Below are 58,216 nucleotides of genomic sequence, written 5' to 3' on the forward strand. Positions count from 1 at the left end.
CTGCAGCAAGCGTTTGGTGCTAGAGGTCACATTTGGACTCTGGACCTCTGTGGAGTGTGCACATGATCTCATTACTGTCTAAAAATCCAAGGAGTGCTGAATCATTGAAAAATACACAGTAACAGGTGTGTAGCATCGCTAACTAGGTAGCAACAAGCCTCTAACACAGTGTATGTATGCTAGCGGCTAATCTAGCAAACAAATGAACAGAGTGCTTTTAGCTGTTGCACAAGGATAAGATGATAAACTGTGTGTCTTTTTTATAATGACCTGCTTCAATTTACCTTAATCCAAGGAGTGCTCAGTGTGGGTAAATCTGCCATGAGCAGATAAAGTGGATGAGTGGGACTAGGTAGGTGTGCCGAAAACAGGCAACAAAGCTGACGCTGAAGAGTGTGCTGAGAACATAGTGGCGCCGCCAGCAGGTTTCCGGCTAGCAGGAAGACTTTGGCGCAGTAACACCTCCAACATTGGCAGTCCCATTTTGTGAAAGCCAGTAAAAAAAATAGCTAGGTTTCCATGTGTCATTTGTGTGGAACAATACTGCACAACAAGCTAAATAGATTTTAAAAAACGAAAAAAAATTGTTGAACAACAGAAGATAAATGTCCTTTTTTTCTATTTTCAACTGGCCGGCTGTGTGGTGCGCAGCGTTAAGAGGCCAGCATTCAGACCCCAGAGTTTAACGGCCAAGTTCGAGTCTCTGACGGTCTGTCTGCTATAGCGGGGTAGGCCGAGCGAAAGACGAAGCTCCGGGCTCCTCCTTTTTCCAGCTTTTTTTTTTCATTCACATTTATTTAGATATCAAGCTGCAAGTAAAAGCTCAGGGAAACACTTTTAAGGCGCCCTTTAAGGTACCCTATATATGTCCTTTCACATCTTATCACTTCATACAGTGCTATGGGCCAGTCTACACCTGCTACTTTCTGCACAAGCTTTTATCCCACACGACCGCTGTTTACAGGTAAGAAATACAGTGTCAGTAATGTTAAAGTGGCTATGTGGAGTAGCACAGCCACTGCTAATATAACACTTTTCACATGCATTTCTACATATTACAGTGTCTTTTACCGTCTTTATGGTGCTAGCTTAAAGTCATGCTGTAAATGTTAGCTTGTAGTCAAACATATTCAGACCATGTTAGGACAGAAATATTGGCTTCTATCATGACTAGTTAACAGAGATGTTAACTGCCCACGCGTTACTGTAATCCGATTACTTTTTTCAAGTAACGTGACACACTGTTTACAGCAACACTGTTTACAGCGACAATACTGCACAACAAGCTAAATAGATTTAAAAAAACGAAAAAAAAATTTTGATTTAATGATTGTGTTTAGGATTATTGTGTGAATGTGAGAGTGAATGAATAGTGGCATTGTAAAGCACTTTGGGTGCCTTGAAAAGCGCTATATAAATCCAAACCATTATTATTATTTCAGAAACATGTTTAGAGGATCTTTGTAAGCCTGTATTTACTTTAAAAGAAGGGAAGCACTTCTTCATCCTACAGAAAAGGTGACACATTACAGATGAGTTCATAAAAAGTGTCTCTGTCACTCTTTCAAGGCTCTGTCACTTTTTCTTTTTTACTGGAACAGCATGGTAAAGTAGGCCTAGGTTGCCATCTTGTGGCAGTGTGTTGTTACTACAACATATGAAATTGTGTTTCTATTGGAAATATAATTCAGCACCACTGAGCCGCTCTCTCAGTTACAAACTGAACCTGTTTTTTTAGACATATAAATCACTAAGTACAGTGAAGCTTTTGGTTTTGTAAAAGTGTTTCTTATTCTAAATGCATGTTGATTTTTATCAGGGTGAAGAGCAGTTAGCAGTGCATTCATGGACATCTCTAAACTATTATTTGAAGAATCTTTGGTGATGATGGCATGAACTAGAAGCGTGAGCTCCAGGTGAGACTGCACAGAAGAGCAAGTGTCCTTAAACTGCATCAACTGATGACTTCTCACAATTTTATTCCACTGTGTGTTTTTATCATTGAATGTTTCTGTCTTTGTGTACACGTAACGCAGACACTAAAGCTGAGCCAGAACTTCATGCTGAAGAGAAGGATTCTTTTAAAATGCATGGGGGAGCAAGCGAGTCAGATACCAAGGGCACGAAGATGAAGCAGGTCTGATCGGAAACCGTTTATTTCCAGGCCAGGGAGCACAAATAAAAACACCCTTAAAAGGTTCCCTCCTGCTCAACCGCGTCACTCCCTACGGAGAGAAGATCTACATGACCTTATCTGCGTATCTGGAGGTCAGCCGCTGCTCCGCCGTGTTGTACCTGTTTGTACGTGTTTTTAAGTCTCTTGATGTCATCGTGTCTAACACACACCCTTTATCTCCTCTCTGCAGCTGGACCATTGCATCCAGCCTGCCATTATCACCAAAGACATCTGCACGGTCTTTTACTCCCGAGACGCCAAGATTTCCCCACCCCGTTCTCTCAAGAACCTCTTTGGGACTGGATACTCCAAAACTGCTGACTGGTAAATCTGGGCTGCTGCACTGTGGCCATCTCTGTTTCACAATCAAAGATATCTGCCCTGTTACAAAGTTTCCTTGTTCAAAACTTCTGCTTCATTATAACAACCGAGTGACTGGGATCTACGAGCTGAGCTTGTGTAAGATGTCTGACACTGGAAGCCCAGGTGAGCGGCCATGAAACATGTTTAAAGAACGGCAGCTGTTTTATCATAATTCTGTGGAGAGCTTCATCCTAATGAGGGCTCATGTCCTGAGCAGGGATGCGGAGGAGGAGGAAGGTCCTGGACACATCAGTGGCTTATGTGCGTGGAGAGGAGAACCTGGCCGGCTGGAGGCCCAGAGGAGATAGCCTCATCCTAGAGCACCAGTGGGAGCTGGAGAAGATGGAGCAGCTGCAGGAGGTGGGGCCTTAAAAGATTCATAAAGAAATAAATCTGTTTAATATCGTAGAGGGAAAAATGACTTTTCAACTCAAAGAACAAAGTGCTATTCTAAAAAGTTTTTTCTTAGAGTACAGACGTTACATGACTAACCTCCCCTCTTCTCCCCACCTCACATTCGCCCCCATCTTTCGTCCAGGTGGAAAAGACCCGTCACCTTCTGGGAGAGGCGGCTCCCGTGGGAACAGCTCCCACCACCAAGTCCCTGAGTGAGTCTCTGTCCCCCAGCGTGAGCTCCAGCACTCTGTCCACATCCACCTCCGTCTCCTCGCAGATCTCCAGCACCACCTTTGAAAGCGTGAGAAGGAGCTGGCCACCAAGGTGAGAAAAACGTGGGCTTAGTGGGCGTTCTTGTTGCTGCCTTCTTCCTTCTCTGCTCGGAGCTGATCGGTCTTGTTCCTGTTGTGTTGTAGTGCCTGCGCCTTCTGACACACACCTTCAATACTGAATACAACCAGCTGGTGAACAGCATCAGTGACTGCAAGGTGAGAAATAATACAAAGAAATAAAAAAATAGCCTTTCTGTGTCACATCAGGGAGTTCCTATATTGACGTCTACCTCATCCTGCTGTTGTTTCACTTCAGCTTTCTCTCATCTCACCGATCGGACGTGATCCATCCGTGACGAGCTTCAGCAGTGCCACCCTCAACCCTTCCTCTACCTGCCCCTCTCTCGGACTCGCGCTGTGGCTCCATGGGCCAGAAGTAAACATATTTTTAGGAACATTGACCTCGATCTGCAAACGGTTATTGACAGGTTATCCATTTGATTCTAACTTGGTGTGATTTGTGTTAAAGGACCCCTGAGAACAGCTCACGTGCCTCCAGTCCCTCCTGCTCAGACTGTGAAAACTTCCCGATGGTTCCCACTCTGGAGACCTACCTTGCGCGGGCTGCAAAGAACGAGTTCCTGAACTTGGTGCCTGATATTGAAGAAATGCGACCAGGGTGAGTAATGCCATATTAACCCAAATACTGTCACTATGACATGTGTCTCACAGACCAAATGTAAGTCGACACTCATGTTCTCTAGTTCAAGCAGAAATGATGTGGATCGATTCAAATTCCTGAGCCTGGATGATTTCAGCTGGAAACAAACCAACTCTGCTTCTTCCTCAGATAATTCAATTCAATTCAATTTTATTTATATAGCGCCAAATCACAACAAAAGTCGCCTCAAGGCGCTTCATAGATAATAATAATGGATTGGATTTATATAGCGCTTTTCAAGGCACCCAAAGCACTTTACATTTACAAGCCATTATTCATTCACTCTCACATTCACACACACTGGTGGAGGCAAGCTACGGTTGTAGCCACAGCTGCCCTGGGGCAGACTGACAGAAGCGAGGCTGGCATATCGCGCCATCGGCCCCTCTGGCTAACACCAGTAGGCCGTAGGGTAAAGTGTCTTGCCCAAGGACACAACGACCAGGACAGAGAGCCCGGGGATCGAACCGGCGACCTTCCGGTTACAGATACAGAGAAAAACCCAACAATCATATGACCCCCTATGAGCAAGCACTTGGGCGACAGTGGGAAGTAAAAACTCCCCTTTAACAGGAAGAAACCTCCAGCAGAACCAGGCTCAGGGAGGGGCAGGACCATCTGCTGCGACCAGTTGGGGTGAGAGAAGGAAAACAGGATAAAGACATGCTGTGGAAGAGAGACAGAGGTTAATAACAGATATGATTCAATGCAGAGAGGTCTATTAATGCATAGTGAGTGAGAAAGGTGACTGGAAAGGAAAAACTCAATGCATCATGGGAATCCCCGGCAACTATGCAAGTTGTAAACAGTTGTAGGATTAAAGATTATTGAATGTACAGAATGATTATTTACACAGAGCTATACAGTAGTGCAGTTAAGATAAGTGAGGGTGTAGATAGTTTCTACAGAGGCTATATAAAGTGCTAGTGGTTGTGAGTGGTGGTTCACTCCATGTTATTATTGTGTGTTTGAGGGTACAGTTGTCCATTGTGTGTGTGTGTGTATGTTCAGTCCATGAGTTTAACGTGGGTCAGATGTCAGGAGGCAGAGTTCAGGAGTCTGACAGCTGTGGGGAAGTAGCTGTTCCGGTACCTGGTGGTCTTAGTCCGGAGGCTCCTGTGGCGCCTCCCAGAGGGCAGGAGGGTGAAGAGTCCATGTGATGGGTGACTGGGGTCTTTGATGATTTTCCCAGCCCTTTTCAGACACCGCTTCCTGTAGATGTCCTTTATGGCAGGAAGTGGTGCTCCGGCGATGCGCTGGGCAGTTTTCACGACCCTCTGCAACGCCTTCCGGTCCGAGGCAGAGCAGTTCCCGTACCAGACTGTTATACAGTTGGTCAGGATGCTCTCGATGGTGCAGCGATAGAAGTTCACCAGGATGTCTGAGGACAGGTGGTTCTTCCTCAGAGTCCTCAAGAAGAAGAGGCGCTGGTGAGCCTTCTTGACCAGCTTGGAGCAGTTGGTCGTCCAGGTGAGATCCTCGGAGATGTGGACTCCCAGGAACTTGAAGCTGCTCACACGCTCCACAGCCGTCCCCTTAATGTGGATGGGTGGATGTGGGTCAGCATTCCTCCTGTAGTCCACGATGAGCTCCTTGGTCTTCTCGGTGTTAAGCAGCAGGTTGTTTCTGTCGCACCACTCAGCCAGACGATCCACCTCCTCCCTGTAGGCGGCCTCATCGTTGTCACTGATGAGGCCAATCACCGTGGTGTCATCTGCAAACTTAATGATGGTGTTGGAACCATCAGCAGGTCTGCAGTCGTGGGTGAAGAGGGAGTAGAGGAAAGGGCTCATCACACAGCCTTGTGGTACACCGGTGTTCATTGTGATGGTAGATGAGCAGTGGTTATCCAGCCGGACATGTTGGGGGCGGTTGGTCAGGAAGTCCAGTAACCATTTGCAGATGAGGGAACTGATGCCCAGGTCTGTCAGTTTCCTGATGAGTTGTGAGGGGTGGATTGTATTGAATGCTGAACTGAAGTCTATAAACAGCATTCTGGCGTAGGTGTTGTTGTTGTCCAGGTGTGAGAGGACAGAGTGCAGTGCGATGGAGACTGCATCCTCTGTGCTCCTGTTCTGGCGGTATGCAAATTGGTGGGGGTCCAGGGTGGGGGGGAGACAGGATTTGAAGTGTGCTAGGACCAGCTGCTCTAAGCACTTAGCTATTTACAGTTCATAACAAGAGACAAGGCACCATTTCTCTCCTTTGTGTTCCAGTCATCACAGCAGATTAAACTTTTAAAATATTTGCAAATAGTATAAAGAAATATATAAAGAAGTAAAACAGTAATTTATTAATACTTAGAAATACTAAAACTTACATTTGTCAGCAAAAACTGCCGCCATCTGAACCGAAACGTTACAAACCAGCTTACCCACAATCTGTGTATTTTTCTATGCTGGCTACTTAAATTGGCATCCAACAAGCTATTTGCTTTAATCTTTTATTAGACAAAGGCTGACTGGTTAGTTCAAGCTTCAACTGCATCCAAAGGACTGAAAATGTTTTAACACAGTGACTGAACTTGATTGAAGTCTCCGTAGTTTGTTGAATCTGTTTCGAGTGACTTATTTTCACAATTCCAGGAATTTTTAAAAGGCACCAAAAAGCATTACAACGCTGAGCTCGAGTCTGTGGACTTCAAAGGAAATGCAGAGGAGGCCAGGGTCCACATCAACAGCTGGGTGGAGAAGCAGACACAAGGTAAGCATAATGTAACTTTAAATGATCTCCACTGTAAATCCTTGGGGATCAGTTGTGTTGTGTTCAGTTGAGACATTATTACCGGATTGTCCACCGTCCACATTATTTTCTGTTTCCAGTTCTTCCAGTCTAATTTCTATTCAGTATTAAGCAGCACTATCTCTGGGTTTTACTGTTTGGTTTCATGCTATTAATAAAACCATCACAGCAGTATGTTGCTGTAAATAGCAGGCCAATTCTTCTATTCTTATTATATTATGTGATGGGTACTTCTACTTTGATCACTTGTGTCTTTAACATATTTTTATTTTTCAGGCCCATTTAGGATTGGCTGCTATTGATTCTATATCTTTATATTATCTTAAGTGCAGCAGGAAATTCATTCATTGTTTTTATAAAAGCGCGATACAAATACAGGCCATTTATAAATCTACCATCTATAATAATAGGATACAAGGACTTTCCATGAGGGTTATAGGACTGTGGTGCCACCTGCTGGAAATGAGACATCTTAATCCCATTATTTTTGTAGGAGCCATTTTTGGGTTGATACCTCATGTTGCCGCTAGAGGTAACCTTTTTAAGTTTCTTTTTCTTTCTTTTTTTTTTTTTTACTTTATTTAACAAACAATGAGTATACAACATACGAACAGATGAAGTATACAAAACAACAGAACATGAACACAAAAAGCCAAGAGTAAAAGAAAAGGGTAACAATTATAAGAATACACATACATGTATTGTTTTGAGAGCCTTTGTGTTGGTGGAGTCTGATATTGATTGTATGTACATTTCCACATCCTTAAAATAATGACAGAAATATGGTGTTTTGTTAGTAAACTTATATTTATGGATAAAAAATGTAGCTAAAAGTATGAACAAATTCATCATAAAAAACATTTCTCATACTTCTTGGGGAACTTAAACAAACAGAATAAAACATTTTCCCATCGTAAAGAAAACTCCCTTAAAATATGGACAATAACAAACCTGCTAAATTCCTTCCAGAATCTCTGTGTAAAAGAACAGTACCAAAAAAGATGTGTCACAGTTTCTGGATGATCCCCACAGAAAGTACAATTAGTATTTATGTCCCTTTTAAATTTTACCATGTAGTGACTGGCTGGATAACATTTATGTAGAATTTTAAATGAGACTTCTTTCACCTTATTTACAATCAAATATTTATGGGGGACCATCCAGACTGTCTTCCACTTGATATCTGGAACATATCGGTTCCAATAAGATGTTATATATGGGAGAGAGACGATATCTTCTTGGAATAAACTACGTATTCTCTTATTGCTGTTACCAAGTTCCTGTGAAAAGCAGATTTTTCCTATTGGTGACTCAGCTGGATCAGGGAGAGTGACTGAGGTAGATATTGAGCTGTCAGTGTTTTTATATAACATTAAAGTCCCTGAGGGTGTGGCACCAAGCACCACTGAGGATTCCACCTTTTTAAGTTCCTGTATGGTAGGTTTATGTAAGGTATTTAAGGTGGACGCACGTAATCAGCGTCAGGTGTTTTGTTAATCATAAGAAGGCAAAACGTTTGTGACCGCTGCGCTTTTATCTTAAAATGTTTGGAACAAAGACCAAAAAGGACAAGATAAGTACTGCTGGAGTTATTGGACTGTTTAATTAATTCATGCATACCAGAAGCATCGCGTCACCCCCGCTAACAACCTCCTGAGTGGCTTCTTTCTTTTTTTTTTTTGCCTGTCCCATTTGGTTCTTTAGCCGTCAGAATATTTGTCTGAAGACCAACAAGGATACCCAATGGATTTATTTTGCCAAATGGATCATCGCGGCATTGCCGTATTGGTCCATTTGATCGACCTTTGTTTTTATTATTTATTTTATTTTATTTTCAGTTGTTACAGACGGGACAGACATGAGTGAGGGACAGGAAAGGGAGAAAGAAAGAGGAAGGAAAAGAAAAACAGAAGGGGAGAGGGACAGTGAGAAAGGGGGAAAATAAATAAATAAAATCTCCTGGATCACCTGTTGAGAGAGAAAGAATAGAAAACAAGCAAAAAAAACCAAAGCAACTTTCTAAACACAACACCATCGCATTAATCTAGCTAAGTGTAAACAGCAGTAAATACTAAATATTCAATGTTGTTGTGCAGCACGCAGGACAGACAGCACACAATGTGCTTTGAAGTAGCAGCCAAGAAAGGTGTAATTTAAGTCTACGAGCAGTGAACACCCGTGTGCACACCTGTGTGGATCAGCGCGCTTGTATTCAAATGGTTTCCACATGTAATGGTCTGCAAGAGGATGTAGCGAGCCATAGCCCCGTCCCCCAGGCCATGAAGCAGGCATGGAGGAGATCCAGGCCCCAGACATCCAGAGGCCCCAGAGTGCGAGAGCCCAAGGAGGACCACCGGAGGGGCATCCGTGCCACCCTCATGGGAAGGGCTGAGGATCCCCAGACGAGGCGTCACCCAGTAGCCACCGAGCAGAAGCTAGAGGGGGCTGCACCGGCATGCCCGCCGGCTCTGCCGGCAGCCAGCTGTGCCTCAGTGGCTTCAAGCGTAGGCTTGAATTTTGTTCAAGCCTACACTTGAATTTTTGTTTTTTGTTCCCTGTTATACTGATCATAAAGCTTTTTCCCCCTTTTTTTAAAATAAAAACCATCTTGCTGTTGCCCTGTTTTCTGATTTTATAGCTGAAGATGTTGTACAGTAACTAGTGCATCTTTGGTAATAGTTAATAGTTTTCATAAATCCTTTTTACCAGATAAAATCAAGGACTTGCTAAGCCAGGATGCAGTGGGTAGCCTGACGAAGCTGGTTCTCGTGAATGCCATTTACTTCAAGGGCAGCTGGAACACGCAGTTTAAGGAGGAGAAGACTGCTGATGTGCAGTTTCGACTGAACAAGGTAACAGTGCAGAAAGGCAGCATAGGATGGTGCAGTTATACTTTGATCCGTCATACTACAAACGAGCTGTGGATTTTGCTGAATGAGAACATGAAGCCTGGAGCTCTGAGGGGATAAAATCGTGCTTTTAGGACGATCACTTTCCAACTTTATGCAGTTATGCAATGCAGTTTATTATTCATGTAATATCCAATAAGTTCTCAAATAAATCTCAAACAACAGCACATCACAAACTTCGGCTAACAAGAACAAATTGTGTTGTGACGTGTGCTCTACATCCAAATCCACTCAATGGCTGGAATAAAACCATGACAGAACTTTTTGAGATCATTTTGAGACTAAACACAAAAAACATTTCTCTTGTCTCCCCTATTTTTCAGAACGACACTAAGCCGGTGAAGATGATGCAGCAGAAAAGTAAATTTCCTTTTGCGACCATTCCTGAGGCCAACTGCAAGGTAACATCCATCACTTTCAGCTTATTACAGGATTTCACCAGCATGATCTAAAACTTGTCTTTTACAAATATCAGCCTAAATTTCTAGATTAGGAAGTCAGATCATCTTTGATGGAGTAATAAATAAAAACAATGTTTCTGGACAGATTCTTGAGATGCCGTATAAAGGAAATGACCTCAGCATGCTCATATTCCTGCCTAATGACATAGAAGATGATACCACAGGCTTGGAAAAGGTAAGATGCACTTACCAGTACTTTAATGTCCAGTTTCAATCAGACAAGCTAGTGACACTGTATCCACACAGCTGGAGAAGGAGCTGACCTATCAGAACTTTGTGGACTGGACTCGCCCAGACATGATGAGCCCCAACGAGGTTGATGTCAAGCTCCCTCGATTTAAGATGGAGGAGAAGTATGACTTGGAGAAAATCCTGACCAACATGGGAATGGAGAACGCTTTTGACATCTACAAGAGAGACTTCTCTGGTGAGAAATATTGCACCAATGAGACACACTGAATCAATTATACAGTTATATTGAGAGCACAAAAACTGCAAAACATCATCTGTTAAAGAATAAAACACAACTGATTTCTGGGCTCTTCATCTACTAGGAATGTCTCAAGCAAATGACCTGATAGTGTCCAAAGTTGTCCACAAGGCTTTGGTGGATGTAAATGAAGAAGGAGCTGAGGCTGCTGCTGCCACTGGGGTTGACATGGAAGTCCGCTCTATAACGATTCCCGCTGAGTTTGTTGCCGACCATCCCTTCATCTTCTTCATCCGACATAAACCCACCAAGAGCATTCTCTTTGTGGGCCGGTACTGCTCACCCGAGTAAACACGAGCTGACATTGACATGAATTAAACATAAAACATTATATACAGTATAAGATTTTGTAAGGTAAACCTAGTTCATACAAATGAAGTAAAGAAAAGTTATTAAAACAAAACGTGCCTTGCTGTTTATTCTTTCAGTGTCCCACAGTAGCACATTTCCTGCTAGGAAAATGTCAGAAGTCACATCATTTCTGTAAATTGGGAAGTAACTGTAATACATCAAGTCACCTCTGTCTCTTGTTACCAGGACTTTTTAAAATGAATGGTGCAACATGGAAAGAGGCCCTACACAAGAGTTTAGCTTTGAGCTCAATATGCGATGATCCTTTCAGCCATGACATCTCTGACATGGGAAACCAGGGAATTTGATTAGAAAATGGTGAAGGATTTTCTTTTCAGTTAGAAACTGGATTTGTGTAACATGGTGGTGAAAACCCCCCAAAGAAAGCAGCATATGATCAGTCGCTATATTGCATTTAATACAAACGTCCTTCGTGTATCCTTTGAATACAGAACAGATCATTTCTGATATCTATGACCAGCACGTGTCCCAAAAGACCCCACAGTGTTTTTATCTGGCTTTTCCCTAACAGTTAGTGGACACTGACAGATGTGTGCTGAATATGAAAGGACACAAAAGAACTAAAGAAGGTTTGCAGTGTTAAAAACAAGAACTACATGAAGGTTGTTTCATCCTGCTGTAACTTATGACAGAAGCATCTTTTGTTTATTTTTTTATTTATTTACACAAAGACAGATGTTGAAATAACAGGAGTAACAGTTTAATTCAATTGAAATCAGTCCAATAGTCTATAATGAAATTATTGTTTTTCATTAGTTGGCAAAAGATGGGGGTTGTTGACGGCAATTCAGTGAATGCAACAGGGGAGGACGCCAGTTTGGATGGAGGGGAATCAGCAGGACAGATGAGATTTTGTTTAGGAGTCGAGTAGTTGTGTGAATGAGGAGAGGAGAGCACATTAGACTGCTGAGAGACGGGGAGGTAGTCAAGCACTGACCACATGTCTTCTTGGATTTCAGCAAAACAGATGGGCTCATCTCGGTCTTGAAATAATTCAACTCGGGGTTGAACTGATGCAGTTTGAGAGGCATCTACAGGAGAGGCAGGGGTGGGTGAGGGCTGCTGAGACTGCGCAGTGATGGGGAGGGGGTCGAGCTCTTCCAGCACTGACAGCAGTTCTTCCTCACTGTCTGCGACAAAGGCTTCCTCTGTCTGGAACTGAAGGGCTGCAACAGGGGAGTCCAATGAGGTGTCCTCAGGGAAATTCATGTGAGAGGCAGGGGAGACCTGATTTTCTTGACAGAGAGGTGTGTAGGGTGATGCCTGTGTGTTTGGCAGTTGCAAACACACTGGCTGCTGGCGAGGCACGCTGCTGTCATCTGGCTTTGTCTGTGGCTGCTCATGTGGCTCTGTCAGAAATGAATGAGAAGAAGAAGATGGCTGTGACTCAGCTGGCCTCATACACAAGTTGTTGGCTTGTTGAGCTTCTTCTTCATGTACAGATGCAGATTCTGCAACGCAAACAAAAATACATTAAGTCTTCTTTTTTTCAACACATTTTTGTTTCGTTTTCATCACATTTCTTATGTAAGATGCTGTGATACCAAGAAATCTTCTTTCACCTTTTCTAAGTCTGATTCTCTTCCTCTTCTTGCCCTGAAAACAAACACAGAGTTTTCATTAGCTGATACAAACTCTGTGCAGTGACTGTTTCATCATTCAGTGCAGTGATGCACACATGTGTGAACTGCATGTTGGCACTTTGGACATACATAGTTTTCTTTGGTCGACCAGGCTGGATGCTCTTTGGCATGATTCTGTCTTTCTGTTTCAGCCTGCTTGAAATATCTGGCTTTCTGGTCGTTTGAAAGCGACTTCCACTGTGGACAGAAGATCATAAGAACACACTGTGAGCACTGCTACTACACATAACTACAGGACAGCTGGGACACATGCAAAAACATGAGCAGACAACATTAACAGATGCATAAATGTATGCAGAGTTACACACTTACTCTCTGTCCCACCACTGCATTTACGGCTGCACTTCCAGGGATGTTGAGTTCAGCAATGACCTTTGGCCTCTGCTCTTTGAGATAGAGCATGAAGGCATTTGGCGGCTTCTTGACGTATGGCCCATCTTCATCCTGCTGGGCTGGGCACTTTCTTTTTCTTCAGGAATAAAACACAGAGTAAGAGCACATGTTAGCACTGTGTACAACTGTGAGGGAAGCAGTTCAAAAACACGAGACAAGCTGTAAAACTGAATGAAATCAGGCACCATTAATGGATCATTACAATAATTCCTGCAGACATCTGCAAACAAATGACAGATACTTGCAGATCAGTGAACCAAAGCAGCAGAGCAAACTTAGTTTGGAGTGGAGGTGTTAGGTGGAGGAGCAGGAGTGACATAATCATACATCTGTACACCGTTCCTACACAGATGAAGGGAGACAGATATGAGATAACAGGAAGAAGTTATGAATATAGAGATGTTCAGCAGCTGTGTTCACTCCAGTGTTTGTGTGTTTTACGTACAGTACTCCAACAGGACGCAGGTTCTGGAGCACACAAAACACACAACAGGTGATGAGACAAGCTGCAATACTATCATCTATCCACTAGGTGGAAGAATTGATCAGTAGAAAGAGGAGATGTGCTCAAAACGACATTCATACATAGATTTATTCTTCTTAGTTAGTCTTAAGAATTAGGATTCACTGACAGTGAAGAAGTTTCAGACGTGCACTCGCGTTTCCCCTTTTGCCTTTTCCTGCTCCAGCCAAGTCCTCCGCCTGCTCTACATCTCTCCTATTACCTTTTATTACGCTTGCACTCATGCCTTTGCCTTTCACCACTTCAAAACTGCGCCTTCTTCAATATTACCTTCATATGCTCTCTTTGCTTTTCGCCTTCCTCACTACACTAAGTACCATTTTTTAACGCTGTGTACTCACTCTTGCTAAGTACATGTGAACAGATCTTGAAGAAAAAAAACAAAACAAAACATACTTTTCTTTTCTCTTCTGATACTATTGAATGATCCTAACAGAAAAAAACAGAGTTAACACTGACTTAATAAAAAAGTGTTATATTTTATCTCAGATAAACTAGTCAGTGTTTATTAGTGTTTGCTCAACTAGAAGTCTTCATAGTAGCATCCACACATCAAGTCTTTAAACAAATAATGAAAGGATAATGAAAGAAAGTTTAATGTGAAATTACTGAATTATATGAAATGCCAGAGTGTTTTTCTTTAAACTACTTGGGACACTGCCTTTTAGTGATGTCACTAAAAGGCAAGGTTCTAATGTTGTGTTGCCATAGACTCCGGAGTTTACTTTTAAAGCTCACTTACAGAACTGACTTATACAGCTTAGTTAGAAAAGTCAAGCATCCAGACATTTGAAGGACTATTCACTCATTAAGGTGACATTTTCTATTTTAAAAGTTCTCAAAAAATTAAGATGAAAAAGGAAACAAGAAAAGTTACGACTGAGGCAGATAAGAAAGATCCAGGAGATCAAAGTAAGTAAAAAAAAAAAAAAATCCCCCAAATAACAGAATGTACATTTCTAACAATGTTGAGGCTCTGTGTATAAAATGATTCATTTTTAGAGGATTTAAATCCTGGTTTTGATTGAAACTAACCTGAGTGCAACATGTCTAATCAAAGAAAGGTTACTGGGGCACTTTGTCTTTTGGTAAAATAATGTGACAAGTTTATTCTTGGACTGAGCAGTGAAAACAGAGCAACAAGTGTCATCAGTATCTAGACTTAGTAGACCTAGTATGGACTCGTGTTGGTGTTTTTTTATCAAAAGGATAAACTTGTTGTTATATTGTAAGCAATACTAATTTAAAATTCAATGACATCAAAATCCTTCTAGTCCTGATGTCGAGCGCTCTTTTTCACTAATGTGTTGTTGTTGTTTATAGATTGTAAGAGCAGGATGGCTAAAAGAAAGGCCAGTCCTGAAAAAACGACCCCCATAAAAAGAAGGAGGGTCACTGAGCAGGCTGGTCCTTCCACCAGCTCAGATGCTCATGTGGTCGGGGGAGTTAAGCGAAAGGTCCAACAAGATGAAGCGGGGACAACCAATACAGCAAAGAAGCGTAAACTTCTTGAGCATGTGAGCGGTGACAAGGGGCAGGCATCTTCCTGGTTGGACACTGGTAAAGGTAGGCTAATTAGTTGAGTGAGGGGTAGATTAAGTGTACATCTGGTTGCTAGTTTGAAGATATTAGTGTTTGGGAGATATTTGTGTCTATTATCTAATAAGCTGACGTGCTTTTGGTGTTTTCCACATCTGCAGACTGCAGCATAGAGATTTCAGAGAGCTGCAGTAAAAACAAAAAGGCTGGCAAAAGGAAAGCTGCGGGAGACACCAGGGACCCACCTAAGAAAAAGAACGTGGACCAGGGCAAAACCAAAACCGTTGCCAAAAAGTCAGTGGCTGAACAGAAACGTAAGTAGCAAGCAGCTTAGCTTTTATATTCAGGTGAAGAGCAAAATGAACATTTAGGGTACAGCAGAGAGTAATTTGTGTGACAGCTGTAGTAAAACCCAATTTGTGTTTGTCTGTTTAGGTGACTTCCAAGCGAGATACGTGGAGGAGCACCGGCTTGGAGAAGGAGGATGCGGAGCAGTTTGCGCTGGCTACCGCATAAAGGATCATTTACCAGTAAGTGTTCAGATGGTGGTAGTAAGACAGGCAGTAATGCAGATAAGGGATAATATCGTAAGCTGAGATGTATGCTGTTTTACACCTTTAATGATGTCATACTGAGGAAATGCTCATCAATGCCCTGTGTCTTTTAGGTGGCCATCAAACACATCCCAAAGGGGAAAGTGTACTGCAAAGTGAAGGTAAATGTGCAAGACTTGAATTGTTTTTACATTAGTGGATTGCATGCAGCGTTCACCTGTGGAACGTCTGTGCCTCATCATCCACTTTGTTGAAATATTTCAGGATGATAACGGGAAGAATGTGTCAGTGGAAGTTGCCATCATGCTGAAGCTTGCAGCTGAAGCAGATGGATCAGTGGAAACATCAGCCCCAGTGTCTCTGTTGGAGTGGTTTGACTTTGGCAGAGAGCTGATCCTGGTGATGGAGAGACCTGTCCCCGCTGTGGACCTGGATAAATACATAGAAGAAAATGGAGGATTTTTGCCAGAGGACAAGGCCAAGGCAAGTTGACTTGCTTTAGAAGAGTCTTAGACTGTACATCATTCAATCAAAGCACAGAGTATTAGAGAAACAGTAACCCATTGATTGATTATTGTCTTTTTCATCGTTTCCAGGTAGGGCTGGGCTATATCATACCATTCACGGTAATACCGGTGTAATTTTGGGCAACGATAGGAAAATGAAATATCGCGCTAGAATAGGTAAAACGCGCATGCGCAGTGCCTATGTTTACATACGCAGATGGCAGTGACGCAGAAAGAGAAGAGCAAAAGTGGATCGTTGAATGAAACGGATGAACCAGAACTGGTTTGTAAAAATGCTGCAACTTTAGTGGTGTGGAACTGGTTTAGCTTTCGTCCGTCAGATACACAACAAAGCACGATTTTTGGTAGCGCATGCTAGCGGGCCGCCGTTATTACCGTGTTGTTTGGAAAATACGGCACACTTAAAATCAATCCTTTGATTTTTCTGAAACTCGACAGTGCCCCTTATAATCCCGTGTGCCTTATGTATGAATTCTGGTTGTGTTTACTGACCTCAAAACGATTTTATGTACACGGCGACTTTGCTAAGCTACAAAGCCGCACCGCTCGATGGATTGTCGGAGCATTACGGCTATCGTAGGCAGGCGCCTCGCGGAGTGATACGTACTGCACCTCAACGTGATATTACCGTATTGTGTGTGAATAACCTCTTTTTAAGCTTTGTGGATATTTTACATGGTTATGCTGAGGATATGTCGGCCAATTTCCACTGGAAATGCCTTTTGGTTAAACTGTCAGCAAGGAATTTGCATTTGCACTGTTACATTTTTATATAACTTTAATGCACATAAAAAAACAGCTGCTTGTTTAAGTGAAAATACATTTATGGGGTTTTTTGCACTAATAAAGTTGTGGAGTTGTAAAGTATTTTGTCTAGTGTCAGTTATATCGTCAGTTATATCGTCAGTTATATCGTCATCGCAACTTTTCAAATGTATATCGTGATAAATATTTTTGGTCATATCGCCCTGCTCTGATTCCAGGTCATTCTGAAGCAGCTGGTTGATGCTGCGAAGCACCTGGAGGATAAACACATCTTTCACCGGGACATCAAGAGTGAGAACATTCTAATTGAGACCGGCTCAGATGTACCGCGTGTTCGTATCATCGACTTTGGACTGAGCTGCTTTGTTAAGGAGCAGTCGCAGTACCGCGTCTTCTATGGTAACATATTCTGCTCTTGCTCTTCACAGATGTCACAATTTTCGCCTTTTGTTTTAGAAGAAATTGCAATTGTGTCTGTTTATTAGGTACAGAAATTTACTCCCCTCCCGAGTGGTACGGGCGCAGTTGCTACAGGTGTGGACCCACCACGGTATGGCAAATGGGAGTGGTTCTGTACGAAGCGCTTCATGCCGGGGACTTTAACACCACGAGCTTCCTCAAAAAGCGCCTGAAATTCAAAAGACATCTGTCCAAAAGTAAGAAAACGTCACACTTCAAGACTGACTGATGGCTTGGACCACTGGAACTATCATCTTCATGTTTTTTCTCTTTCCTTTCTTTCCAGACTGCCGGGATTTCTTGGACGCCTGTTTAACCAAAGTCCCGGAGACGCGGCCGACGCTGGAGGAGCTACAGCATCACACTTGGCTGAGATAAGCCTATCACACACACACACAAACACACACAATTCAGACGTTATCATTTATGTGTGATGTATGAATTACCTTTCTTTTTTTCAGGAAATAATTTTTTTTAATTGGCCCACTTTAAATTTCAGTGTTTTGGAATTCCTGTAACCCCCCCCAGCCATCCCAGGAAAGGGGATCTCTCTTTGAATGGGCTTTCCCGAGGTTTCTTCCCGTCAGTCTGGCCCCCCCAGGGGAGTTTTTCCTCGTCTTCATAGAGAGCTTGGGCTGGCTCAGGAGCTCCATCAAAACTGTCTTTATTTAATTACTCTAATGTAATCATATACTTTAAAGTAATCAAATAAAAGACAGTAAAAATCTGAAGACTTGAAGTAAACTTCCATTAAAATAAAACTTGTTTAATTCATCTTTGCTGAGGATACTGTGTTATTACTATTTCAAGGATTATGTCAGAACACCGGATACTGGTACCCATCCCTACCCATCACTAGGGAACAGAACAAACCAGACATCAATTACAACAAAAATGACACTGACCCAGCCAGCATAACTTGTCTGCCTTAAGAAATGTTTAGCAATATTACAAATTGGGTGATATGCCTTAAAGTAGCTTCTCATGTGTTCAGCATTGTCAAAGGCTACATTTTAATTAAAACCACAATCTAGTAATGTTCTGTCTTTAACCTTCCTAATTTGTTTTTTGTCCTAACCTAACACTAAATTGCCAGTGAAAACAAAAGTTACATAAATAAAGAAGAGTAAAGAAAATTACGGTCTTTTTTATTGTAACAGTTTACCAGTGTACAGTTTGGTTTGTGACATATCTATCTAATAGACTCCAATTTGTGCATGTAAATGGAGAGTCCTCTTCACACACTGAGGTTAATTATGGAGTTCCACAGGGTTCAGTGCTAGGACCAATTCTGTTTACATTATACATGTTTCCCCTAGGCAGCATCATTAGAAGACATAGCATAAATTTTCACTGCTATGCAGATGACACCCAGCTCTATCTGTCCATGAAGCCAGATAACACACACCAATGAGTTACACTGCAGGAATGTCTTAAAGACTTAAAGACCTGGATGGCCGCTAACTTTCTGCTTCTTAATTCAGATCAAACTGAGGTTATTGTACTCGGCCCTGAAAAGTTTAGAAATATGGTATCTAACCAGATTCTTACTCTGGATGGCATTACCTTGGCCTCCAGTAACGCTGTGAGGAACCTTGGAGTCATTTTTGACCAGGACATGTCCTTCAACGCACATATTAAACAAATATGTAAGACTGCGTTCTTCCATTTGCGCAACATCTCTAAAATTAGAAATATCCTGTCTCAGAGTGACGCTGAAAAACTAGTTCATGCATTTATTGTGTGAATGTGTGTGTGAATGGGTGGATGACTGGATATGTAAAGCGCTTTGGGGTCCTTAGGGACTAGTAAAGCGCTATATAAATACAGGGCATTTACCATTTATTACTTCCAGGCTGGACGACTGTAATTCATTATTATCAGGATGTCCAAAAAACTCACTGAAAAGCCTTCAGCTAATCCAAAATGCTGCAGCAAGAGTCCTGACAGGGACTAGAAAGAGAGAGCATATTTCTCCTGTTAAATCCAGAATTGAATTCAAAATCCTGCTCCTCACATACAAGGTCTTAAATAATCAGGCCCCATCTTATCTTAATGACCTTGTAGTACCATATCACCCTATTAGAGCACTTCGCTCTCGCTCTGCAGGCCTACTTGTTGTTCCTAGAGTATTTAAAAGTAGAATGGGAGGGAGAGCCTTCAGTTTTCAGGCCCCTCTTCTGTGGAACCAGCTTCCAGTTTGGATTCAGGAGACAGACACTATCTCTACTTTTAAGATTAGGCTTAAAACTTTCCTTTTTGCTAAAGCATATAGTTAGGGCTGGACCAGGTGACCCTGAATCCTCCCTTAGTTATGCTGCAATAGACGTAGGCTGCCGGGGATTCCCATGATGCATTGAGTTTTTCCTTTCCAGTCTCCTTTCTCACTCAGTATGAGTTAATAGACCTCTCTGCATTGAATCATATCTGTTATTAACCTCTGTCTCTCTTCCACAGCATGTCTTTTATCTTGTCTTCATTCTCTCACCCCAACCGGTCGCAGAAGATGGCCCCGCCCCTCCCTGAGCCTGGTTCTGCTGGAGGTTTCTTCCTGTTAAAAGGGAGTTTTTCCTTCCCACTGTCGCCAAAGTGCTTGCTCATAGGGGGTCATATGATTGTTGGGTTTTTCTCTGTATCTATGAAGCGCCTTGAGGCGACTTTTGTTGTGATTTGGCGCTATATAAATAAAATTGAATTGAATTATCTGAGGAAGAAGCAGAGTTGGTTTGTGTTACAGGAAAAATGATTCTATGTTTCTTTACCTTCTTTTAAATGTACAAAGATGCCTTTTGTCTGCCCTCTGCCTGTGGTTAGATTAGTTTAGAATTATCTTTTTAGACTTTCCCAGCAAACACATCTTGTTTCTGGGACATATTGTTTTAGATTGTTTTATCTTCCCTAGCTCTCTGCTGACGAGACTAGCACCATATATGGAGTTGTTTTATTTTATCTGTTTATTATTTGTTATCCTGTTCTCACTGTCTCTGTGCTCTGTGCCTATAAAAATTACCAAGCCACTGTGCATGGTGTGAGTTGTTCTTAGCAGCTCACCCGTGTACACGTTTGATAAAGAAAGTAACTTTGTCTCATTGTGTCTTTATTTCTCCTGGGTCTTTTACAGAGTTTTCCCCCAACATTTCTTGGTCCTTCGACAGCCGGAGCACCTCCATCGTGTCCCATCTCCGTGACCAGTCCACGTTGTTCGCCTGTCGACAGCCCACACACCAGGTGTGTGGAAAAAGACCAAGAGCGTTAAATTCGGGTCTTGGCCAACGTCTTAGAAAGCGACCCACGGTGGTGGGGCCCGATCGAGGTGGACCAGACCCGGCGACACCGACCAGGTAGATACAGACACACTGACACAATCTTGCGTAAAAGCGTATTTTAAATTCAGGGAATTTAAAATAGCGAAAGTAGCTCGTCGCGACTGGAAGCTCCCCACCTCTGTGGGTTTAAAGTAGCTCGTCGGCTGGTAGCTTGGAGCTCGTCGACTGGAAGCTCCCCACTTCTGTGGGTTAGGTTTGGAGCTCTGGGTAGCTCCCCCAGCTGGGTCTAGACAGGGTCTAGGGAATAAGTAGCTCGTCTACAGAAAGACTGGCAGCTCCCCTTATGATAAGGGTTCCGATCGCGCGAATAAGTGTGAATGTGAATGTATGTGTGTGTATTGTTGTAATTAATGGAGCAAGCTGAATTTTCACGGTCCAATAAGAGACTGAGCTGCTCCTACTGTGTTTTTCTTTTACTGCTATTCACTGACGTGCTGGTGAGTTGAGAGAACGGTCGAGTTCCGTCTCGTAAAGTTCACACCGCTTTTGGAAATAGTCCGAAAGTAGAAGGGCGTGTGAGCAACCACTCTCGTCTCTAATACCAGCGAAGGTGATAGCAGCTGTATCGTGTATATATTACTTAAACAAAAATAAGTAAATACATAAATAAGATGGGTAATCAAGCAAGTGAAATTAAAACTCACTCCTGCTGACGAGCAGTGGTGAGAAAAAAAAAAAAGGTCCAGACGCCGGACAAAAACAGTGTCTGTAAACTGAGAGATTTAAGAAAAGAAAATATAAACAGTCAGAAGACCAGAACTCAACTGCCAGTTTAGTAAAACCAGAAGACGAGACACTGCAGTCCCCACAATCCTTTTAGTAAACCATCACTCACTCCTGCAGCCGCATCTGCAGCACCACCCATATCAGGAAGAACTTAATAATCCCTTATTAGGTGAAAACTAGAGATCACAGTAGTTTGAAGTAGTTTAAAAGGGTTGAAAACAGACCCCACTGAGTAGATATAAATATAAAAAGTACGAAATAAAGATAAACAAAGGGAAAATTACAGTAGAAATTATCTTTAGAGTATTTGAAATTAATAATAGCAAGGATAACAACCTGTAAAGTGATATTATCAATGAAACACAGTTGGCATGATGACCATGCCCAGCATGTATAAAATGAATATAAAGCAAATAATTCACACGAAAATATTTTAATAAAATAAATAAGGTATATTAAGGCTGTGTCACTGTTCAGCCAAGGACAGTGTGTGAAAAGGTAACTGTCTCCACCTTGGGAAAAGGATGATTCTGCAGGTCATCTGAAGCCCTTGATGGATACAAAATAAAATATAAATAATACATTATAATAGAACTGCCTGGTCCGCCATGTAACAGAGAGAACAAATGTGACCGCAGATTGGATGAATTCTAAATTATCTGTTTGCTGAATAAGATGATCCTAACTATCAAATTGGCTCAGTAGTAGTATAGTGGTACACACTGATAAAATATTATAATATGCTATTGCTGTTATATAAGACAAAGAGGATAATATTAACAATGACATAATATTAATATGAAGAGGCACCTTAATCGGTTATGATGTGAGGTGAATAATTGTTAAGCAGTAGTCTGCATCAAGCTTAAGGTTTGCTGAAACTCAGTGTAATGACATGTGAGATGAAGACAATACAGAGAATAACTAAACTAATGAAGTGCATAGAGGCACTTGACCAGCTTGAAACTTATCATTCTAGAATGACACATTGCTGAGATAGAGCACACCTATAATAACAACCAATAAGCAAAACCCTGTAGACAACAGCTACAACTACAGGATTGAGAAGCTGAATTAAATATGTAGACACTGCTAAGCTGATGAGCATGTTCCACATTTTCTTTTCTTTTTATTTATTTGTTTCTTTTAGAGCAGAAGCTGCTGTAACACACCCAAAGAAAGACTCTAGGTCTGACCAACCGTCTCAGTCGTGGGAAAAAGATGACAGTCAATAAAATTCTAAAAGATAATTTATTGACAAAAAATATATCAAGAGATAAAAGATAAAACAGTCCAGTGTCCCACTTAAGAATTGTATAAAAACACACAGTCCCAAGGCCAGAGCCAGCTATGCCACACAGCCAAGTTGCACTCCACATGTTGCCTTTAACAGGGTTAGAAGTTGTCCTTGGAGACCCACCACCCTGCAAGCATATAGTCAGTGGTCACTCAAGCCTCTGCAACCCTGCTGCCTTTAGGCTGTGGCATATAATAGGCCCTGGCCTGCACAGAGAGACAAAACGACACACCTAATATAAAATTCATAGTGCAAAACCCATCCATCCCAAACATATCTGATTTCATCACATTACATACCTGCACAGAGAGACAAAACAACACAGCAGTGTTTGTAGTGTGGGCTATAAGAAGACCAGTGTATCAGTGCAATCAAGTACACCTGCCTCTAATTAGTCCAACCCCATTCCAGCCATTGGCTCACCAAAAATGTGACAACCACAAAACCACTCCCAACCCAGTGCAACTTCACACAATAATATGGAGCTGAATTAACACAGGCACATTAGTCTACCATGTTACAAGCTGCATGCTATTAAAAGCCAACATATGCAGACTTCTGCCTTGTTCGGGTGGCAGCATTTTTCTTTTTTCTTTTGTGTCCTGACACGTTTATGTTTTTTGTTTGATTATTTTGTTGGTTTTGGAAACGAATTTAAACGAACTTGTGACAATACTTGAGAGTCACAGTGACACATAGTGATTAGGCATATGATTGAAAAATGCCTAGGTTTAGAGCTGTGAGCTATGCAAAGTTAAATATATATATATATATATATATATATATATATATATATATATATATATATATGTATAAATGGGAAACAACCCTAACTTGAACGTTTCAAATGTGTGAGATCCATGAATTGTTTGAAAAACTAGAAATTATTCAAAACTGCCTCAAGTGAAAATGTAGTGTTGCATCTATTCTCCCAAACCAAGACAAACAAAAAAGAAGAAGCTTTCTGTAACTTCAAAATAAGGCTGACTGTTGACAATAGACTAAAACACTAATCCGCAGGTGGCTATCAGGAACAGAGAGGCGAGCAAAGTCACAAACACCAAGGCTGCAGACAGCCACGCAGAAACAGCAGATAACATAGAGACAACGCCTGCTAGAACCGTGGAGAGGAAGGTCACTTCCCACGAGATTGTAGGAGTAAAGGACAAATTAGTTGTAAAGTCAGCTTCAGGCCACACAACTGTACAACAATTAACTGCCCTTTTAGAACTAGTACACACAGCAAGTGGCCGCAGGTGCTTTATTAAATGCATATATGACCCGTCGTGTCCAGTAAATTTGCTAGGTAGAGACGCTCTGACAAAACTTAAGATAGCAGTCATGCCATTCTTTTCTGGTATTACACCTGAGTGCCAGAAACCGACCGAGTATCACAACATTCTGAGATTTAAACAAACTCCAGGCCCAGATCCACCTTATGATCAGCAAGTGTGGAAGCTAGGAGAACAGCATTTGACCTTACAGCACAGGCCGAAACTGTGTAGGTTACGCAGTAACCACAGATAGTAAAATAATAGAAGCAAAACCACTTTCTTCTTCATGTCCTGCACAGAGCGCTGAGCTGATAGCTGTGATACGCGAAAGCTAAATACACAAAGACAAACTAATAAACATACATACAGACAGCCAGTATGTTTTCTCTGCTGTGCATCATTTTGCAAAAAATTTGGCATAACAGAGGAATGATTACACCAACTGGCAAACCAGCATGCCAACCTCTTACAACGCCTACTGACTCTTTCATTACTACAGGCAACAATTTTGCTGACAGAGCAGCAAAATAGGCGGCACAAAAGACAAACATCACATTGATGGCAGTAAACACACATCAGATTCCACTGGATGTGTTGAAAAATGAACAAAAGCAGCAAGCACAGCAGAGCAGGCAAAATGGCTAAAACACGGTGCAGTTCTGACAAACGACTTAATGATGTGTTATGGCAAGCCAGTGTTGCCAAAATTCCTCCACAAAATGGCGGCATTAGTGACTCATGGCTGTACGCATTTGTCAACGGGGGGACTGACCAGTATTGTCAACTCTCATTTCTACACTGTAAATTCTACACTGTAAATTTTGAAACCTCAGCAAAACAATTTGTCAGAACGTGCATGACGTGTCAAAAATATAATGCTCAGGGAAACCTGAGACCACACAATCCATATGGACTTTATTGAGCTAAATGAATGCCAAGGGTAAAAATACACCCTAGTGGTTATAGATGTATTCTCAAAGTGGCCAGAAATCTACCCAGTGAAAAAGGCAGATATAATTTCAGTAGCAAAATGTATGTCTAAGTTGTAGGAAAATAAAGAGATGATTGTAAATGACGAAGAATGTAATGATGTCTATCAAGTGTCTTGCAGATCACAGCCCGGTGACTGGGTTCTGATCAAGGTGCTCCAAAGGAAAAACTGGAGCACACCCAGGTGGGAGGGGCCATACCAAGTCCTCCTCACTACACCGACCGCTTGCAAAATTGCGGAACGACCATCCTGGATCCATCAGAGTCACTGCAGGCGAGTCAGTGAAGCCATCTAAACACAGCTGACGGCAGGCTTGCCCACTTGTTGTGATCTCGCCCGGTGGAGGGGTCAGCTTTCCTGGCCGGGGGGTCTACTCGCGACAGGAGGGTGTGTCCCGTCGTCATGAGGTGGTGGCTCTTAACAACTGCAGCGGCCCTGACCATGGCCGGGCTCCTCACCTTTGCTTCCGTGAGGGACAATAAGTCACGCTATATGAAGAAAAGGCAGACACTGTATGACAAAGTACACCACGTTTCCCCATGGCTATGCCACTAATTTCTGGTGGCAGTTTATGAACACTACAGCTTACTTGAATAATAAAACTGACTGCTATGCAAATACATATACACTTTCTGCCCACCGAGGAACGAGAGGAAGTGTATGGACTGTTCACTCAACGAAACCTGTGCCAGTAACGCGACACTGATGAGCCTCAACTGTCGCTCCAACTACAGCTACCGAATGATACTACAAACAAAGACTCATTACCAGACAGGATGTGCACGGACGGCACCAAGCAGTAAAGGAACCAGAGTTTCGCATCTGAGGAGGAGTGAAATTCTTACAGAGCTTGATCCCCGGCATTGGAGTTGCCGAGGTGCGGGATCACGTGGAAATCAACCGATATGCTCTGCTACGACACATCAACTTGACTAGGACCCTGGGAACCGCCTTAGCAGGAGAACAGCAGGCCATCAGAACGATGGTGCTGCAGAACAGACTGACACTAGACCTGCTAACCGCATCACAAGGAGGAGTTTGCAAGCTGATCAGGGAAACATGTTGCACTTTTATCCCTGATGGATACGAAACTGGAGGGGACATTTATGAAGCTTTGCAGAATTTGACCGCTCTGCAAAAATATGTCACTGACCACACACCTGGAGCAGCTACAGCACAAGGCTGGCTGGACTGGCTGTTCAGCGGTTCATGGCTGGCTGCTGTAGCAAAGCCATTTTTCCTTCTAGGTCTCATCATGATAGCACTGCTCATATTAGTGTTGTGTGTGTTGCCATGCCTAAGAGTAATGATTTCAAAGATGATAACAACTACAATGACTGCTTATGTTGCCGTGCCTGAAGAAGACCAGCATCCCGTTGCAATTCTGTTAGAGGAGAACTTGTAATAACTGCTAATGAATCCCGTTGCAATTCTGTTAGAGGAGAACTTGTAATAACTGCTAATGAATGACGTGGTGATTAAAAATGACTTGTCAAGTGATCACGCACTGATTAAAACATTAGTAGGTTATGCAGGTTTTCATCCTTTTATTTTTTGAAGTTTTCAGTTTTAAACATAAAGTTTTTCATTTTAAATATAAAGTTTTCATCCTTTTATTTTTTGAAGTTCTCATCCTTGTATTTTTTGAAGTTTTCATTTTACATATTAGGTTTTCATCATTTTTAAATACAAAGTTTTCATTTTAGTTTTTATCCTTTATTTTTTGTAGTTTTAGTTTTATTATTTTTTCTTGTTTATTCCACTTGTTATTTCATTTACTATGATTTTCATTTACTATGTTTTTCTTTTTATTATTTTCTTTTGTTTTATTCTTTAGACCAAATGACTTCCATTTCTGCTATGCTGACATTTTGAAAATTAAAAAACTGCTTAAGATACTTAATAAATAACCTTCACAGACAATTGTTGTATACATTTAAAATAAGTTAAAACAGGAGGGAATGTTACAGGAAAAATGATTCTATGTTTCTTTACCTTCTTTTAAATGTACAAAGATGCCTTTTGTCTGCCCTCTGCCTGTGGTTAGATTAGTTTAGAATTATCTTTTTAGACTTTCCCAGCAAACACATCTTGTTTCTGGGACATATTGTTTTAGATTGTTTTATCTTCCCTAGCTCTCTGCTGACGAGACTAGCACCATATATGGAGTTGTTTTATTTTATCTGTTTATTATTTGTTATCCTGTTCTCACTGTCTCTGTGCTCTGTGCCTATAAAAATTACCAAGCCACTGTGCATGGTGTGAGTTGTTCTTAGCAGCTCACCCGTGTACACGTTTGATAAAGAAAGTAACTTTGTCTCATTGTGTCTTTATTTCTCCTGGGTTTTTTACAGAGTTTTCCCCCGACAGTTTGTTTCCAGCTGAAATCATCCAGGCTCAGGAATTTGAATCGATCCACATCATTTCTGCTTGAACTAGAGAACATGAGTGTCGACTTACATTTGGTCTGTGAGACACATGTCATAGTGACAGTATTTGGGTTAATATGGCATTACTCACCCTGGTCGCATTTCTTCAATATCAGGCACCAAGTTCAGGAACTCGTTCTTTTGCAGCCCGCGCAAGGTAGGAGGTCTCCAGAGTGGGAACCATCGGGAAGTTTTCACAGTCTGAGCAGGAGGGACTGGAGGCACGTGAGCTGTTCTCAGGGGTCCTTTAACACAAATCACACCAAGTTAGAATCAAATGGATAACCTGTCAATAACCGTTTGCAGATCGAGGTCAATGTTCCTAAAAATATGTTTACTTCTGGCCCATGGAGCCACAGCGGGAGTCCGAGAGAGGGGCAGGTAGAGGAAGGGGTGAGGGTGGCACTGCTGAAGCTCGTCACGGATGGATCACGTCCGATCGGTGAGATGAGAGAAAGCTGAAGTGAAACAACAGCAGGATGAGGTAGACGTCAATATAGGAACTCCCTGATGTGACACAGAAAGGCTATTTTTTAATTTCTTTGTATTATTTCTCACCTTGCAGTCACTGATGCTGTTCACCAGCTGGTTGTATTCAGTATTGAAGGTGTGTGTCAGAAGGCGCAGGCACTACAACACAACAGGAACAAGACCGATCAGCTCCGAGCAGAGAAGGAAGAAGGCAGCAACAAGAACGCCCACTAAGCCCACGTTTTTCTCACCTTGGTGGCCAGCTCCTTCTCACGCTTTCAAAGGTGGTGCTGGAGATCTGCGAGGAGGCGGAGGTGGACGTGGACAGAGTGCTGGAGCTCACGCTGGGGGACAGAGACTCACTCAGGGACTTGGTGGTGGGAGCTGTTCCCACGGGAGCCGCCTCTCCCAGAAGGTGACGGGTCTTTTCCACCTGGAAGAAAGATGGGGGCTAATGTGAGGTAGGGAGAAGAGGGGACGTTAGTCATGTAAAGGCCATAGGTGAGGGTAGGGACGTAGATCGACCGGTAAATTGAGGGCTTCGCTTTTACACTCAGCTCCCTCTTCACCACGACGGACCGGTGCAGCGTCCGCATTACTGCAGCTGCAGCCCCAATCCGTCTGTCGATCTCCGGCTCCCTTCTCCCATCACTCGCGAACAAGACCCCGAGATACTTGAACTCCTCCACTTGGGGCAGGAACTCATCCCCGACTCATCCTATATTTCCGTTTTTATATTTCTAATGTTTGCCTTGTTTTCTTCACTGTCTAGTCTGCCTCTGTCTTGCCTGTATGGATGCATTTACACCGAAATGTCCCCAACAAAGGATGTTTTAATTCACCACTATTCCAGTGAAACACGAGTCTCCCATCTTCCTGCTACCAGTCTGGAGTTTTTGTTCACCAAAGCACACACCAACTTCATACTGACGGACAGATCACTGCCCTTTTGCCGCCTTGTCTGACCGTGTTTTGTGGCTGTGGTTCACTTCACCTCACTCTTCCCCATTCTTGTCATTAAATCAGGCTGTTCTGCAACCATGGCAGCCATTCACTCTATGGCTCTATTCATGGTGTATTTTACCCCTTCACCAAAGGCCGTTCTCGTTTCCAACATTATATTTGCAGTGTTCGTCTATCAATATCTGCGGAGTATTTTTTTTAACGAGTATCCTATTTTCTAAAGCACAGCATGTAAAGGGTAGCTCGGTTAGCAGGATGCTAGCATGTAGCGCTTAGTGAGACACGCCTCAGACGAGTTGAGCAAAGACCCCGTCTGTGTACTTTATACGTGAGCAACGGATTTAAATAAAATTAAGGTTTCAAAAGACAAACTTGAAGATAAAAAAATATATATATACTCACCGGAGAGCCGCCAGGGTTTGCCGCTGCCATCTTGGCGCTCCTAAATTCAAAACTGCCTCTGCAGTCAGGCAGGGGAGGCGTGGAAATTGTCTTTGAGTTAGTCAAACGTTTTCCTTAGTTCGAGTAGATGATAAAAAAAATAATAATAATAAATGGGATTTTAAGTAGGACTAGGCGTTCTGTAATGATCTCTATTTAGGAGAAAAACTTAATCACTCACCTTTAAACAGCTCTCTTTTAGGAGACACACTGCTGGCTAACGGTGTCATGTGATCAAACAGCGTAATTTAATTGGCTGAGAGCCACTCGACTCGATCTGGTGCTGATTGCTCTGGCTTGGGTCATTAAAGTTCATCACTTTTGCAGTTGAATATTTGCAGGTGAATTTTTTTCAGGTGAATTTTTGCAGGTGAATTTTTTTCAGGTGAATTTTTGCAGGTGAATTTTTTGCAGGTGAATTTTTGCAGGTGAATTTTTGCAGGTGAATATTTTTGCAGGGAAATTTGGAGGATAAAAATTCAGTGTCATAAATTCAATGTCTAAAAATACTTGAATTCTGATGATACTATATTTCTTCCATACTCTGTGGTCTTAGTTCTATTGGATTTGACTTCAGCCTTTGACACGGTTGACCATGATATCCTTTTGGCAAGATTGGAACAAGTAGTAGGCCTTAAAGGAAATGTTCTATCTTGGTTTAAATCATATTTCTCTGAGAGGTCGTTCTCTGTCATGATGGGAAAATATTCCTCTTCTTCTGCCCATTTTCGTTGTGGTGTGCCCCAGGGCTCGGTATTGGGTCCTGTGTTGTTTTCTCTGTATATGCTGCCCTTGGGCTCCACTTTTGAAAAACATAATGTCTCTTTTCACTGCTATGCTGATGATATTCAAATCTACCTCCACCTGACTGGGGATGTTTCATCTTCACTACATCCTCTGTTTGATTGTCTGAGCGATGTCAAAAACTGGTTATGACGTAACTTTCTTACTTTAAATGAAAAGAAGACAGAAATTATTGTTTTTGATAGAAATATGCCTCTGGGACAACTGACTGGCACATTCGGGCCTGTTGCTAACCACCTTACTGATGCTGCTAGGAATCTTGGAGTTTTCATGGATAGTTCCTTCAAACTAGATAAACAGGTCTCTACTGTGGTAAAAACCAGCTTTCACCAACTACGCCTAATTTCTAAGGCTAAACCTTACATACCACACAAAGATCTGGAGAAACTCATTCATGCTTTCATCACTTCAAGACTGGATTATTGTAATTCTCTCTACTTGGGCCTACAATCTTCTCTTCTTCAGCGTTTGCAGCTGGTCCAAAATGCCGCAGCACGTCTCTTGACCGGCACTAGAAAGTACGATTCTATCACCCCTGTTCTGGAAAATTTACACTGGCTTCCTATTAAATACCGAATTGATTTTAAAATTTTATTGTTTACTTGTAAAATTCTAAACAATATGGCACCTGACTACCTAGCTGATCTCCTCTGTCTGTATAGCCCTCAGAGAGCACTAAGATCATCGGGCCAACTGCTCTTAGTGCAACCTAGGTCTCGGCTGAAGACCAGAGGAGACCGTGCCTTTGCCGTTGCTGCACCCAGGTTATGGAATACTCTTCCTCTTCATATTCGCGCATCAGATTCCATTCAGTCTTTTAAATCACGTTTAAAAACGTATTTGTTTAACCTGGCATTCAAGGCGATTTAGGGTAATTTACATCTGGCTTTGCATTTGGATTATGTAATTATTTTATATTTTATTTATATCTGTAATTTATATTTTATATTGTGATTTTTATCTGTATCATGATTTTACTGGAAAACACTTTGGTGTACTTCGGTCTTTAAAAATGTGCTATATAAATAAATTTTGATTGATTTTGATTGATTGATAGATACCCGTCAAAACCAGAAATTACAGCAATGGCAAAGAGAATAGTGCAGTACTACCCTATGCTACAGGACCAAGGCATCAAGAATACATGGGTAAGTGAAATGCATCCACTTCAATACCAAAGTGTTTCATGTTGGACATTTTAGTAGTGGTTCGAAAAATGTATTAAATGTCCTATACAGGTTACTGTGTACACACAGCTAAACAAAAGACTGCAAAATGTGAGATCCCCCCAAAAAGCCACTCCAGATGGGAGACATTCAAAGAGGTAAGGCTGCAACTAATTAATTTTAATTTTAGCAATGATAATTCTGTTATTCATTTTCCTCATTAATTGATAAGATGTTTAGTCAGTACGATGTCTGAAAGTTGTGAAAGTTTTTCCCCAAAAGTCTTCTTTTGTCCACAACCTGACAATTTTAATTTCCACGATAGAGGACAAACAAAAAAGCTAAAATCATGTTTGGGCATTTTATTAAGGAAAGAAAGAAGTGATCCAAAATGATCAATCAAGTATTTGGTGACCTGCCTTTAGTTTCCTCACCTGTTTTAGCATGAAAGGAAGAAGCACTTTGTATATATGAAAATGGCTATACAATAAAGATATGAATTGATTGAGTTTATAGTTGATAACTAATTGATTAACTGACTAATCTTTGCAGCTCTGCCAAGAGGCGACGTCTTGATCAGCCAAGTGACGTAGAAGAAATGGATTCAAGTGACTCAACAATCATTCTGGATCTGTCCACAGAAGGGAGGAGCAGCCCAGAGTCGGCCAGTAAAACAAGTGAGTTAGAAGGTGAGTTTCAACTTTACATTTACAAACCGGTCACTGTGTGGTCATCATAAAAAAATAAAACAAATATACCTGCATGTTGAGTCAAGATGGCAGTCCTGACATGACAGAAGTAAAAGGCTTTAAAATGGGCATCAGAAAATGATAACTACATCACATTTTTCCTGTTTTATCATCAGTTTGTTAACATTTCTGTGGAAATGAATGTTAATAAAGTATTGGTATTAATAAAAGCCAGTATATTATAAATTTAAAGAGCTGGGTACTGTGGTGTGTTTATAGTATAAGTCTGTGCAACATCACTGTCTATAACCACTCAGTATATCATGTAAAGTAATGTTTTTAAAAACAATGTGCCTCACTAGAGGCTTTTTTTTCTCTTTTTAACTGTTTTTTTAATTTAGGTTCCAAACTAATTTTTTAAAATGTATTACCCTGACACAAAATATCTCTTTGCTATGTCTTTAAGGAAAAAGGAAAGCACAAAACCTACTTGAAGAAGAACCCTCTACCCTGCCAAGTCCTAATAGTGAGTCCATCCAACTGCCTCATGGCTGTGTGTGTGTGTGGGCACATCTTTATAGTGGTGCACTTGTGTGCCTACATATAATTGTATATGATTGCATGACCATATGTAAATTGGCATTTACATGGTAAATATTTTGAAAAATGAATAAGTATTTAATAGTTAAGTTCAGAGCTGTAGTTTTTTGGGGGGTTTTAAGATTTAACTCCATTAAAGTATAGTCTATATTTTTTTATGGCAGATTTCTGACACTTGTCATTTTAATGACATGAGATTTTTTTTTTAAAGTGAGAGACATTATAATTTTGTGTCTTGCAGCAAACAAGCCTGCAGATATCAACAGTCCAGACACCCAGTGTCCAGCAACATTGGCCAAACACTACAAGACCCTACAAACTTTGTTTAAAAGAAAAAACACAAACCACCAGGATGTCTCTCAGCCAGAAGAGCATTCATTGATTCAAATACTATTCGCGAGGAGGACAGACACAAAAAGCTTCTAGAAGCATATCCTTGCTTCAAGGACATTGGACATGTAAGTCATTGTTGAATCCACGTGATTCAAGCCAAACAATGTTTATCATACCGACTTCTTGCTCCTCAGTGATGCATTGACATGTTTGTATTGGTATGCTGAATATTTTATAGGTGATGGAGGAGCTTCATCACATTTTGGATAAAGAAAATGCCAACTTCATCAATGAACTGAAGGGAAGATGGCAAGCTTTCTTTTTTTTTTGACTAGAAGGTGCAGTTTTTTGGTGTATGGAAAAAGACGCTGAAGCCCCCAATGGGAATGGATAAAGGTAAGCAATGATGTTTTGGTGTTATTGGTCATCAGAGTATAGTTTGGATCTTTAAGCATGTTAAAGCAGTAGTCCGTAAAGTAATGTCACTGAGGACAGGAGGAGGAGAATTTGAAATTTTAAAGGCCTAATCCCCCACTCCCCCTCTCCTTCTTGAAGGAGCTGAAAGCCGCACCTTTATCAAATCAAATCAAATCAAATCACTTTTATTGTCACATCACATGTGCAGGTACATTGGTACAGCACATGTGAGTGAAATTCTTGTGTGCGAGCTTCACAAGCAACAGAGTTGTGCAAAATACAATAATGTAAACAAGCAAAATACAAGAATGGCTACATCTGAAACTAATAAATATATGTACAATATATAATAGTATATGCATTTCTGGATGCTAGTTACGCGCAGGGAAAACAGACTCAACACTACAAAAGGCTAAAAATACAAACCAACAGGCCAGTTTAGGAAAAGGTTGTTGTGTAGGCTCACTACACAACATACAATGTAAGATAAATCCCTTTTTGTTCCCCCTCCCTCCCCTCTTGAGCATTAAGTTTTACAGACTGACATTAATGCAATGTTGGCCAATGTAGGTGTAGTTAGCATTCAAGCATAAGTCATATTAGCCTACTGTAAACACAGTATACTACAATTATCTACACCATTTAGCATTTTTTTAGGTTACTGTGACAAGCTTAAACTATGGATTACAGCTTTAACTTTCATGTGCTAGTGTCTTGTTGTTCACCTTTTCAATCCACGATGGTTGTCACTGGCCAAATATTTGTTGTTGTTTGTTTTTTTGATCTTGAGGATTTTGTTTAAGTTTGGTAATGAGATGATGATTCTTTTTTCTGTATAGCTGAACAGGCTCTTGAGATGCTACATGTGCTGCCATCACTGTTCCCATCCACCTCTGCTCCTCCAAAGAGGGCACGGGATGCGAGTGAGGCTCTGGTGCATGTCCTTGAGGTGAGTTGTGTAAAATGTAGTAGTTGTTTTTTGTTTTTGTTCTTTTTGGGACAACAGTATTAAAAAAATGCTTCTGATGAGTGCCAAAGTATTTTATATTCACATATTATATGTTCTAAGCCTTCAAAAGGCACCTAAAACACATTTTTGGAATGAGGGTTCTCACATGTTAGATCTCTGTGACCAGTAAATACAAACATGGATGCATTACGTGGTAGCACATTTTTATCACCTCAATGATACCTAACTAAATGTAGCCTTGGTTTTCTGTTTTTCAGGAAGGCTAGACAGATGTGAACAGTAATTCCATCGAGAATAATTAAAAGTAGCAATTTCAGATGTGTTTTCTCAGAACCTCAACTTTTGTTGTAATTTAGCTTTAGTTATGTGTTTGAAACAAAAGTGCATCATCCTTACAAAAGTATGTCTGTGTTATCTGTTAAAGGACCAAGAAGACCCTAATACCTATCTGATGAAACGTCCTCTCTCATGCCCAGTCCTGATTGTGAGTCCATCCAACTGCATCCTAGCGGTAGGAGATGTGCCAATAACCACGTTTCCAAAAGACTTGGTTACCGAGGGTGCTTTATACCTTATGGCCTACTATTACACCCTTCACCTTACATACCCAAAATGTGTAGCCACTCTGCTTTCCGTCATACAGACGGAGGTTCTCTTGGACAAAATCCATGAGAAAGATCTCACATCATCTTACAAGAAGAGCATAATGATAATAATAATGGATTGGATTTATATAGCGCTTTTCAAGGCACCCAAAGCGCTGTGGAGCAGGGAAATTATTTTACTGCTATTGTTAAATAATCATCATCATTACCATTGCATTAATAATATAATCTGCAGCATTGATATTGTATTCAGAGGTTTAAACAGTGTGTGTGTCTTTCAGAAAGACTAAGTTGCAGGAGTTGACAGGAAGTTGCAGAGAGTTTGCAGAAGTGAAAGCAGAGTCTAAGTTATTCTGAGGAGCAGGCTAGACGAGGCTATTTGAATTACTAGGTTATTCAAATTGTCTGTTATACTTTTATATTCTTTTATTAAGCTCTTAGTAGAGGTTCTTGATTAAAACCTTTATTCAACATAGTACATGTAGTTTCAGTTAGGTTATTACACATAAGGATGAGCCTCTGGTCTGGTAAAAGGTCAGAAGTGCAACGGGTGAATTGAGAGAGCATTTGAGGACGACATAGACACACACACACACACTCAGAGAGACTCATGTATAGGTGAGAAGTTGGTCATGTTTGTCTCTGGAAAGAGGAACAGCGTCTGGCAGGATGTGGGGCTCGTGTTTCAGACGAGATAGAAGACAATGTTCTTTTAAACCGTGTTAAAAGTCATTGTGGTTTTGATTTGACGTATACCGGTATATATATTCTGTCTGTGACGTATGAAGGGGCGTCTTTAATTCAAACCCTGATGCTATAAAAATCTGTGTATGCTTTGATTAAGTCGAAGATCAATCCCTGTCTGCGTACAGAGTGGTCTTCCCACGCGTGTATTCATTAAAATCAATTGTTTGACCAATGGTTGTTTGTACGCTCCTTCCTCAATTATGTGAACCTTAAGATTTGGGGGCTTCGTCCGGTGGTTGAGGAGGGAGAGAATTGGAGGTGTAGACGGAGAAATTTGGTGGTCTGAGGTGGTCGGACGGGCAGACATGAGTGCCAGTGGTCGAAGTGAGTGGGCATAAGCCGGCTTATCCAAAGGTAAGACACTACCTGTTGAATTATTTCCAAAGTGTGCCAAATTGGACATGATAAAATTTAAGTCTACTCACTGAAATTACTGGTAGATGTCTGTTTTGATTTTGATGAAAAATCTCATGAGTTGAAGCAGTTAGAGTCTGCTACGAAGAAGTTAAAGCAGTTAGAGTCTGCTAAGAAATTGGGTTGGAGTCCCAAGGAAAAAGAAAACAGTGAAAGTGAGTTCGAGGCTCACGTAGGATTTAGGGAATTTGGTCATTTTGTGGGTTAAAGTCCTGGTTGGTCATTAGGTCAGACCTTTGTTGGTCATTTTGTGGGTTGGAGTCCCCATTGTCCATCAGGGTAGATCTGCCTCAGTCATACACTTGTTTTGGGTGTTGATTGTTGTTTTAAAGTGTTATAAATTTTTATAGGATGGCAGTTAGAGTCTGCTAGGAAGCGCAGAGCCCGGAGGTTACGCTCCCTCCTTGTCGTGGACGCGCGACATTGACCTGTCGGCGAACAGGGTTAGTTCAGTTTGGCTTGACTGTGGGGTACAGGGCATCCTGGAATTAAACTAGGAGTTAGTCTCCTTACCGTTTGGAACGGTAGTCTGCGCTTTTTTGGCCAGCAGAAGTTGGACTTCGGGCGTGTAACTTTAACTTAAAACGTCTGGGTAAGCCTTGGCTGTGAAACGCCAAAAAATAGAGCTTCAGGCAAAGTTTGGGTTGGTTGACGCTTTTAAATTAACTTAGGGATTTTAGAGATGAGGCCAGAAACAGTTAGTCTGATACTGGTTAATTGATCACAAAAAAGTTGGACTTTACCGGTTGGACCGTTAACTTAAATTTGTCAAAATTGTTTAGGCGCTGAAGCTGACAGATCTGACAGTGGTTGTAAATATAAGACGTCTTTGTAATATAAAATAAGAGATCTCTGTGTGAAAGGAGTCTGAGGCAATGCTGGAGCTATTTTTAGACTGTGTGTGTGTGAGTATGAAAATGCAAATTAGTAAGCAGTGAACTGTTTAAGCCACAGCTGGTTTTACAAATACTGCTGCAAACATTGTTGAATGTGTGTTTAAGACACCATTTATGTTCATTAGAGGGCTATAAATAAAGTTTTGAGTTGCTGTAGTGGATGTATAGTAATTGACTGAGTTTGGATGTAGATATATAAATATAGTGAGTGCATTGTATATACTTAAGATTAACATATTACTTTCAGTAGCAACTTCTCTCCAGCAATAGTTGCTGGTGTGTTTTATTTTTTCAATTTCTTGTGTGTGCTGTGAGAATTAATAGAGGTTTCAATCGTTTTTTTCTTTGTTTTTGTTGACTTGCTCTTTCTGATTATGACAAGCATGTCTAAAATACTTTTAGGAAAGCTTGTTTTGAGTTATATTCCTCAACTCTGGTCACAGTTTAAGTGTGTGAATGTGGTGAGTAGAAGGTTTTGAATGATAAATAAAGGTGTGAGAGGATTATGAAATCATTGTGTGAATGATGCTACATTTTGGATCAAAAGTTAGTAGAATTACAGAGGGTTTGTAGATTGTAAATACAAAATAAGTTTGATTAGCCTGCAGAAACAGAAAAGCAGCTTGAGCTGCTCTGAGAAGCTGCGTGCTGTGTGTGTGACAGGAAATGGTGTGGGTGACAGGAAGTTTGCTTAATTACAATTCCACTATTCATTCACTCTCGCATTCACACACTGGTGGAGGCAAGCTACGGTTGTAGCCACAGCTGCCCTGGGGCAGACTGACAGAAGCGAGGTGGCCATATCGCGCCATCGGCCCCTCTGGCATGGCTGAGTGGACTGCTTTTATTGGCCAGTAAAGCCAATATGGTCAGATGGACTATAGGAAAGCACTTCCTCTCTCCTTCCACGGCTACTACAGTCCATGTTGATTGTGATTGATTTTTGTTTGTAATTTGGCCAGGTTAGCCCAGTGTTATAATTAAGGGTGCACAATAATATTGGCTAACATGCCGACATTTTGTGTTTGGTCTGTGCAGTGCAGAGACAGCCTCGCTTTTAGTTAATTTTAAGATTTTTTTTTTTTATATGTTGAGTTTAGACAGAAGACTATTCAGAAAATAGGCTCTACTGTGAAAGAGTAAATTGACTAAGCTGAGACTGACTAGTTTGGTATAAAAGTAAGAATTGCTTTATTGGGTATTGGCTAGTACAACTGTAAAATATTGGATACATCCTTACTCAAACCTATAGACTGTTACCAGACAGAACCGCAGCTGAAATAACAAGGGAGAGTGAAAACTTCCCTTTATTCTTATGGTGTTTACCTAGCAAGAGTTGATAAGTCCGACATGCGGCTTATTGTGATCTGGTCACCCTGTGTGCATGTCTGGTATGGCTACTCAGCAGCCATACATTACAGGGAATGAAAAAATCTTTTCAATTTGTTATTGTTGCAATTGCATTCTCTTAATAAAACCCAGTATCTACAGTGCAGGCTCTCCTACTGAAAGTTTTTGAGATACATACAAAAAATGTCCAGTTCACCAGCAGTTTAATGCTCTAAAGATTTATTTCAGTCCTTCATGTTGGAGACTCAGATGTTGACACATGGCAGTACTGCACTTTAAAGATGTTACGTGGACTCTGCTGACTCCATTGCTAATTCTAGAACATTTTCAAGTGGCAGGAAGTCACGAGGAAAGGTGTACTCAGTCAGGTTGGAAAGTCCGGACACCACACAGCAGCTCAAGGCTGTGCGGAAAATATCCATGCCGCACGCCTCATACCACTCATTGGTTAAAGCGGTGTAGTACTCGACGTCCGAAGTGGTGGTGAAGCCGTTGAAACCCCCGACGACAAAGAGGCGATCATCAATTACCTCAATGCCAAAGTTGCTGCGCAGGGTCAGCATAGAGAACACGAGGTTCCACGTGTTGGTATGCGGGTTGTAAGCCTCAGCGGTGCGCAGACGGTTGTTTCCATCGAAGCCACCAACCTAAAAGTAAATACGTGGCTCAAATGATTGAATGTAAGTGTAACCAGCTTCACCGTACCCCTGTAAGAAAATGCACCTGCTATATGTCTTTAGCTGCTTTTGCACAGATACTCCAGAAAGTGACAGAAGAATTAAGTTGCAATATTGTCCCAAGTTGCCCTTAATATGTAGCAGATACAAGGAGATTGTTTACCTTAGGTGTGATCTGACTACTGGAAATACTCTGATTGGTTTAGGGTTTTACCTGGATAAAGCGAACAGCTACCTGACATATTCTCATGCTGTTATATGGAGTTTACACATAAAAGTTGTTTAAAAAAGGCTCATTAACGTCCCAGTATTTGCATTCTCACAGGCCCACATTTGTTGGGAATGTCTAGAAAAGATCAGGGTGCAGTGGTGTGTGAAAATGACTTCTGAATTAAAAGGAAAAAGTAAAATAAAGTAGAAGCCAGCTGTTGTGGAAGTCTGTATGAGACCTTTTTTCACTCAAGCCTCAACTACAGCTATTAAAGCACTGTTGTCTATTACACCACGCTATTATCAACAAAGATGAATAGCCCTCGACAAAGTATTTGTGTTTTCAGTATAAATGTCTTCAAAGCTCTTTTGCCTTTAGTCCAAAAAGGAACACTGAGTTCCAGTCCTTTCTTCCTATAACAGATTAAAGTAGCCCTGATAGGCCTTGGGGCCTAAAAGCCTGATCAAAGACCCTGAGGTCAGCACCAGGGTAAGGTCACTGCATTCTGCTGATGATAACTTTTCCTTTTTTTGAATAGAGACTAAAATAAATACTAAACGGTAGCTAGCTAAATAAAGAAGTGTGTCTCAGAAGGTGAGACTAAAATCTTTGCTTTTTACCAAAGGGTGCAGCTGCAAAACAACTAAATAAGTGGTTTTAAGGCAAATAGCAAGATAAATTTACAGCTAAAATGCCTACCGTCCCCAGAGGATGAGTTCTAATCACTTGGCTTATTCCCTCATTTTTCTAAAGGTATTGCAGGATAAGTTTGAAATTGTCTCTAACATATGTCCTTTATGGAACGATGAGGATGACAATGTTGGTTTTGAATAAGTATTTCTGTTGTACTGAGTGAAATGTGAAATCATCAAAGACACAACATTTTGGGAATGAGGCACATGAAAAAAAAAAAGAGAGAGGCAGAAACATCACTAATCAGTTAAATTAATACATAGAATGAGTAAGAATGCCTTCTCTGAACCTGTGGTCAGGATAGGAATCTGATCATTGATAAATACAAAACAAAGTTAGCCAAATTCTGTGTCAGCCAAATCTGTGTTAAACCTTACTGATCAAAGCACATTACAGATTTGATTTGTATGTTACGTGAGTGTCAGCACTACTTTGTCTTACTGCAAAGACATGATCCGCATATGCAATGACACCTATCCCGCTGCGGCGGCTGTTCATGGGACTGATCATCGTCCACTGGTTGCTCTCTGGGTTGTAATATTCAGCTGTCTGCAGACACTCGTTGCCATTGAGTCCACCACAAATGTAAATCTGAAAACAAAAAAGGGACATTAAAAATTTTTACATTTCTTAGATTTCAGTTGGAAACAATGTTACCTGTAAGTGAAATGTTTCCACATCATTTGTGAAGTAAGACCGATACTCAGTACCCAAGTGTCCAACTGAAAAATATGACAATTAACAAATGTGTGTGTTTTACAATTACCTCTCATAAAAACATGTTTATGTACCCAAATTTTACCTGAGTATGTGGGACTTCTTTGAGTCAGAAAGCCAGAAATGAATCAAACATAACATGCAATCAATAAGGCTAATTTTTCTGTTCAGGAATGCAGATAAATAACTGTAATATGGGATCTTAATATAATAAAAGAATGATGTGTTTTACAATTTTTTGTAATATCTGTTATATTTTAGTTGACAAGTCAACTCAACTAAAGTACTGTACATAAATGCAAAGATGCACTTGTGATCAGTTAGAAACAAAATAGATATATATTAGTATATTTTTCAACTTTAAACTATACTTTTAAATTTGAAAACATGAACATAGAAACCAGTTTGTGACCTATCTTGCACCTCGCTTCACTGTAAAAATGTGTATTCCCTGACTGGTTGGCAAGTGGTTGCTGGAGGTTGATGGCTGTCACTACTGTGAAATTGTAACCAGGAAGGTGTTGCACCACAAGCCTCCTTGTGTTTCCTTTGGTCGTAAGCAGACTGTTGAGGTTTGCATGGAGTATTCTGACTTGTCTGCAAATACTCAAACTATTTGCTGTAGAAATCTGTAGTCTTTCATACAATCACTGCCTAACCAGCTGAGGAGTACACATTTTTCCCTAGCAACTGGTTGTTACCAAAGGTTGCTGACAGGTCTCTAGGCCTGTGTGCCTGAGACCCTACTCTATTTCTCTGCTACTCTTTTACTTCACCCACCCGGTTGTTAAGTGTTGTGCAGCTGGCGTCGCTCCTCTGTTCGTGCATCGGTGCAATAAGACTCCACTGGTTGAGTTCAGGTTGATAGCGCTCTGCACTGCTGAGTCGTACATGCCCGTCGTAGCCTCCCAGGGCATAGATGAACCCGTTCAACACAGTCACGCTCACATAGCTGCGGCGGGAGTGCATGGGCGCCACCTCATTCCAGGCGCGAGTGGTCAGGTCAAACCTACGGATGCTGTTGAAATGCTCCACCCCGTCGAAGCCACCAACGGAGTAGACGTACCCGTTGAGGAATGCGGCTCCATAATAAGCACGAGGACACTCGAGGTTGTTCGTTACGTTGACCCAGCGGTTAGCCCGGCAATCGTAGGCTTCGATGCCGTTAGTTGGCTCACCACCACTCCACCCCCCAATGGCCAGCAGGATGGAATGAGGCAGGCGCGGACGAGCAAGAGGGTGATACAAGGCAGATATGAAGGGTCTGCTTCCTAGATCATGTATGTCTAAGATGGCATTACTTATCATGGACAGGCACTCAGAATTGGCCTCCACCAGCTCACTAGACAGCACATGGTCCTTCAGGTAGTCTGACGTCATCAATCCCAGTCGGACCTATAGAGAGATGACAGAAGAGAATGTGACTATGAATTTCAACTACATCAGTTTTAGTAAACTCAAGCTTCTTTAGGATAATGCTCCTAATGTTGTTTAATTTTCTTATTGCTAGCAAGAGAGAGACCAAAGTCAGACACCATTAGCCTTTTCGTCAACAGGGACAGTTTTTAGTCATAGCCCTAGCAACTATACTTAATAAATATAATTTATTCTATAGTATGTATGTAGAGATCTGATACGGTTTTAATGCTCTTGAAGAGAATTTCTTAAATGTGGTTTGGCTACACCTGAAAAGAGCAACATCTCAAGATATTAAAGCATCCTTATACCCAGATGGATCGACTCAATCTATGACTTAAATACTGAAGATTTAAGTCCAAACTAAATGTAGTAATGAAAGTTTATAGACCTTGGACAACAGAGCGGTGAGGTGTTGTTTCCGTTGTACAGGTACATGGCTAATCCACTTTGTAAGCGCTTCATACACAGTGGTCTTCAACTGCACATTGAGGTCCTCTCTATCAAGGATGTCAGCAAGTTCCTCCACAGTTAGCTGCAGGAACTCCTCCTCAAGAACAACCTGCTCAAAGTTACTGATGATGTAGTGGTAGGCCTTGGCGCGTAGTTCGGGTGATAAGCATACTTTTGTGAACTGCCAAATGCCAACGCAGTTCTCTGGGCACAGTTGCTCCCCGAGGAAGTCAGAGCAGAGTTTCACAATGTCCATTGCTTTGAATTGATCAGCTGCCATGAGAAGTTCCACTACATTTTCCCCTGCTATGGAAACTGAGCCGGTGTAAGCAAAGTTAATGATGAGTGCCATCATCTCAGAAGACAAGCCAGGTATGTTGAAGACCTGTTTGTCTGGGTCGCTGCAGTGGGTGAAAAGAGCCCTGAGGGTAGAGATGGAGAGTTAGTTAGCAGCAACTTAAACTGTAGCACATACTTTATGTGAACTTCATTTTTAGCTGCCTGTGTCTCTAGTGGACTGGCGTGGATTCAGCCGATGCAAGACTTATATTTACAGCAGTGCCCAGACCTCTGTGAGATATACCACTATATGATATTATAACTATTGAAAAAGTTATAGCATCCAAGGGTTTTTGTAAGGTCTCAGAGAACATCTTGGAGATCACTTAGTGTCTCACGATGACAACTGGCATCTACGTAAAGATTAGATGTTATTTTTTTTATCTGAAGACAAACTATGTAATTTTCATTGGACATCTCAGCAAATTGCACTGCACTTTCCTCTGAGTTATTGATTCTGTCACTAGTTAGCTAAAATTAATGTAAGTCTATTTGCCACAACCAACCAGCCAACCAACCAGATAACGTCCAGTTCCGTACTGACAAAAGATGGTGCTAAATATGTTTTTAAATTTTAATTTTAAGCACTTAAATCCAGTTTCACAGACAGTGTTACATCTATATCAGATTTTGAGAGCAGGACTTAATGGTGTACATTTCCTTTATACTCTTAAGGCTTAAAAGGAACATGAAATGCTACAAATATAAAGGCTAGATTGGACTTTGCTAAAAAAAAAAAAATGTAAAAAAAGTCAGCACACTTCTGGAAAAACATTGTTTGGACAAATGATACCAAGATCAACCTTCACCAGAATGATGGCAAGAAAAAAGTATGGAGAAGACGTGGAACAGCTCATGATCCAAAGCACTCCATATCATCGGTAAAAAAAAGGCAGAGGCAGTGTGATGCCTTGGACGTGCAAAGCTGCCACTGGCACTGGGACACTAGTGTTTATTGATGATGTTACACGGGACAGAAGCAGCTAAATGTATTCTGAGGTGTTTCAAGACATACTGCCCGCCTAGAGTCAAATTGATTTTGTAAATGCATTTCATACTACAGATGGCTAATGACCCAAAACATACAGCCAAAACTACCTAGGAGTTTATTAAAGCCAAGAAGTGCAATATTTTTGAATTGCCAAGTCAGTCAACTGATCTTAATTCAGTGGTTCCCAAACTTTTTTTGCTAGGCCCCCTTTGTTTTACAAGAAAATCTTCTGTCCAAACCTGTCCATTATGTCCGTTATGCTAGGCTCTGCACCAAGGGGCACGCCCCCTACTTTGGGAACCACTGTTTTAATCCAATTGAGCATGCATTTCACTTGTTGAAGACTAAATTTCAGACAGAAAAGCCGACAAACAAATGACAACTGAAAGCCGCTACAGTAAAGGCCTTGCAGAGCATTAAAAAACAGGAAACCCAGCATCTGGTGATGTCCGTGAGTTCAAGACTTCAGGTTGTCATTGCCAGCAAAGGGTTTTCAACCAAGTATTAGAAATGAAGATTTTATTTTCAGTTATTTAATTTGTCCAATTACTTCTGAGCCCCTGAAATGAAGAGATTGCGCTAAAAAAGGCTTCAGTTCCTCACATTTTTATGCAGTCTCTTTGTTCCATATATGAAATTAAAGCTCTGTACTTAAACTGGATCTGAGTTGTTTCATTTAAAATTCATTGTGCTAATATACAGAACCAAAATTAGAAAAAAGTTGTCTCTGTCCAAATATTTGTGACCTAACCATGTATAGGTAAGTTCTGAAAACTGCGCAAGTGCTTATCGTATCTCTTCAGGTGTAAAAGGTTAATCCTTGAAAGTCTCATACACCATAGGTTCGGAGAGATGAAGTGAGGGAAGATTAGAAATTTACAGTCTCCTGAGTTATACTGTAAACATTAACCCATCTCCGCCAGACCAAATCTATCACTGTCACGCTGTCACTCTATTTATGCACGTGTGATGTGCAATGTTCCCTCTAAGCTGCGAACGTGCGCAATTGCGCACTGCTGGCACGGTCTCTGCGCACAGAAAATCTGTGTTGCGCACAAAAAAACCTAACCTGAATTGAAATTAAAATTAATACTTTAACAATTCTGTTTTGCAGTGTTAGTCACGATGCCACCTTATCCCATAGTCCAGCCAATGATGCGATTCATTCGTATATACGCAGCTAATCACCGTCGTCGACAGGCTTTGACAGCGTCCTTATGTGCCGACACCGGTGTTTTAGCTAGCAAAGCGGCGTGGCCGATGTGGAGTGAAGCCACGTTGATGACAATGTGTAAAACCATTGGAGATGTGAGCAGACGGAACAATTAACGGAAAAAGTGTGGACTTTATACCAGTTTTTAAATTGTGTTGATAGGCCACGTAAAACCAGAGTTATGATAAAAAAAATGCAATGTTTGGTTTTCTTCCTGAATACTGTCGTTGTTTATATTTACTGCGGGAATAAACGGTAAAAACGGCGTTTTATAAGAAAAAAGGCTCGAAAGCGCTCACCTGTGAGCAAAAACAAACTCCACCCCCTCTCCCTTTCCTATTCGTCCAAAAAACTACCATGTCGACCAATCAAAAAATGATATGGCAACGAGGCATCTAGTTGTTAAAAAACGGGGGGAAGTTTTAGGAGTGACGGCGGTGCTTTGAGATGTGAGAGATTTGAGACGTTTAGCGCAAATCTTGTGTAGTTAGTGTGTCGTGTAGTCAATAGTTTTGTTGTGTGTGTCAGAACAATGAGGCGACTGCTGAATGTTACAGGTGTTACAGCAGTGATACATCTCCTGCTGTCAGGCCTGCAGGTATCAGGCTGTTGTTCTCCTTTATATCATAGTGGACAGAAAGTATTTTTTGGAGTGGCACAAATAATTTGTGTGGCATCAAATTTGATGCAGATCAGCTGATTGTTCTGTAAATAGTTTGAAATGTTTATTTAAAAATGCCTTGGCTGTATTTAAAAAAAATAGCTGCAAAAAAACTTGTGATCTCCACTCAGTTTGGCAAAAAATCTGTTTGCCAAACTGAGTTACTTTTTTAAAGAAGTAACTATATAATTAATTGCCCAGCATTGGTCATTATATACTATATTTTGCAGACAGAGAGTTACAGGACTCTCTCCCAGACCACAGACTCATAATACAAGTCAGAGCTTTATAAAAAAAAAAAAAAAAAAAAAAAAAAGGCGGGGGGGGGGGGGATGAAAGAAAGTTGTGTTTTCAAAATTGGAGTTCAAGTTTTTTTTTTTTTTACTTCCAATAGTGTTAACATACTACACAGGTCAATGGCTAGATTTTTTTTACATTTTCATTGTAAGTGGGCTAAAGCAGTTAATTAAAAGTAGTCTAACATAAATGCTGTAATTTGATTATTTGAATAAACCATGTAACTTGGATGGATTCGATGCTGGCATGACCACAGTGCACACGTCTGATGTCGCTCACAGTAGTCCAAGGGACCGCTCAGGGAGTTTGCTCAGACACGTGAAAAATTAGAGGGAACATTGGTGATGTGTGAGGGACATTGGTATGCCTGAGCAAATGAGTCAGATAGGGTGTTAACTGTGCTGTCAATGACCCTAAGATTATAATCTCCCAATCCCTTGTAAATGCCCAACCCTATATACTGAAATCACTACCAAATATGTGCAAATAACTGGTAAAATGCAATAGTGAAATCCACTTCTACAATATTCCTGTGTGTCATGAAATAAATTAGCTCAATTAATTATTTTGTTAATTTTCCAGTGTACAAACATACATGGGTATTTTACACATGTTGTGATTGGGATACATGGACCAATTCTCAGGAAACCTCATGGCAAAGCAATTCTACTGTAGACTGAATGGATTTATTAAATGTGCTTCCTAGTGGACGAATAACAAATACATAAAAGGAAATATTTCAGCTGGTTTCATACTCATACTGGCCTTGTGTATCAGCACTATTGCAATAATTCTGACAGATAAAGTAAAAGGCTTATTGAACATTGAACTATCCTCAGTTTGATAACACTGACTGTGCATAGGTTAGTTTAGTGGAACTTGTCCACCCCGTTATGTCAGAGCCCAGAACAATTTTCTGCATGGACCACACCCAGTGGATGAAACTGAACCAATCAGCGGGAGCTGTGCACAAAGTTCTCCTTTTATGGAGAGAGACTGCAGAACGGACCCTGATAAAATCCTGCAATTTACTGCCCTTTATTGCAGTCAAGTTCAGGTACTAAATCCTATGGGAGTGCAGCCCTGAGTCAGAGTTCTCCTACACTGAAAACCTTTCCTCACACAGGTAAGACAACAGCAGATCCCACTGAATGTCTTTTACTTATATTTTAAATACTCTCAAATTGTAAACTTCACATTTCAAACAAGTGGTATCTTTTAATCCCATTACTTAAATTTCTTACTTAAGTTGAACCGATCATTAGAAACCACTTGTTATGTATAATGTTCTTGTTATGGCGTCTTGATGTGTGCTCAATCATCCAGGTAAGTAAATCTCCAAAAGTTGATTCTGTTCATCTGGACGTAGCGTTTTGTGGGAGAAACGTTTCGTCACTCATCCAAGTGATTTCTTCAGTCTCAGCTGACTGCAGGTTTCCCCAATCTTATAAACAGTACATTTGCATAATGACTTCAATGGGCTGGTTTCAGTCATTCCAAGAGGATGCCATCTGTAGTTTGTAGAAATGTATTGACTAAGGAGTTGGAAAGAAAGCGTCCAGACTTCTTCAAGTTTCTAGAAGACATTCTACCTTTGATCCAAGAGGCTTCTTTGGTTCTAAAACTTACCTATCCCCTTGCCAGTCCAACTTTTCCACTAAGAATTGCCTTAGTTTTTTTTTTTTTTTTTTTGTGAAATAGATTCAACAACGTACTCTTCAGAGAGATTCTGGGGGATACTGACTTAACAGGATTATACAGTTAAAATATCTTGGAAAAAAACACTGAACATGTCCACATCTGTCTTTGGATTGGAGGAAGCCAAAGAAGAACTTGAAGGGAAGCCACACAGGCACAGGAAGAATATGTAAAGTCCCCACGGAAAGGCTGGTTTGGAAGAAAGATCTTCACTGTGAAATGCCAGTGCTTTGTGTTGTTTATGCTACATTAAATGCCACAGCACAAAATTGAGACTCATCACAGCGGCCACTGGCTTTCCGATCTTCTATTGTCCAACTAATAGGAGTTGCAGCTAGTGTGGTCGTTGTCTTTGTTGCCATCATATCAACTTGAAGGATTTTGACTATGTGCCTCAAACATTAGGCATCAACAAGGCATTTTCACCCAAAGAACTGCAGCTCACATTATATTTTCTCTTTTTCAGATCACTTACTGTAAATCCTAGAGATGATTGTGTGAAAAGTATTCTTAACAGCCTTCTATAGCAATGGGCAGACTGAGCACTGGGTTTCGACTGAACCCTGTGCCAGCGATGTCAGATGATAAAACATACCACATGGAAAACACTACAGCTTAACAGCTGATCTAAAAATCCTTTCCTCCCTTTTTATTCCCTTCATACAGAAAATGGAAGACGAAATTGCCGCCCTCGTTGTTGACAACGGATCTGGAATGTGCAAAGCTGGCTTTGCAGGAGATGATGCTCCACGTGCTGTGTTCCCCTCCATTGTTGGACGCCCCAGGCATCAGGTACATATTCCTTAATAAACCTCACATACCTTGTAACCTTTTCATAACTGCTGACCTTTTCATAATCACACTGATCTTTGCATTCCTAGGGTGTAATGGTTGGTATGGGCCAGAAAGACAGCTATGTTGGTGACGAGGCACAAAGCAAAAGAGGAATCCTGACCCTCAAGTACCCCATTGAGCACGGAATTGTCAACAACTGGGATGACATGGAGAAGATCTGGCATCACACCTTCTACAATGAGCTGAGAGTTGCCCCTGAGGAGCATCCAGTCTTGCTCACAGAGGCCCCCCTGAACCCCAAGTCAAACAGGGAAAAGATGACGCAGGTAACAAGAGCTGACACCTTGACGAACTTCCCCCTAAGTCAGGAAACTGTTGAGCTGCAGTGCCCAACAACAGGAAACTATGTTGCCACTCGGGTGTTTCTTCCCCTGCTCAATCTGTCTTTCCTCATCCTCCTTCAACCCTCCAGGTTTTTTCTCCAGGTGTCTGCATGTAAAAAAAAGAAGAATGGAGCAGGTTGCGGCACTTTAACTTGTAGAGTCAGTGTAACAAAGGAGTTTTGTAATAAATTGCTTTTCTATAAAGTAGTTTTACTATTAAAATTCAACCCAGTGTGCTGTTCTTTCCGTACAATTGAACTAACACATAGAAACTTATTTCAGAGTACTCTGACTCTTAGTTTCACTGATCATCTCTTTTCTCCTGCTCTCCTTGCAGATCATGTTTGAGACCTTCAACACTCCTGCCATGTATGTGGCCATCCAGGCAGTGCTGTCCCTGTATGCCTCTGGTCGTACCACTGGTATTGTCATGGACTCCGGTGATGGTGTCTCCCACACTGTGCCCATCTATGAAGGCTACGCTCTGCCCCATGCCATTGTCAGGTTGGACCTGGCTGGCAGGGACCTCACAGACTACCTCATGAAAATCCTGACTGAGAGAGGCCACAGCTTTACCACCACAGGTGAGAAAATGGACACAGTCAAGGAAAGATGGTTTACACCAGGAAAACCCCCAGAAAAGCCTAAGTGTAATGCGTTTTCTTGTCTCACAGCTGAGCGTGAGATTGTGCGTGACATCAAGGAGAAGCTGTGCTATGTTGCCCTGGACTTTGAGCAGGAGATGGGAACTGCTGCCTCTTCTTCATCCCTGGAGAAGAGCTATGAGCTGCCTGATGGACAGGTCATCACTATTGGGAATGAGAGGTTCCGTTGCCCAGAGGCTCTCTTCCAGCCCACATTCCTTGGTAAGCAGCGTCAGCTTTAAGATAGATTTCTGTGAATTGTTAAGCAGTTGTAGCTGAGTGATCACTAACGTTCCAACTCTCCACAGGTATGGAGGCCTGTGGTATCCATGAAACTACCTATAACAGCATCATGAAGTGCGATGTGGACATCCGTAAGGACCTGTACGCCAACACTGTGCTGTCTGGAGGTACCACCATGTATCCTGGCATTGCTGACCGCATGCAGAAGGAGATCACTTCACTGGCACCCAGCACCATGAAGATCAAGGTAAAATTCTTGTTGCTCAATCCTCAGTCTGTGATGTTTAAATGTGGCGTGTTTTCATTGCTGACAACTCTACTTCTGCCCTTGCAGATTATTGCTCCCCCAGAGAGGAAGTACTCTGTATGGATTGGAGGCTCCATCCTGGCTTCTCTGTCCACCTTCCAGCAGATGTGGATCAGCAAGCAGGAGTACGATGAGTCCGGCCCCAGCATCGTCCACAGAAAGTGCTTCTAGACAGACTGCCCCCACCACCACCAAAACACACACTGCAAGAAAAAGAAATGACTGGCTCTGCATACATGCCTATAGCACCAAACTGGTGCATGCCTAGCCGACACCTTTTCCATTTTTCCATCACTTTGGCTATGGCACCATGCTTTCTCATGGGGAGAAACTCTGCAGGAAGCATAGAGCATCCCATTCAGTGTGAATTTGTACTTAGTTTTTCTGTAACAAACTCTTTTTCACTTGAATGTATTTCAAAAATAAGAAATGTTTCCAAAAAATACTGGAAATGTGTTGATAAATATCAGTAAATTAGTAAACCTATAAATCCAACATGAAATATTATGGCTTCTTCTTCTTCTAAAACATTGAAATGCAGCAATTTCAGCTTCATGAAGATGTATCTGCCAAGATTTTTGTATTAAAATGGTTTAGCAAAATTGACAGAAAAGATTATCAGTTTTGTGATATTTTTCTTTAGTTTTTTGTTAGCTTTTTTTGTTTTTGGTCTCACTTGCTTTACTTATTGAATGTGTTTATTATTTATTTTTATATCTACAGATATTTTACTTCTTGGTCATTGCCAACTGCACTGTTTTCTCACAGCACGACCGTCGGTGGTATGCTTGGACTGGTAGCCAGGGAGGCTGCAGATGAATGCACAGTCAACTCTAACTGAAACAGAGAAATAAAGAAAGGAAGCAAAACAAGAGAAATGTGTCCAACTGTCAAGGGAGGCAAAAGTACAGGCAGCTATACATATATATATATATATATATATATATATATATATATATATATATATATATATATATATATATATATATATATATATATATATATAAGCTGCTAGATGAAAAAAAAATACTGAAGCTACTAATAGCTAACGAACTTCTTGTACTTCTTTACTCAAGTAAAAGTGATAAAGTCCAGGCTCTAAAATGAACTCAGAATAAGAAAGTAAAAAGCAGCTGTTAGAAGAAGCTCTTTTGGTGAAGAGATAGCCTTTAGTATAGCTATTAATATAAAAATACCAATAATATTAGTACATGGGAATGAAAATTTTCCTTTTACTTTGCCTCCACAGCTAAACAGAAAAATCGGATGAGTCCGGGGTTAAAGGGGTATTCAATTTAAACCCTAAAACCGATTTTAGGGTTTAAGTGGGAACCCTAAAATCGGTTTTATTGGCTCATTGTGGGGAAAAGAATCACAACTCACAATACTTTACACTGAGGGCTCCAGCAGATTTCCTTAGTGTTCGAGCTGTGATCAGCTGCTGCTGCGAATAGGTTTACTGCTCTTTATGGATTTACACAACTGAATTCAATGAGATGCAACACAATATTTCACAAAATGTTTTCCCTGATTTTCGTTCCCTACACTGACAGTATACTGCTTATGATGAGATGAGATAGCCTTTATTTGTCCGTTGCAGGTCTTTTGCCCACAACCGAGATGACAGACCTTGCCGACCGTACAAACAATACACAAACATCACATTGGGGAGACAGGTCAGGCTAGGTAGCGAGGAAAAAACATCGAAATGTGTAACACAAAAGGATAATACAGGAATGCACAGATATCAACACACCATAGCACAATAAACACAGACAAGCAACATGGGAAAGTGTTCCAGTGTGTACATCTGATCTGGGACCGCTGCAATCGTCGACTGCGCCTCCAGCTGACCCGATGTCCACATCAGAGGGGAGGTAAGCGTTGGAGGTGGCGTTGGATCCGGGGTAGGGAGGGTGATGCGTCAGTGAGTGCTTATCAGTATCAGTATATGTATGTGTGTGCGTGTCCATAGTTCAGCTGAGACAGTGTCCTTCGCCCCGCCAGGCTAAGTAAACAGTCTACCAGCCAACCCAGGTGGCCTTGTAGGGAATGGGAAGGAACAGACTCAACACAGTCGTTATCAGGGAGTTTTTGTTCGGCTCCAGCCTTGAGCCCACAGCTGGCGCCGAAGGGGTAGCTGGATTGTGATGGTAATTTTTCTTTTGCAACAACTCATGAGAATTTCAAAGCTGTTCTTTAACACTCCAACACTGGTCTCTCAATCTCTCGTTGGAGAACCGCGAGCTTCCCGATGATGGTATCAAACTTGCGCTCCGTGGTCTTGTCATTCTTTTGCTCAGAGAGCCGATTCTGAGACCTCACGACTGCAGTGAGCTGTTCCACGATGTAATCCAACTTTCGCTCAAAGGTGTTATTTTGAGCAGGCCTCTCCTTGATGTAACCCAATATATGCTCAGAGGTGTTATTCTGAGTATTCACGGCAGCTGTAAGCGTCTCCAAGGTCTTAACCATGCTGCTTTCAATGAGCCCGTTCTGAGAAGTCGCGCCTCGTCCAATCGTTTCAATCCCAGTGGGCAGCCTTGGGGGGGTTTGAACAGCTGGTTCCGCTTTTTTTAATTCTCCGTTAAGCCTGGGCCAAGCCAGCTCCGATCAGCAAGAACCCTGTTATCATGGTTCCGAATAGGTAGATATCTTCAGCGTCCTCGATTGACATTCCCGCCAGGCACACGATCCTCCATGTCTGCCACCCATCCATCGTGTATCCGGCAGGGAAAGTCCCTCCAGGGCACTCGGGCTCTCCCTAGCCCAGACTTCTCGTTGAGAAAAGGGTGTCAATAGCATTCAGAGACCAGTTGATCAAATCCATAATTCTCTTTAGGTTTTAGAAACAGACTGTGAGAGAGTGTTCCAGGGAAAGTAATACAAAAAAAACACAAGACTAGACAAGGACATAAGAACTAACCAGGGAAGATAATGACAGTGACACTCTTGTTTCTATTGGTATACAATGTACTCACAATTCGAAGTTTTTAACTCCGGATCCGAGCTGGCCGAGTGAGATCTCGAGGGAGAACAAAGGGAAGCGGCGGCGGCCTAGAGGGAAGCGAGCCGGCGTCAGGAACAGGCTGAGAGCTCGTGCACACCGCACACATCTGCCTAGCATCCTGCTCGCCAACGTCCAGTCACTGGAGAACAAGCTTGACGACCTCAGGGCCAGGATAAAGTTCCAGAGAGACATTCGGGACTGCAATCTCCTCTGCTTCACCGAGACATGGCTGAACCCAGCGGTGCCGGACCACGCCATCCAGCCGGCCGAGTTCTTCTCGGTTCACCGCATGGACAGGACACGGGACTCGGGGAAGTCAAGGGGAGGCGGCGTGTGTTTAATGGTGAACAACAACTGGTGCAACAGTGCGAACGTTGTTCCTCTCACACGCTCCTGCACACCAAATCTGGAACTACTGTCCATCATGTGTCGTCCTTTTTATCTACCTCGGGAATTTACATCGGTCATTGTAAGTGCCGTTTATATTCCACCACAAGCGGACACGGTCACCGCCTTATGCGAGCTGCATGAGGCACTCACACAGCACCAGACACAACACCGGGACGCTGCGCTTATTGTGACGGGGGACTTTAATAGCGCCAACCTCAAACGCGCAGCGCCGAACTTTTATCAACACATCACCTGCCCCACCAGGGGTGAAAGGACACTGGACCACTGCTACACTACGGTCAAGGACGGCTACAAGGCACAATCCCGCCCTCCGTTTGGCAAATCTGATCACGCCGCCATCTTCCTCATGCCAAAATATAAACAAAGGCTGAAACAGGAAGTTCCGGTTCAGAGGAAGGTCGCGCGCTGGACGGATCAATCGGTGGCCGCGTTACAGGACGCACTCGATGACGCAGACTGGGGCATGTTCAGAAACAGCTCCGATGATGATGTCAACGTGTTTACGGAAGCGGTTGTGGGATTCATCGGGAAACTAGCGGATGATACCGTGGAGACAAAGACTATCACAACGTTTCCCAACCAGAAGCCGTGGGTGGATAAAACCATCCGCGACGCTCTGAGATCCCGCACCGCTGCCTACAACACGGGACTCACAACGGGGGACATGGACCCGTACAAAGCCGCGTCATATAACGCGCGGAGGGCGGTGAAAGAGGCGAAGCAGCGCTACCGGAGGAAACTAGAGTCACAACTCCAACAGAGTGACTCTAGGAGCCTGTGGCGGGGACTAAGGACAATAACGGACTATAAAGCACCAACAACCGGTATGACGAACGCGGCCGTGACTCTGGCAGACGAGCTGAACACTTTCTATGCTCGCTTCGAGGCTGCAGCTAAGGTCTCCAACAATGCTAGTGTTAGCGGCGCTAACGGCTGCAGACAGGAAGATACTGCCAGCACCAGAAACGTGCTCGTCATCTCCGAGCATGAAGTAAGGAGAGCCTTCAAGAGAGTGAACACCAGGAAAGCAGCAGGACCAGACGGCATCCCAGGTCGTATCCTAAGAGACTGCGCATACCAGCTAGCTCCTGTGTTCACTGAGATATTCAACATCTCTTTATCTCAGTCGGTGATCCCCACATGCTTCAAAGAGTCCATCATTGTTCCTGTCCCGAAGAAACCCCACCCTGCTTCTCTCAATGACTATCGCCCTGTAGCCCTCACCTCAGTAGTGATGAAGTGCTTTGAACGCCTGGTCAGAGACTTCATCATTTCTTCACTACCAGACACACTGGACCCACTACAGTTCGCTTACCGTCCAAATCGTTCCACAGACGATGCCATCTCTCATCTCCTCCACACATCACTCACTCACTTGGACACTAGAAGGGGGAATTATGTTAAAATGCTCTTCATAGACTACAGCTCTGCATTTAACACCATAATTCCCTCCACACTCACCACCAAGCTGGAGCATCTGGGACTCAGCTCATCTATGTGTCAGTGGATCTCCAACTTCCTAACTGGCAGACCACAGGCAGTAAGGATGGGCAGACATGTCTCAGCCTCCACCACTCTCAGCACTGGAGCCCCCCAGGGGTGTGTTCTGAGTCCCCTGCTGTACTCTTTGTACACATATGACTGTGTGGCCACTACCAGCTCCACCACCATCATCAAGTTTGCTGACGACACCGTCGTGGTGGGCCTGATCTCTGATAACAACGAGACGGCCTACCTGAAGGAGATTAGGAATCTGGAGAACTGGTGCCAGAGGAACAACCTCCTTCTAAACGTCAGTAAGACAAAGGAGCTGATAGTGGACTTCAGCACTAAGCAGGAGAGGAACTACCAGACCCCCGTCATCAACGAGTGCCCAGTGGAGAGAGTGGACAGCTTCAAATACCTCGGAGTTCACATCACGCAGGACCTGTCATGGTCCTGTCACATCAACACCGTGGTGAAAAAGGCCCGACAGCGTCTCTACCACCTCAGACGCTTGAGAGACTTCCAACTGCCCTCCAAGGTGCTCAGGAACTTTTACTCCTGCACCATAGAGAGCATCCTGGCGGGAAACATCTTAACCTGGTTCGGAAACAGCACCATGCAGGACAGACGAGCTCTACAGAGGGTTGTGCGGTCAGCTGAGCGCACCATCCGCTCTGAGCTCCCTGACCTGCACTCAATCTACAGCAGGCGGTGCTGGACCAAGGCCAGGAAGATCGTGAAGGACCTCAGCCATCCCAACAACAGACTGTTTTCTCTGCTGAGGTCAGGAAAGCGATTCCGCTCCCTGAAGACCAACACAGAGAGACTGAGGAGGAGCTTCTTCCCGCAGGCGATACGGTCTCTCAATCACACCACCACACAGTACTGACCCACACATATGGTTCTTACACACACACTGGACTTTCTGGACACACATTGGTTTTTTGCACAACACTGGTCACTATATTCTTCATTTCCGGTTAATACTTGTACAGCTGCTGTTATTGTGTATATATTTATTTATATTTAGATTTCTTCATACATTCTTATATAGTTCTATATTGTGTATTTTGTTGTACAGTTATTTTATTTTCAACTTTAATTTATATATTTTATCTTATTCTTCCCAGTTAAATTTACCCTTCATTCTAATTTGTGTTGTACAGTTATTTCATTTTTAACCTTAATTTATATTTTATTCCTTCTTAGTTAAATTTACCCTTTTTAATTTTTCATATTTATTTCCTATCTTATTCATAGCCTTTTCCTTTTTTGTTTTCTTTAGGTCACGAGCAGTTGTCCAAGCATTTCACTACATATCGTACTGTGTATGACTGTGTACGTGACAAATAAAATTTGAATTTGAATTTGAATTTGAATAAGGGAGAGGAGAGGAGAAAAAGTGCGTCCGCCTCCTCCGAGAGCCAAAAGGTCTTCATATTATTATAGTATAAATGTTCAATTTAGTGAATGAATCTAAGTGTCTCATCAGTTTAAATTAACAATTAATCTCTGCTGCTCTGCACTTGATGTAACCTAACTGTGACCAGTTACAGAGCCACTGTGCACCAGTCCCTACCTTGATGCTAAAGTACTGGGAACACAGCTTTTGAACAAAACGCTATTCCCGATTGTTAGGGGCCATTTTAGCGCCTTAGTGTAGTGCCTTAAATTATTAAATGAAATAAATATTTTTTCCAGTAAAGTTAAAAAGTATGTTTACTTGATAATTTCCAGCATCTGGTGACTATGTATGTGTGTTGGAGAAGCCATTGTGGCAGGAACATGGAGCAAAAGGATTAAATCTGAGTAGCCTACAAAGTCAGACAAAGTTAGAACTGTTCTTTTCGCTACACCTACTGCACACAAACAAACTAAGGCCTCCAGCCTCTGAGTTCAGTTAGACAGAGATATATGCCACTGGACGTGGTCATTTCCCATCCTCCAGGGACAAAACGGATGTCATGTAACCCCCCCCCCCTCTTTTCATCTACTGTCTGGGTGAATGGTTAATATGGAAATACTTTGGGCTATGACACCTTCCCCTTCTCACCCTCCGACCCGAGTCAAACAGTTTCAGTTCCTGCCTTTTCAGATCAATCATTAAACCAATGTACTGTGGCTCCACACTGAAAACACCTTTCATTATTTCTCCCTCTATGTTCTCTGCCTCAGAAACTCAGAAAAAGACATTCAAGCTTGACACTGAGACTGCAGAGACAAGAGTATGGGGCATAGAGGCTTGATAACAAAACCTAAAGACTAGATAACAAAACTAAGAAGACCTGAGAAAACAAATATTAAACAGAGGGATCTCAATCATAATAACCAGAACTTGGAACAGAATCTTAACTTCACAATATTAAATAAACAGAATCAAAAGTCCAAACACATAAAAACTGTGTCACAGACCCAAAACCATGACATCTTAGTATTTTCATAAAGTGATCTTGCAGAACTAACCAGTTTTTGATTTAAGGGGCATCTATCCATCCTGCAGTCTGAGATGTTGTAAGCTGCTGTGCAGTGACTGCTGTGACAGGAGGTTAATCTGGTTTCTATCTTGCTTTTGACACTTAAACACTGAGACACTTGATTAGTAACAATCTTTTGGCGCTGCATGTCCCTACTTTCTTTTATAAATGTACCAATATAGCACGGACAGTCGTAACACCAGTATTAATGCAGAAAGAAAACTGCTTTTTTATACTTATTGTGTGCATATAAACTTTGTCTCATCAGCTCTAGGGAACTTTATTATCACGGTCTTATAGGCACCTGCTTGATAACAAAGACATAAAACGTCTCATGACCTTGCAGCTTACAGTAATTTGTTTGTCACTGTACACACAGTCAGGTTACAAGAAGGCTACAATCATATACCATTAGTATACAAAAGGTTAAGTGTGTTGAAATACAAGTTTTCCACTACAATGTTCATGTCTTCATGTGTAATAAATTGATAACAGGGGTAATAGCTTTATTTTGATACCAAACATAGGTATGTATGGGAAATTCCACAACTGTTAATCATATCTCATTCAGGCCTACAAGATTAATGAGTCCTTGAAAATCACATGCACCATAGGTTAGGTGAAGAGAGGTGATGGGAGATAAGAAATTTATAGTCTCATCACAATCATGCTGTAAACATTAGCCCAAACATTAGTCGGACCACATGCATCTCTGGCACAGAGTGCCATGTGGTCTGTGCCTCCAGTGCATGTGGCCCCAAGACCCAGTGTCCTGGTATCTGCAAATGAGCAACACGTAAATGCTCTGGTGAAATCACATTTATCCCATTAATTAAATTATATAAATTAATTATTCTGTTAGGTTTCCAGTGCACAAATATGGA

The 58,216-nt window shown here is 41.8% G+C and overlaps 5 protein-coding genes and 2 pseudogenes across 7 annotated transcripts; 5 read left to right on the forward strand and 2 right to left on the reverse strand.

Annotated features, from left to right (window-relative positions):
• Window positions 1–3,632: 3,632 nt before the first annotated feature.
• Window positions 3,633–10,933, forward strand: LOC146572277 (leukocyte elastase inhibitor-like). Its single transcript, XM_085278481.1, has 8 exons — window positions 3,633–3,643; window positions 3,874–3,886; window positions 6,514–6,631; window positions 9,380–9,522; window positions 9,903–9,980; window positions 10,126–10,215; window positions 10,287–10,467; window positions 10,595–10,933. Exons 1-8 carry the CDS (start codon window positions 3,633–3,635, stop codon window positions 10,819–10,821), a joined length of 861 nt encoding a protein of 286 aa, XP_085134607.1. The 3' UTR covers window positions 10,822–10,933.
• Window positions 10,934–11,607: 674 nt separating this feature from the next.
• Window positions 11,608–29,453, reverse strand: LOC146572278 (uncharacterized). Its single transcript, XM_085276309.1, has 7 exons — window positions 29,405–29,453; window positions 29,185–29,297; window positions 28,071–28,270; window positions 12,858–13,014; window positions 12,615–12,722; window positions 12,465–12,498; window positions 11,608–12,353 (listed from the first exon to the last, which is right to left on the reverse strand). The coding sequence occupies exons 1-7, from the start codon at window positions 29,451–29,453 to the stop codon at window positions 11,608–11,610; spliced, it is 1,407 nt and encodes a 468-aa protein (XP_085132435.1).
• On the forward strand, window positions 14,201–15,611 carry LOC146572279 (uncharacterized). The gene is made up of 4 exons (XM_085276308.1): window positions 14,201–14,373; window positions 14,785–15,027; window positions 15,162–15,314; window positions 15,436–15,611. The coding sequence occupies exons 1-4, from the start codon at window positions 14,313–14,315 to the stop codon at window positions 15,594–15,596; spliced, it is 618 nt and encodes a 205-aa protein (XP_085132434.1). The 5' UTR covers window positions 14,201–14,312; the 3' UTR covers window positions 15,597–15,611.
• LOC146572280 (serine/threonine-protein kinase pim-2-like) lies at window positions 17,014–18,079 on the forward strand (annotated as a pseudogene). The gene is made up of 3 exons (XR_014892870.1): window positions 17,014–17,022; window positions 17,065–17,502; window positions 17,592–18,079. The product of XR_014892870.1 is annotated as a serine/threonine-protein kinase pim-2-like (transcript).
• A 1,659-nt stretch (window positions 29,454–31,112) lies between the features above and the next one.
• LOC146572281 (uncharacterized) lies at window positions 31,113–36,330 on the forward strand (annotated as a pseudogene). The gene is made up of 9 exons (XR_014892875.1): window positions 31,113–31,175; window positions 31,266–31,351; window positions 31,746–31,882; window positions 32,349–32,408; window positions 32,724–32,940; window positions 33,054–33,211; window positions 34,072–34,181; window positions 34,627–34,851; window positions 36,319–36,330. The product of XR_014892875.1 is annotated as an uncharacterized LOC146572281 (transcript).
• Window positions 36,331–38,498: 2,168 nt separating this feature from the next.
• Window positions 38,499–42,751, reverse strand: LOC146572282 (kelch-like protein 10). Its single transcript, XM_085278621.1, has 4 exons — window positions 42,320–42,751; window positions 41,293–41,907; window positions 40,237–40,386; window positions 38,499–38,861 (listed from the first exon to the last, which is right to left on the reverse strand). Exons 1-4 carry the CDS (start codon window positions 42,734–42,736, stop codon window positions 38,499–38,501), a joined length of 1,545 nt encoding a protein of 514 aa, XP_085134747.1. The 5' UTR covers window positions 42,737–42,751.
• Window positions 42,752–46,906: 4,155 nt separating this feature from the next.
• LOC146572283 (actin, cytoplasmic 1-like) lies at window positions 46,907–50,565 on the forward strand. Its single transcript, XM_085276310.1, has 7 exons — window positions 46,907–47,008; window positions 48,247–48,372; window positions 48,462–48,701; window positions 49,096–49,342; window positions 49,433–49,624; window positions 49,711–49,892; window positions 49,980–50,565. Exons 2-7 carry the CDS (start codon window positions 48,250–48,252, stop codon window positions 50,121–50,123), a joined length of 1,128 nt encoding a protein of 375 aa, XP_085132436.1. The 5' UTR covers window positions 46,907–47,008; window positions 48,247–48,249; the 3' UTR covers window positions 50,124–50,565.
• Window positions 50,566–58,216: the final 7,651 nt, after the last annotated feature.

The sequence above is a fragment of the Mchenga conophoros genome, linkage group LG6 (assembly GCF_057382185.1).
Source record: "Mchenga conophoros isolate Kocher_MC1m ecotype Shallow Benthic linkage group LG6, M_conophoros_male_GT1.1, whole genome shotgun sequence".
NCBI classification, from domain to species: domain Eukaryota; kingdom Metazoa; phylum Chordata; class Actinopteri; order Cichliformes; family Cichlidae; genus Mchenga; species Mchenga conophoros.

What these genes read in the sequence shown, in the direction of transcription:
- LOC146572277 (XM_085278481.1), top strand. An exon ending in TGCAGTTTCGACTGAACAAG is followed by an intron (nt 9,523 to 9,902) that starts GTAACAGTGCAG and finishes CCTATTTTTCAG; the next exon opens with AACGACACTAAGCCGGTGAA. An exon ending in CTACAAGAGAGACTTCTCTG is followed by an intron (nt 10,468 to 10,594) that starts GTGAGAAATATT and finishes TTCATCTACTAG; the next exon opens with GAATGTCTCAAGCAAATGAC.
- LOC146572279 (XM_085276308.1), top strand. Translation starts at nt 14,313, where the DNA reads ATGAAAAAGGAAACAAGAAAAGTTACGACTGAGGCAGATAAGAAAGAT. An exon ending in GAAAGATCCAGGAGATCAAA is followed by an intron (nt 14,374 to 14,784) that starts GTAAGTAAAAAA and finishes TGTTGTTTATAG; the next exon opens with ATTGTAAGAGCAGGATGGCT. An exon ending in GTCAGTGGCTGAACAGAAAC is followed by an intron (nt 15,315 to 15,435) that starts GTAAGTAGCAAG and finishes TTGTCTGTTTAG; the next exon opens with GTGACTTCCAAGCGAGATAC.
- LOC146572278 (XM_085276309.1), bottom strand. Translation starts at nt 29,453, where the DNA reads ATGACACCGTTAGCCAGCAGTGTGTCTCCTAAAAGAGAGCTGTTTAAA. An exon ending in ATGCAGTGGTGGGACAGAGA is followed by an intron (nt 12,723 to 12,857) that starts GTAAGTGTGTAA and finishes TTCTGTCCACAG; the next exon opens with TGGAAGTCGCTTTCAAACGA. An exon ending in GAGAATCAGACTTAGAAAAG is followed by an intron (nt 12,354 to 12,464) that starts GTGAAAGAAGAT and finishes TTTGCGTTGCAG; the next exon opens with AATCTGCATCTGTACATGAA.
- LOC146572282 (XM_085278621.1), bottom strand. Translation starts at nt 42,736, where the DNA reads ATGATGGCACTCATCATTAACTTTGCTTACACCGGCTCAGTTTCCATA. An exon ending in TCACCGCTCTGTTGTCCAAG is followed by an intron (nt 41,908 to 42,319) that starts GTCTATAAACTT and finishes ATCTCTCTATAG; the next exon opens with GTCCGACTGGGATTGATGAC. An exon ending in ATGCGGATCATGTCTTTGCA is followed by an intron (nt 38,862 to 40,236) that starts GTAAGACAAAGT and finishes ATTTACTTTTAG; the next exon opens with GTTGGTGGCTTCGATGGAAA.
- LOC146572283 (XM_085276310.1), top strand. Translation starts at nt 48,250, where the DNA reads ATGGAAGACGAAATTGCCGCCCTCGTTGTTGACAACGGATCTGGAATG. An exon ending in ACAGGGAAAAGATGACGCAG is followed by an intron (nt 48,702 to 49,095) that starts GTAACAAGAGCT and finishes CTCTCCTTGCAG; the next exon opens with ATCATGTTTGAGACCTTCAA. An exon ending in CCACAGCTTTACCACCACAG is followed by an intron (nt 49,343 to 49,432) that starts GTGAGAAAATGG and finishes CTTGTCTCACAG; the next exon opens with CTGAGCGTGAGATTGTGCGT.